The sequence below is a fragment of the Papaver somniferum genome, chromosome 7 (genome assembly GCF_003573695.1).
Source record: "Papaver somniferum cultivar HN1 chromosome 7, ASM357369v1, whole genome shotgun sequence".
NCBI classification, from domain to species: domain Eukaryota; kingdom Viridiplantae; phylum Streptophyta; class Magnoliopsida; order Ranunculales; family Papaveraceae; genus Papaver; species Papaver somniferum.
This window is the reverse complement of record NC_039364.1, coordinates 224,901,124-224,973,212: the sequence shown is the minus strand read 5'-3', so window position 1 is coordinate 224,973,212 and position 72,089 is coordinate 224,901,124. Positions and strand designations below refer to the sequence as shown.

General features: G+C 37.5%; 3 protein-coding genes and 1 long non-coding RNA gene across 5 annotated transcripts; 3 read left to right on the top strand and 1 right to left on the bottom strand.

The window, feature by feature from the left end:
* The first annotated feature begins 1,868 nt into the window (after positions 1-1,868).
* Positions 1,869-4,864, top strand: LOC113296041. Its single transcript, XM_026544381.1, has 6 exons — positions 1,869-2,073; positions 2,267-2,476; positions 2,597-2,719; positions 3,008-3,180; positions 3,297-4,206; positions 4,299-4,864. The coding sequence occupies exons 1-6, from the start codon at positions 1,869-1,871 to the stop codon at positions 4,862-4,864; spliced, it is 2,187 nt and encodes a 728-aa protein (XP_026400166.1).
* Positions 4,865-18,915: 14,051 nt separating this feature from the next.
* Positions 18,916-19,867, top strand: LOC113293425. Its single transcript, XR_003332302.1, has 2 exons — positions 18,916-19,059; positions 19,176-19,867. It is a non-coding gene; the product is annotated as an uncharacterized LOC113293425 (long non-coding RNA).
* A 19,049-nt stretch (positions 19,868-38,916) lies between these two features.
* LOC113299687 (gibberellin 3-beta-dioxygenase 1-like) lies at positions 38,917-40,983 on the top strand. Its single transcript, XM_026548761.1, has 2 exons — positions 38,917-39,960; positions 40,196-40,983. The coding sequence occupies exons 1-2, from the start codon at positions 39,470-39,472 to the stop codon at positions 40,824-40,826; spliced, it is 1,122 nt and encodes a 373-aa protein (XP_026404546.1). The 5' UTR covers positions 38,917-39,469; the 3' UTR covers positions 40,827-40,983.
* A 293-nt stretch (positions 40,984-41,276) lies between these two features.
* Positions 41,277-48,994, bottom strand: LOC113293423 (coiled-coil domain-containing protein 93-like). Of its 2 annotated transcripts, none has more exons than XM_026542065.1 (10): positions 48,805-48,994; positions 48,455-48,571; positions 48,233-48,349; positions 47,062-47,235; positions 46,815-46,894; positions 45,872-45,911; positions 45,666-45,773; positions 44,484-44,564; positions 42,516-42,638; positions 41,277-41,319 (listed from the first exon to the last, which is right to left on the bottom strand). In XM_026542065.1, the coding sequence occupies exons 1-10, from the start codon at positions 48,820-48,822 to the stop codon at positions 41,296-41,298; spliced, it is 882 nt and encodes a 293-aa protein (XP_026397850.1). In that variant the 5' UTR covers positions 48,823-48,994; the 3' UTR covers positions 41,277-41,295. The 2 variants fall into 2 exon arrangements, with proteins under 2 accessions (XP_026397850.1, XP_026397849.1); XM_026542064.1 differs by lacking the exon at positions 41,277-41,319 and adding an exon at positions 41,562-41,857.
* Positions 48,995-72,089: the final 23,095 nt, after the last annotated feature.

Here is a 72,089-nt window from a genome sequence, read left to right as displayed (position 1 = left end):
CGTTTATCATCATGAAGAAAATCCAGTATGGGTTCTCTCGGTTCTATCTACTCTTTCTGTTAACTTTATTGTTACAATCAAATATAGTATTATTGGTTTCGCCAGCAGTGTTGCAATTCATCAGTCTCCAGATGTCCACCAACAGTATGTTCCAGTATTCTAATCAAGTTAATCATGTGTATGATCGTATGTGTTTCTGTAAATTTTTTCAGATCGACTGAGTGTATCCGATTTACCAAAGTCGTAAACAATTTTTGAAATTTGAATTTTCAAGTTTACCTTCTTTCACGGAGCGGAAAAAGTTCAATCAAATTAGTTGTCTTCTAAGTTTGTCTCGGTTGACCATGTATTCTTTAATGGATAGAGACCCTGCTGCGAGTATACCGGATAATATGTTATTTTCTTCCTTTGCCATAGATCACGGCAAGATATGCAGTCAGGATATATTCTCTCCCCATTTATCTGTTTTAAAAGGAGAAAGTTCAACAACGAGAAAAACCCAGTCTCATTCCACAATACGTTTTCGTATTCACTTCATAGCAATGGCGACTACTTCCAACACTCAAGTTTCAGCCATAACTAGAAAGATGCAAAACTCAACCATTCGAGATCTCTGTGCAACACAAATGAGAAGAACCTTAGGGTCAAAACAAACTCTAATCACTGAGGCTTCAACTGAATGAAAAAAATACCTTGGTAGGTAAACTGTTCTCTGCAGATCCCATTGATACCGAGGATGTAAGGAAAGCTACAATCTCTTTATGGAGAAGATATAAAGTTAAAGAGGTACGTGGTATTGACAAGAATGTCTTTTTTTTCAAATTCCATTCAGAAGAAACAATGTGTGTTGCTCTTTAAAAAGGGCCATGGAATGTTCTCAAGTGTTTGCTTAATCTAAAGATCTATGACCCATCTATTAAAGTTCAAGACCAAAAGTTTGCACACCAGGAATTTAATGTTCAATTCCAACATCTGCTTTTAGAACATCACTCTCCGTCAGTAGTCAATGATGCAGTCAATGAGCTAGGTGAAAAAATCTCGATTATTCCAGAGAACTGTAGACCAGGAGCAGGCAATCCAATAACAGCCAGAGTGAAGATTGATTTATCAAACCTGTACATCGAGGTGGATGGTGGAATATTGCTGCAGGAGGAGTGGCATGGGTACGCTACCATTGGGAAAGACAGTCTCATAACTTATGCAAAGAATGTTTCATCTTTGATCACAATGATGAGGATTGTGCAATTGTAGCTGAAGATTTGAAAATCCGTAGATACACAAATGAGGAATACATAACACATACTCAAGATTTAGCCAAAGCTTATGGCGTTGAAGTTATTGAGGATATTGATTTAATGGTGCAACAAATCTGTGAAGCAAGCCAAGCTCAGCTAATAAAAAGCAATGCAGAGGAGATTGAAGAAGGCCGAAAACTCAAGAGATCAAGAAACACTGAGATAGACAATGATTTTGCAGAGGATGATGATCTATGTGAAATTTCACAGAACCAAGAACTTGATAAGAATGCTGGGGAAGGGACATCTAATACGGTGACTGATGAAATGGAACATGATCTAATTGAAGAATGAGTGCAAGCCGAGAAGGAGTATCTTCATGTTATTAACGAGAACCCTGCTGCTACGGTATTAATCTTTCATCCCTTTTTGGTCTTTTACTACCAGAATTACTTTTCTAGTTGTAGTTTTACTATTTTTAGTTTTCAAAATTTACTTGCAACAATGAGATTTTTATCTTGGAATGTCCAGGGGTATGGTAACAAGAAAACTAGAGCCCATCTTAAGGATTTAGTGAGAACTAATGACCCTACAATTATTTTCCTCTCTGAGATTAAGTCCCATTACAAAAAAATGGAGAAGCTAATTAAACCTCTTAATTATCCTAACCATTTTATCGTTAATACAGTTGGCATTGCAGGTGGCCTTTGCATCTTTTGGAAAGATGGTATCAATTTGAAAATTATTGGCTCTGCTTTTAATGTGGTTAACTGTGAGTTTTTTATTGATGCTAGATCTAAAATTCTAATGTCATGCATGTATGGTGCCTTGCCAAATGGTAACACGTAATCAATGGGACTTTTTAAAGTCTTTCAGTGAGAATGTATGTTTACCATGGATTCTCATTGGAGATTTAAATTTCATTATTAGTAATGATGAAAAAGAAGGAGGTACACCCCATACTCAAACTAATCTAGATATTTCTAAAAATTTTGTTGATGATCTAGGACTTCGGAGTATTAATTTCTCAGGTAATCCCTTTACTTGGTCAAACAAAAGGCGTGGTGATGAACTCATTCAGGAAAGACTATATAGAGTGCTTGGTAATGATATTTGGTTTAATCTGTATAATGACTGCCATGTTTATCATTTAGCTCCTATAGCTAGTGATCACAACCCCATTGTGTTAACTACCTCTAGAGACTCTAATCCTGTTAAGAGACCGATAAAATTCAACAGATGTTGGTTCAGAGACCCTAAGTGTAAAGATCTTATTAGTTAAAACTGGAATGTTAGTTCTAATGGTTCTGAAGCCTATAAACACAAGAACAATTTAAAACATGTTAAATTTGTTTTAAAAGATTGGAATGTTCACACTTTTGGCCATATTCAAACTAATATCAGCAGGATTTATAACCAACTAGAGTCTCTCCATTCTCAAGGGATAGTGGACACTATGGACAATAGGATCATTAGTCTTAAAGGTGAGTTTTAACATTGGCAGAACATAGAAGAGGACTATTGTAAACAAAGAGCTAAGGATGACATCATAAATCTAGATGATAGGAATACTAGGTATTTCCATAATAGATCCAATTATAGGAAGAGAAGGACACAAATTGAAGTTATACAAGACTCAACAGGCATTTGGATTACTGATAGGGAAGGAATAGCTTCAAACCTAATGCATCATTTCTCTAAAATGGCTAGAACTAGTAATCCTCCTAGAGATAGGCATTTTTTTGAGCATATTAACCCTTGTATTTCTGCAGATGATAATTTGGCTTTGCTTAAAATGCTTACTCATGAAGAAATTAAGGATGTTGTCTTTAACATGAAACCTTGGACCTTTCCTGGTCCAGATAGTTTCCCTCCTGGGTTTTATCAACAAATGTGGCATGTTATAGGAAATGACACAGTTAAAATGGTTCAGGCCTTTTTCATAGTAAGTTCATTCTTAAAGAAAACAACCATAATTTTATCTCTTTAATTCCTAAGATAGATTGTCCTAAAACTGTTGCAGATTTTAGACCTATAAGTTTATGTAACGCATCTTATAAGATCATTTTTAAACTGTTGTCTAATAGGCTAAAGCCCCTTTTGAGTAAGATTATCAATCCTTTTCAAACTGCTTTTGTGCAAAATAAGCTTATGACAGATAACATTGTAATTGCTCATGAATTAGTAGACACTTTAAATAAACATAAATCTAAGAAAGGCCTATTAGCTATTAAACTTGACATGAGCAAAGCTTTTGATAGGATAGAATGGACTTTCCTAGAAGACTGCTTGAAATGTCATGGGTTTGATGATGGTTTTTGTAAGATAATAATGCAATATGTTACTACTGTGTCCACTTCTTTCCTTCTAAATGGTACACCAGGTATCCAGTTTAAAACCACTAGAGGTTTGAGACAAAGAGACCCCTTGTCTCCTTATCTCTTCATTCTTTGTATGTATGTTTTCTCCAAAGCTTTGATGCATGCTCAAAATAATAATCTTATTAAGGGTGTTAAGATTACACCTACTATCCCTTCTGTTTCTCATATATTTTTTGCAGATGACCTGTTGATTTTCACTAATGCTAATCCTAAGGAGGTAAGAAATCTCAACACTATCATTGAGCAATTTAGTAGAATATCTGGCCAAGCTATCAATTATGATAAATCTGGACTTGCTTTTAGTCCAAAAACTTGTAACCAGGATAAAAATACTATCACTAATATTCTTAATATTAGAAGGATGGGATTACAAGAAAAATACCTAGGAGTTCTTTTATTGCTGCAAAAGAACAAGTCTGAAAGTTTCTCAGGTATGTTTGACAAATTCGGTGGTAGATTAGGAATATGGAGAGCTAAACACATAAACCAGCCTGCTAGGACTGTTTTTACACAAACTGTTTTAGGATCAATTGATACTCATCAGATGAGTGTTTTTCCTATGCCTAAGAAATTTACTGATGGGATGGATGGTATACAAAGAAGATTCTGGTGGGGTAAGAACAACAATATAGAGGGATGTTTTTTAAGAATTGGTCTACTGTTGCTAACTCTAAATGCATAGGTGGTCTCAACATCAGACAAACTGCTATTTTTAATCAAGATCTCTTAGCAAAACTAGCTTGGATGATGCTCCAAGATCCTACTGCTCTTTGGGTCCAAATTTTAATGCATAAATACTTGCCTAACTGTTTTCCTCTTTCTGATGAAGTTAGTGAAAATGGTAGCTGGATTTGGAGAGGTATCTGCAAAGGTTTGAAAATTGTTAAACAACATTATTGTTGGGAGATAGCTGATGGAAAGGATATCATAATTTGGAAGGACAAGTGGATTCATGGGTGTCAGAATCTAGTCTCTTCTACTAATTGGTCTTCTAATATGGTTCATGTTTCTCAACTTATAGATCAAGATACTAAATATTGGAATTTAAGTATGTTTAACACTCTTTTTCCAACTGAAACAGTTAATCAGATATGTAGGATTAGAATTCCTATGTTAGGGAAAGATAGAATTAGGTGGACAAAAACTAGAAATGGACAGTTCACAGTTAAATCTACTTATAACACTCTTTTGGATGAGGCCTCATCTAGTAACACTAGTAGTAACACTAGCTTTCCATGGAAAATATAATGGAGCATGAAACTGCCTCCTAAAGTTCTCCACTTACTTTGGAGGATTCTACAGGATTGTTTATCCACTAGAGATAAAATAGTCAGGCATGTTCACAATATAGATGAGATTTGTCCTCTTTGTGGTAGAGAAAAAGAAAATGTTGAGCATCTGTTTCTTCACTGCTCTATTGTCTAGAGAATTTGGTTTGCTATGGATGCTATTGTCCTTGTTAGTGTAGGCAATAAGAATTTTGTTTCTTGGCTTACTGATATGTTTGTCTCTAATAATTTTTATGCTGATTCTGTGCAGGTGAAAATTAGATTTATAAGTTGCATTCTGTGGAATGTATGGATACTCAGATGCTCCATAATCTTTGACAGCATGCAATTTAGACCTGTTGAATTCATTCATAATGTAAATTGTTTTATCTCTGACATAGAGAGAAATATTTTTCATGTACAGGAACCTAGTGCTAGTACACTTTCAAACCTGAAATGGACTGTACCTTCACATAATGATGTTAAAGTGAACTTTGATATATCTTTTGTAAGTAAGGATCTACCTATTGGAATGGGACTAATTGCTCGCAATTCTGCAGGGGCATTCCTTGGAGCAAAGGGGACTACAGATACAACAATAGATGAGTAACAAGGGGAAGCGATTGCGGCACTGGAAGCGATCAAATGGGAAGCTGGGAGGCATATTTCTGATCTGCATCTGGAAGGGGATAACAAGAATGTAGTGGATGCTATCAATGGAAGAACTGGAGGGATTAAATGGACAACAAACAGTGCTATTCTGGAATGTTTGAATTTACTTATATTTTTTAATAATTGGAAATGCTCTCATGTTAAAAGAGAAGCAAATAGTGTAGCCGATGATATTGCAAAATATGCAAGAATCAACACAAACACTGAATGTAATTTTTCTCCTCCAGATTTTATCTTAGGCAAACTGGAGATAGACAATGTAACCATCTAAATCCATAAATAAATTTTTTTCCTATCAAAAAAAAAATGGTATACTTTTGCATGCTACGACGTGCTTTCTTAACGTGTTGTGCTGGGCTGGGCCGCGTGCTTATTCGTGTCGCGTGATGTGCCGTGCTACTGTGCCAATTAGGCTAACCCAGCACAACCCACGAAACTAACGTGTTGGGCCGTGCTGGGCTAAATCACGTGCTGGGCTGGGATGGGATCAGATTTTAACATGCTTTGCTAGGCTGTGCTCGTGCTGGCACAACCTAATTTACACCTCTACATCCCAGCATGCAACCCCGGCAAGTTGTTTCGTTAAAGAAGGTCAGGATTGACAGACAATGATTTAAGAAAAGATTATCAAATTATAAGCTAGATCTTAAGAAGCAGTGTACCAGAGTGACCAGACCGCACCACGTTTTCCTCCTATTGGGTGCTTTGACCACCATAACGATGCAAGATTAAAGTTATTTTAACAAAACTAGTGACAAAACCCCTAGGTGAACAAATTAGTGATAAGAAAAAACCGGTCATATTATTTTTAACAAATAAAAACCGTTTCAAACAAAACTGGGAAAAACCCCCAATTCAAATAAAAATTTTAAAATTCAGTTTTTATTTGATTTCTAAATTCCAAAATTAACCTTCCGCATATAAAAACACTTTCAAAGGAAAGTTTGGCGGAAACAAGAAATTAAAAACGATTTTTTTCCTCTCTGAACCGAACAAATCAGATTCAGAAAAAGTGTGATTCTTCTTTCCTAGTTTTCTTCGTTCTTTTCGTTTCAATTCAAAGATTCGTCATCATCTTCTCCCAATTTCAATTCAAAAATTGAGAGAGCAATTTTAGGTTTGTTTGATTGAAGAACCGGAAGAGAAGCTACAAGTTTTGAGATCTGTTTATTCGAGATACGTAGAAGAATCCAATTCAGTTGTTCGAAGAAGAGAAGATAAACGTAGTTGTTCGAAAAAGAGAAGAATACAATTCGTTATTCGAGATCTGGTTGCAATTCAGTTTAGCTGAAATCATATTTCCGCTTTTCAAGTTGAAATTGAATCTCGAATTGAAGAATCCAGCTGAACAATCAATCAACTTCGTGTTGATCATCTTCGTCTTCATATTAATATTCGTCTTCAAGGAATCAATCAAATTTTCAGGTATTCAATTCTCTTTTTTGTGTTGATTTTTGATTTTGTTTGTGTGAATTTGCTAGTCACTCTTGTCGAATAAACTGAATTGATGTTAGCATATGATTTATTATGTTTGTATTGATGTTCTTATGAAGGATTCCATCTCTTTGGAACTGTTTTTCAAAAAAAATATATTGTTGTTGATATTCACATCTGGTGAAACTGTTTTTGGTTTCATCATTTTGTTATGTAGATTATGGATTCTGTTCTCTCACTTGTATGTCACAAAGAAGATTGTTTAACTCTTCATATTAGCCTCCAAGAGTCTTTTACTAATTTAAAGACTAGTATATGCTCAAGTTGGTGTGAATTCTCTCCTCCTTCTATGGAAATTTTTCACATGGTTGATGATCAGCAAAAGGTCATTCATTCTGATTTTGATCTTCAATGTTTGGATCTATTTAGTATGTATAATAAAGAAGGGATTATGGAGTTACTCGTAAGTCACAAAGCTGAGAGTTCTGGTTCAATAAGTTCAGGAATTATACCTTTTGATGACCAACCACAAAGTTCTGGAATTATACCTTTTGAGAAGCCACGGATTTATTATGATGTTCCAGATAAAATTAAGGAACCGTTGAAGTCTGCTCACTGGTTACATCTTTTTCAAGGAGTTGAACAGTTGTTTCCGGGAGGTGTTGAACAAGTTCGTTGTGATTTACAGAAGTATCACGCAGCAGCTGGTTATGAATACACGGTATATAGGAATGAGAAGTTAAGGATTGGTGCACGTTGTTCTAATAAGAACAAAGAGGAGAAATGTGACTGGCATTTATATGTTATGTCTGTTGATGGTGTTGTAGGAAGTCCTTTTATTATCAAGGAACTAAATAATCAGCATACTTGTGTTGGTGGATTTGTTAACATGCCACGGATATCGAAGAAACTAGTTAGTAGCTTGATTATTAATGAAATTAAACATGATCCTAATAAGAAAACTAAGCATATTACGGAATCTTTTACGAGAGACTTCGGCTTTGACATTAGTCGTTATTATGCACTGAATACTTCATGGGGAGAGAACGAGAAATCTTTTATGTTCTTGAACTGGTATAAAAACAAGTTGATTGAAACCAATCCTGGATCTCACGTTGTTTTGGAAGTTGAAGAAGGGACCCATAAATTTCAGAGGATGTTTATCTGTTTTGAAGCTTGTAGTCGTGGATTCAATTTCTGTCGTCCTGTATTATTCGTTGATGCGGCTCACTTGAAAAACAAGTACCTTGGTCATATGATGGCAGCAACAGGTCTAACCAGAAATTATGGTAAGGTTTTTATCATTTTTTTATGTTGGTTTCATCATTTTTTTATGTTGGTTTCATCATTTTTTATGTTTGGTTTTCATCGCATCTTATGCTTGTGTTATGCTTTCTGTTCATGTTACAGAATCTTCCCTCTTACTTATGGTGTGGTTTCATCGGAGAATGAAGCGAACTGGAAATGGTTTTTGGATAATTTGAAGAAAGTCCTTTCTCCTTTGCGACCAAAGCTTAATTTTTTGAGTGATCGAGGTATTGGATTGGTAACACAAATTCCTATTGTTTTTCCCGAGGCTTTTCATGGTTGGTGCTACTGGCATATGGAATGCAATATCAACACATGCTTACCAAAGAGTTTCAAAGTTTATAACAAATATGTATTGGGACTGTTTAAGAAATGTGCATATGCTTCTACTCATAAAGAATTTACAGAGAATTGGGATAAGTTGAGGAAGGTTCAAAATCAGAAGTTACAAGACTATTCTAAGTAGAGCTCCTCTTGATAAATGGGCAAGTTTTTTCTTCAAGGGTCGACGATATGGTAGGTTGTGTTCAAATATTGCTGAGAGTTTCAATGGTTCGATCGTTGAAGAGAGAGAGAAGCCTATAGCCATCATGGTTTATGAGATCAGGGTGAAGCTAATGGACCAAATGTGTAAACGTCGCGAGGACTCTGCTAACTTAATGAAATGACGTCAAACTCTATGTCCAGAATATGAAGCTCTGCTCCACGACAACAAGATGCATGGATGTAATTACCCAGTCACCAAGTCGTCGGAATATGTGTTTGAAGTTCATGCTTCATTAACACAGACTGTCGATTTGAAAAGAAGAACATGTTCTTGCAACCGTTGGCGTATTGACGGTTTCCCGTGTGCCCATGTTGTCCGTTGCATTATGGTGAATGGACAAGATCGTTACAATTATGTTGCGCACTACTTTACAGTAAAGTTCTACCGAGAATCGTATAAACATGCAATCAATCCTGTTCCAACAGTCGAAAAGCCCGTGACAGTGTCGCCGAAATCGATGGTTTTTGGTCCGAATAATGGACCACAACCAGGACGTCCATCTAAGAGAAGAAGATTCCTAATACAAGTTCAGTTGCCAATAAGAAGATGATAACATGTGGTTCCTGCAAGGTTTTGACCACCCATAATAAACGAACATGCCCTTCTCGTCAGATTTCATGAGAACTTGTAGTCATTTCGACTAGACTACAATATGTGGTTCCTGCAAGTCATCGAATTTTACTCTTAGTTTCGTTTGCTAGACTACAATATGTGTTTCATTTACTATATTAGATTTTTGTTTTAGAAGTTAATATGCTGCAGGTGTTTTCATTTTATAATTTGTCTAAGAATAATAAGTTTGATTAAGTTTAAGTTTTTCAGAATTTTTACAGGCCTTTATAGTTTGGTGTAACCGAATTAGGTTTCATCATTTTTTTGATGAAACCAGAAAGGGTTTCATCATTTTTTTGATGAAACCAGAAAGGGTTTCATCTTATTTTGGTGGAACCATTGTTTTACTATCACTTTTTCTTCTATATTATTTGACAACACAGTAGATGATGTTTTGTCTATTGTTTATTGATGCCGCAAATATATGACACATCATTTTTGGATTAGTTTTTATAAAAATGAGACATCATACTTCTGTAGACATAAGCTTTTAAGGAAATACAACTGAAATAACACGAAATCGTTTTTTATATCAACTGTAACCATTTCACAAGTACTTTAAACTTCAACTAAAACTTGAATCTGCAAGAAGAACTGTATGTCAAGGAGTATCATCATTACAATAACCATTTCAAAAGTAATTTAAACTTCAACTAAAAATGAATGTTCAATAGGACGGGCACGACATGCGAGTATTATTCTATATTGTCAAGGAGTATCTTCAACGCCAACTTTGGTCTCATATTATGCACCTTTTCTCGTATATCATCTGTAGACATGTTTCCTTTCAAGAGGCTCTTCATGTAATAGCAAACATGCAGGCCACAATCGTTCCTGAAAAACCAAAACAATGTCTCAATTGTTACAAAGTGACTAGCTGAGAATGTTCTGATATTAGTAGCTATATGTAAAGCATTCGGTTACAAGTGATGTAATGATTTCAAGCATATGCATATGTGAACTATTAACTTCCAAACATAACTTACCCTATTTGTTCACAACATGTAGGGTTGTGCAAAGAGTATGTTGTTGGCTGACTTGCCTGCTGATCACAGGGGAGCTTTGCGTCGTGCTGTGCAAATGCTGATACTATATGTTGTTTCATGCTTTCAACACTTTTTCTGCATTCCTCTCCCGTGGAAGCCAAGGAGTTGTAGTGATAAAATTCCCCGGTTTCAAAATCAAAAGAAATAAATGTCCAATTGTTTACATCTCCAAGTGATGTCAGCAACGGAACGAACAAAAAACGCACGCTATAATCCATTTTGTCGATGAAGCCTTCTATTACAGCACCACATTTCTTTCCTAATGAGTGACATGTCTGAAACAAAATACCAGATAACATCTCCTTAATTAGTTACAGACATGCAAGTTTGATGAAACCAAACTTGGTTCCATCAAAATTAACCATATAAACAACATCATTTTTTGTTTTCCACAACTATTTTTTATGCCAAAAAATTTACATTAAAGAATTTCAGAGTAAACTTACATAGGCAAATGTGCTTAGAAACACAGCTCTCTGGTACTTTGGAGAACCATCTTGTTTCAACTCATTTTTTTTATGTTGTTTTGTAGCTTCAAAATGTAGAACTCTATGATGTCTCCTGCGACGCCACCCTTTCTCATCAAATTATCCATCATCTTCCCCGATATATGTAATTGAAGATTTAAATGCTCCCACGCCGTTGACCTGTTAATTTTATTTTTTAAAAAGCTAGTAAATGATGGATAAAAAAAAGGAGAAACAATGCATAACTTGGAACAAAAAAATTGATGAAACTAGTCTTGGTTACATCAGTTATTTCCCACTTACCTTTCATTGTTCTTTCTGAAAAAAGTGGTCACGAGGGGTTTCTCATTTCTGTTGAGTACTTTCAAGATCTTCAAGTTATCAACTGGTTTCAACTTCACCCCCTGTACTTCCTGCACCTCCTTGTTCTCCTTGCACTTACGAGCTGTAACCTTTCTTCTTTTTTTTTCACACTGGTTTTGTAATCCTGCATTCTGATAGGTGGAACCAAATTCCTTATGTCTTCCCTCATTCTTGTAACCATGTTACTCATCCTTTGTGCAGCATTGAGTTCTCCCTGTGCTTTCTCTTGACTGTCACACTGCGACAGTCCTAAATCAAATCCATGTTGTTCATTTTCTAACTCAAGTAAATCCTTCGCCATCTTTACAGCTGGGTAGTAGTATACGCTTCCAACATTTGGCTTTGACGACGGACAACCTTTCTTATTGTAGTCGTATTTCATTTTCCTAATAACATCTTCATCAATTAAAAATTGAGTTTCGTTTTCTTCTTGTTCAATAATTTGCTTCGACGAAGAAGCTTTGCTCATTTCAGATTCCACCCGCTCTGCCACCTTGATATCCTCAATGGTATTTGAAGTCAACTCAGTACCCTCTCCTTCTTGTTCATCATTGGTGACTGGCATCGATGAATAAACTTTGCTCATTTCAGATTCAACCTGCTCTTCCACCTTGATGTCCTCGATAGTATTCGGATTCAACTCAGTACCATCTCCTTCTTGTTCTTCCTCGGTGACGAATGAAGTAGCTTTCTCCATTTCAGATTCAACCCGCTCGGCCACCTTGATATCCTCGATAGTGTTGGGAGTCAACTCAGTACCATCTCCTTCTTGTTCATCATCGGTGACTGTCTTCGACGAAGAAGATATGACCTGCTCTTGTTCAGATTCTTGTTGATTTATCATGTTAACATCCCTTGTTATCACCTGCAATATTAAGATATCTAAGTTATTTTATTTTTCATCTTCCTGTGTCAAAACCCAATGCTGTAAAAATCAAAAATTTCTGAAAGAATAAAAAGAACTGGCCAATTCATCAAACAAACATTAACTTGAAATGATGAAACCAAGTCTGGTTCCATCAAAAGAATGATGGAACCAAATCTGGTTTTATCAAAAAATGATGAAATGTATAAGAAAATTGTAATATATGCGAGTAATTCAATTGTTACTAAGAAAAATCAAATCTATCTTTGTACCAGTTGTTATTCCCTGTCCTCGGCATCATATTTTGCCAGCATTGATTCTTCTTATTTAGAAAGAACATATGTAGTATTGGTCCTAAGCTTTTCAATCAATGCTCGCGCAAATTGGTATTTGGCTTTGAAGGAGTTAGCTTCACTGCTAGTACCAACATTTTCTTCATCTTGCACTTTAACCGGCACTTCATTTTCTTCATCTGGCACAACAATTTCCACTTCATCTACGGGATCATCCAAGCGCATTTTTGATTCGTCATACTGAAGCAAGAATGATCCCTTTCGGTGACCAATATTCTCCTGCAGTACACAAGAAAAATTGGTTTCACTTAAAAATTTGATGAATCCAAAACTGGTTTCATCAAAAAAGTAAATCTGAACAAGAAAATATTTACCGAAATTCGTTTAAAATAAAACAGACGACATACCAAGCAAAGCATTTTTAATGGTAACAAGTAATAGTCACAACTCATAGCAATAATATAATAAAACCCTCGAAGATTTCGAATATTGTCTAATAAAAATATCAAATAAAACCCTCGAAGTTATCTAAGAAACAAAAATTCAGCTAGAATTTTTGATGAAATCAAAATTGGTTCCATCAGAAAAGTAAATCTTCTAAGTAAATATTTACCTTATACCAAAGTTCTGTTTTTTCTTCAAGATTCTCGAAGTTAGACAATACTTGTTGACATATGTTGCTATGGTTCCATCTAGCAAACCTCGGATACTTGTCTAGCCCATGCTTTCTTTGTGCGATCTTTGTCATCTCTGGCAACCAATACTGCAAAACAAAACAACAACCAATATTCAAATTAATCATCAAAAACAAGTCGCTTATTAATCAACAACCAATATTGCAAAAAAATACTTAACTTATGAAAAAAAAGAACAAATCTTAACTTATCAGAGGGTATATTACACCACCAACAACATTTTCTACGTCTGTTCTGTTTGTCATTATCGAATCAAGTACATAGTCATGGAAGACTTCCGGCCAGCACACCTTGTTCATATCAAACACCATATACAAGTACTTTGTTGCGAGCGTCTGCCCACATTTGTTAGGGACAAATACTGAAACCAACAGAAACATTACGAAAAACTTGACAAAGTCATCCGCTCTGGTTTCATCATTTGCGGCTTCCATCATACGCTTTTCAATATCGATTTTTTTCGTCTTTTTATTTCCAGCAAAATAATTAGCCACAAAGACGTTAACCTTTTTAACCAGATCTTCATCAATGTCGTCTGCTTCTACATAATTCACCATTTGGAAACCAAAAGTCACAGCAAAATGTTCGGGAATTGTCCGCAAAGTCATTTTCCTTGATCTTGCTAATTTGAAACAATACGGGAGATTACCATCAAGTTTGTTTTCAATTGTACTTAAAAACATTATTGCTGCTTTTGTCTTTTTGATGAGATCATCTTTGTTCATTACACCATCATAGAACGGCTCAAATAAACGCCAGAAAGGACATGATTTAAGAGCTTTCAAATGCAGTTGCTTGTTTTTTTTATCAACGCCTTAATTTTCACTGCTAGCTCGCACAAATGATGCAATGAGCACCTGTATGGTTCCTTATCTCTTTTTTTACCTATTGTGAAACCAAAATTAAACCATAAGAGAATAATAAATAATAATGATGAAACCATAAGACATACACTTGTAATGATGAAACCATAAGCACGAACAAAGTGATGAAACCATAAGCATAATTGAAACTTGTATGAAACCATAGAATTATGTAACATAGCGCCAATCTCCACAGTTTGAATTCAAATCAACAGCCAATAACAACTCTAGAAGTAAACCAATAACTAAAACTGATGAAACCAATTTTGGGTTTCATCAAGAAACAGAAAATGAAATCTGGTTTCATCGCAAATCTGTTACATCATTCTTGCAAACCTAAACCTAACAAATGAAAAGTGAAGAAACCAAAAATGGTTTCATCAAAAAGACCATATTATTATGATGTAACAGGTTAACAATTGGTGGAACCAATTTACCAATTGGTTGTAAAATGATGAAACCCAGAATGGTTTCATAAAAAAGCAGATTATACTTTGGTTTCATCAAATAAAAAACAAATGAAATATGGTTTCATCAAATAGAAAAAAAGTATCTGGTTGCATCAAATATACAAACAATTGAAATCTGTTTTCATTTGGTTACATCAAACAAACTGAAACCTAAACCTAAACCAAAGAAACGATGTAACCAAATGAAAATAGAACCTAACCTAAGAAATGAAACCTAAAAGCAAACATAAAACCAACCCAGAAATCAAATGAAACCTAATAATCTTTTGAATTCAAACTCGAAATCAACTTGAAAGCAAATTCGATTTCTTACCTTTAGGAGATGGTTTCGCTATTTTCTTTAGCTTTTCATCTTTATTTTTCGCATGTTGATTTTGTTTCTTCGCCATTTGGGGTTAAAAAACTATGTCAGATTTTGTAGCAGTGGTTGAAGTACGCAACCATAGAATAAGAGAAGAAGGTAAAATCGAGAAGGTGATGACGAATACAGATTGATTTTGAACGATTTTGGCTTAGGGATGAGCAGATCTGAGATTTCTGGGTTGGTTTTTGAAGGAGTTACAGAGGAGCGGAGGTTTTAAGAAATTTTGTCCGTTACGCAGGTTGTAAAGTAATAGATTAGTGGGTCGTTTTCTTTCTCAGTTTCTTTTGGGTTGAATTAGGGGAGGGTAGTTTAGACAGTTTATGATATTTGAGGTTTTTGTATCACTTTTGTTTGGATGGGTTTTTTGTAGATGGGTTATAACCCTTTTGAGGTTATAATCCGCGGACCGTATTTTTAATATAGTGGTTCCATATGAACCGCTGAAAAAAACTACTTAAACCACGCATTTCGGGGTTTAGTAGGGTGATGGTACACCCACCGATTTTCAATCCCGAACTGTATTCCGACAGACACAGTCCCCAAGACTCACGGGAGACAATAGGGGGTGGGTTTGGGCCCACCAAGAATTCTATCTCAGTCCGGATTTGGCGTCGGTAGCTTTACAATTTCCGGGTTTAGTGGATCACTTTTGGACTCCACTGAGTGAGAAAATGTGAGAGCATAGTTTTTAGATAGTTTTTTTCTAGCGGTTCGTTAAGAGTTTCAGTTTTTAATATATTGACCATTAGGGGTCCACAACGATTCCTTCATCCTGTGTTAACCTTTTGGGTTTATGTTTCAGGAATAAAATGAATAACCAGACTGCAGAGGCAAAAGAAGCTGGAAAACAAAATGATCACAAGTAACGATGACTAGCCATTCCTAATTACCTGTTCTCTGTACTTTTTATACATCTTCGATCGGTCCTATTTTACTTGTCAAAATAGAGTTTTTTTGGCAGAAGTGTACCAAAATATTTCTATATTTCCACTAAATTTTTAATTATCAAAAAAGAAATAAAAACTAGGATATGAAAACTAGTATATTAAACAAGTAATTTAGAAGATTGATGGTGTATGTGGAAGTAATTTGAATTTCTTTCACATTTTTGTAAAACCCTATTTTGGCAAGTAAACTAGGACAGAGGGAGTAGATATGATACATTTTTCTTCTAATGTTTTTCAATCTTTTGGGGTACCAATATTTCAACTCTTTCGATTGAAATAAGAGCAACCAACAGAACTGATAACCTCTTGTAACTTGTTTTTCTTGTTAAAGGAACTCTAAATTTCAGGGGGTGGAAAAATTGCACACACAGGAAGCGCCTAAAGCCGAGTTAACCATATAAACTATCCTCAAATGTTAGATTTTTTGTAATGACCCGTCCCGGATTTTCAACTAGCATCGCTGTGGTAATCCAACAACAACTTCCCGGGAGGTAACCCATCCCAGGATTGCTCTTACCCGAGAACGCTTAACTGCAGAGTTTTCTGCCAACTCTGGAGCCAATTATGCAGAAAAGGCCTCGGTATAATGTAGACGTTCCTTGCCTCATGTGAGACCAGTATTTAGCTCAACGGCCTAGCATACTCTCCCGTCCGAGAACAAGTGATTCGTCCCTAGTTGCATCCCAACTAACACCGATATTGTTCCCACTTACCCACTGCGATTATCCAGCAGTGTGGGATTTTAAACGGCACTATTGCGGTCATCCAGCAGCAGCTTCCCGAGAGGTCACCCATCCTGTGACTACTCCCCGGCCGAGAACGTTTAACTGAGAATTTTTTTCCCACAACTCAGTCAAGTGAACTCATCATACCTCGATGTTAGGGAAGGACAAATCATTACTTATATTCCATTCGGCCAACCACTGGCGAATATCGAGGTATTACATTTTTCATATGCCATAAGTTATAACTAGTCACGGGTTAACGGTTGTTTTTTCTTTTCTTTTTTCATTCATCCTAATCTAACTCAAAAACTTTTAAATTATCTTTTTGAACACAATCATATATGTAGCCAACCAGTATGTATGAGCTCAATTAGACCTTGAATTAGACAAAAATAAAAATAATAAAGAAAAAGATTGGATATCGGACTCGAGCCGATTCAGACCCAACTCAAATTTTGGTAATCGAGGTGTACGTGCCACTCATACCCCTTTTGAGAGTTGGTTCGGTGTTTAGACTCAATATAAATGAGTCACATTTTAAGCTCAATGAAAGGAGTACCTTCAAATAGCGTCCAGTATGATTATATTTGAACCGCTACAAACGCCAGGAACAAAGGGAGAGGGAGTATGTGGGTCCAATTGGCCACACAAGATTTTGAATTTCAGTTTGGTATATTAGAGCATCTCCAATGAGACGTCCTTAATTTCCTATTAATTAGGCCACATAAGATCTATCTGGTTTTTAACAAAAATCCTTCTCTAACATGAATGTAAGAATTAAATGTAAAGATGATGTTTAAAGTAGTTACACACACATCCTCAAAATCATCCTCTAGTGTTAAGGGTTCTTATAGAGGATGTAAACATCCTAATCACTGATATCTATGATTATTACTAAAGAAAAACACATAAATTGGTCATTTGTCCAGGAACCTTTAACTTCTGGTTGAAACAGACAAGTAAGTTTTTTTCTGGCTTAATTGGACGAAAAATAAACAAATATGAAACTGACCATTGTACCCTGGTCTGATTACTCTTTATATCGCCCACAAAGAAACCATCGACAATAATATTCTCCTTTCTCCTCCATATCCAAAACCGACACCACCAGTACCATCTCAACATCTTTGTTTTCCGCCATCTCGATCTTCAATTCCTCCACATCCATAACCACCATCACCACCAGCATCAACCATAACCGCAAAAACCATCATCAACTGTAACTACAACCACCACCACCACCACCACCGACAGTAAATAAAAATCATAGTTGAAATTGGTTTCTCCATCGACTTCAAACACCATGAACAATAACATCATAGTTGAAATTGGTTTATCTATCGACTGCAAACACCAACACCACCATGAAAGATTTCTAGCCTAATTAGGGTTTGAATCAATCAATTCAACAAAATGTCTCCTTGGATTTATAAGTTTCAAAACGCTAACTTTGTTTTGATTTTATTTTACTTTCGGAACTGCCTGATTAACTTCTTGAATTGGTTGATTGTATTTTCATTTAACTGGATGCAATTGGATTTTATATGTATTGGATGAAACTGGTTTTGGCAAAAGCTAATTCTCCATTATCGAAGTCATGCTCAGCATGTGTTTGTAAGAAATGCAGAAATAAAGTAGAAGATAAAACTGGTTTCATCCAATCCAAAATTATTTCCGTTAGAGTGTGTGCAGGTTGGATATGTTTTTTTGTCATAATATGCAGAATGAAACCAGTTTCACCCTGGCCAAAAATCTGTTGTTTTTTTCTCTTCAGAATATGAAGAATGAAAACCCTGGCCAAAAATCTATTGTTTTTTTTTTCCTTCAGAATATGAAGAATGAAACCAGTTTCACCCTGGCAAAAAATCTTAATTTCTTTCAGAATATGAAGGATGAAACCAGTTTCACCCTGACAAAAAAATCCATTAATGGTAAAACTTGTTTGTAGCGTGGTTGGAAATTATTTTCACGCTTTTCCCTACTCTCACTGTAAGTAAACTAATTATTGATCTGGGTATGTTGTTTATGATTGTCATAATCTGTTTTGAAATTAATGGTATAATCTGTTTTGAAATTATTTTAGAATGCAGTAATGGTATAATCTGTTTTGGAATTATTTTAGTTTCATCCACGCTTATACTTGGATGAAACTGGTATCATCCTGTTTTGGACCGAGCTAAAATTGTTTCATCTAAATTTAAACAAGGATGAAACTGGTATCATCCTGTTTTGGATTGAGTTAAAATTGTTTCATCTAAATTCAAACAAGGATGAAACGGAATTCATCTTGCGTTTCTATCGGATACAACTGATTATATCTTGTATTATTAATGGATGAAATTGATTTCATCCGTAAATTTAAAATCTTTGCTATATGGTTTTTGTATAAATTTAAAATCTCTGATTTCCTTAACTCTTCTGTCGTTGGTCACATGGTAAATTGAATACATGAACTATAGCAGAACATCAGTTGGATCAAAGCAGATATGGGTGTTTAAGGCAAGGTAATCATAAACTTTAATATATTATATCTCCCCATCTTTGGAGTATGTTTCCAGATAAGAAATCTTCTCTTTTGTAATTTCAATTAAGATTGTGTTCCTTTAATTGTTGGTTGCAGCTATGAAGAATAACAGAAAATAAAAAACAGAAAGCAAAAGAAGGTCCAACGGAATTAACTTGGAGAACAAAGTGAAAAGATGAAAGGCAGAGATCATGTGTTGATGGTCAGGCAATAGCTCTCCAGATCCCAGTCAAGGAAGGTACACACATCAGTACTATTATCATCAGGTTTCTGTTTAGGCATTAAACTCAAGCCACCAAGGAATGGGGCCATTAAACCTCCTGATGTAATAGCCGGTGTTGACATGGCGGAGCTTAAGAATGTTATTGTTGTTGGAAGTGTTGCAGTGTTTGTAGGACTGATTCTCCTTTGGGTTTGACAGCCATGTAAGGGACTTATCTGTTGTTCCCACCGGAAGGTTCGCCAGCACTTGCTATGCAAATACTAGATATGGAAAAGCCAATTCTAGTGGTAGCTAGCACCACCTCATACCTCGTCTCAAGTCCGAAACTTAATCTTCATCATACTAGAAGAATTTGACAAATTCCAGTTTCTCTCATACATATCATCCATATCATCAGATACATCATTCATGAAAACGATATTTAATTTTGAAATTTAGTGATTAAGATCAGTGTAAATTATATCAAATTATATCATTTTAAGGGTATTCGAGGCCAAAATATTTATTTTATTTACATTTTTCTGGCAGATTGCCTAGAATGGTTGAATGAAAGGTATATTTTCAATTCTCGTCCATTTGAACAATATTAAATTTTGTATGTCTTTTTCACACAGGAATTGTGGTTTTTAGTCTAATTGACCAATTTTGTGTCTTTATTATAGTTCCCTAATTTAAGAATGCGAAATTGGGCGATAAAAAAAGTAATTGGGGGATATTGATTACTTCCCCCAACCCATGGTCTGTGCTAAGGGGTGATTTTTGGGTATGAAAATACTAAAATACCCTTTGATTAATTAAAAAACATTATAAAAGACCATTATACCCTTTCTCCTAAAACATAAAAATCAAATAACCAAAACATATCCCCCATTTTCTCAATTCACTACCGGCACTCTTAGGGTTAGGTTTTGAATTTTTTCATCGTTCTTCATCGATTCTTCGTCGATTCAAAAATTTCTTCGTCGATTAACCTACCCGAATCATAAACAATGCCTCCACGAAAGAAAACAAATGCCCAATCGAACTCAAAATCGATTGTTCAACAAAAATAGAAACAAAGAATTGCTAAGATTGCTCAAGAGCAAGAAGAAGAAGATTCGGAGAATCAACCTCTTGCAACCATGACTTCTGTGAGTAGGTAAGTGATTTTAAACTATTTTATGAGTGTTTAAATCGATTTATAGCAATGGGTTTAGGTTAGAATCGCGAACCCTAACTGAAACAGTTGAGTTTCAGTGAGTACCGACACTGAAATATGTATGAATACAGTGCCGGTTTTGTGTTCCGGCATTTAATCTTGGATGAATGCAATGTCGTTTCCAACCCCAGATTCACCTGAAACTGAATTTTTCCTACCGGCGTAGAATTTGGGTCAAAGTCTATGCCGGTTTTTAGTACCGATAGTCTTTAATAATAATTCGTGTATGACGGTAGTGGACTTAAAACATACAGGAGAGTTTATGAATTTGTCACCAGTACCGGCATAGATTTTGAGTTGCATTATATGTCGGTTTTGGGTACCGGCATTCTTTTGTAATAATTCGAGCATGCCGGTAGTGGACTTAAAACATATACAGGAAAACTTAAGAATTTGTCACCTATACCGTCACAGATTTTAGGTTGATTTGTTTGCCGGTACAAAGTTACGACATGGAATTGATTTATTTCGAGAGTGTCGGTAGTAGTCTTTTGATATCCAGGAGAATTACATATGACTACCGGCATTCTCGATAGTCAATGTTCACTGCCGGAACATTTAACCGGCGTGGTTAGTTTAAGTAAGTCAATGTCGGTACAAAACTAGTTGTCTCACATTCATTTCGTGTGCTTATGATATAGGTCAAAAGCCAAGGAAGCTATCAAAAGAAAAACTAAAGATGCGGTCACTAAGAGAAGAAGGAAGGACGGTCTTGATACTCCCCAATCTCTCCCTCCTCGAGGGAAAGATGAAGGTCGCAAAAAGCGTTTGGGGGCTGAGACAATATGGATAATTTGGGAGAGTGGTGGTGACCGTAGTCGAGTTGTAATCCATGAGCATGATGATCAAGATGAGCAAGATGAAAAGGAAAGTGAGGATGAAGATAATGTGGTTCCTCCAAGTCAATTAGCAAGCCAAAGCGAAGTTGGTAGGCCAAGTCAACAACCAACAAGGAAATGGCAAAAAGGGCAAAGGCAAAGTGAAAGTTAAAGGTTTCCACCTTCCTCATATTAATGACATGATACCTGACCTTGAACGTGGTAGAATTTGGGGTGAAGCTCCGGAACCGAAAACACTATTTGGATACAAGCACTCGTGGGCTCGTACTATCTATCAAACCTATGTAAGCATTTTTTATCTTGTGCATATGTATTATTGTGTATTTATGTAAAATATCTTAATTGTATTGTCTCCTAATTGTATTGTCTCCTAATTGTAGGATCATAAGAAGGCTGTGCGTGTTTGCCGAAACCAAGCCGCGGATTGTTGGAAATTGTCCGAGGAATGTGAAGAGGTCCAACAAATAGTAATGGATTCTGGTCTATATGCTTTGGTTGAAAATTATGTGAAGCTTGATTCCGTGACTGTCAATTGCTTCATCGAAAGGTATCATGGTGAAACCGATACCATGCACTTCCCTTTTGGGGAGATGACCTTCATCCCTGAAGATGCTCAGAACATTTTAGGCTTGAGTGTTATCGGAAAATCAATTCCAAAAGGAGTTGAGTCCCTGGACCTGGAATGGTCGAAGTTGCACGCTCTGACTAACAAGCTGTTTGGTTGGGACTACAAAACTTCTGTGGAGAGCTTTTATGAATCCACGTCTGGTAAGACAAAGCCAATCAAGTTGACGTTTCTTAAGAAGAAGTTTGAAAACACAAAGCAAAGAAGTTTGGAGGATGGATAGGACCCTAAACAAATTCGTTATACTGCCGCTGTATACCTGTTATACATCTTGGGAACTAGGGTGTTGCCTGACACTAATGGCAACAGGGTTAGTGCGAACTACCTTCAATACTTGGATCCGTTGGAAGATGTCTATGGGTATTCTTGGGGCACCGCGGCAATGGCACATTTGATGACGGAGATGAGAAGGGCCTCTAAGGCTAAAACCAACCAATTTGTCGGGAATTTCACTCTACTGCAGGTAATTTTGTTTTTAAACTTATGTTAATATGTATATTGTTCATATGTACCCTTATCATGAACTTAGAAACAAAACTTATTGATTCACCTTGGAATAGGTGTGGTCTTATGAACACTTCCCAACTTTGTTCAAGGATTGGACCTCCTTGAAGATCAAAGACCTTACCGAACCCGATACGCCTATAGCTAAGAGATACGAGTTCAACAATACTCCGAAGCCCGGTAACATGGGTCGACTGATCGATATGATATTATCTTTGGACGCGATGAGTACCAAAGATGTAGTGTTCGACCCTTACAAGGAGGTTAGAGGAAACTACCAAGTTTTGAGGTTTGGTAACGTTGTATTCTACCATGGGCCGTTGTTCCACCCAAAAGGATACGTTATGGCCAATCCTACACGTGTGATGCGCCAACTTGGATATAAGCAATTATCAAATTTCGAGACGGACTCTTTTCAATGTTTTGTTCTTGACCTTTCTCGGTGCTTTTCAACTCCTAATCGGTTGCATGTAGAGTATGATCCAAACCGGATCCAACAGATTGGAGGGATAGGGAACCACGTCGTTTGGTAGATATTAATCAGTGGGATAAGTGGGAGCTTGCAGAAAACGGTGATGAGGTTGATGCCGACTACATGGAAGATTACCTGCAATGGTCACATCCTTTTGTCATCCGCTCGGATGACGTCCAAGTTCCACCCCGGAAACACCCTCCCGTTCCAACTCCTGCACAGGCACCACCTACGATCGCCCAACTTAATAAGACCGTTGGATTACTAGTAAGTATTATAATTACTTAGTCGTTTAATGTACACATAATCTTATATTAGCATATATATATACTAATTATGTGTTGTATGTATGAAACTAGAGGCGTCGGCTTGGCAAGTTGAGGAAGCAGTTATGTTGCAATTATGATGAAGGAGATGGGCTATCCAATGAAGAAGTGAAGGAAGTCATGGAGAATCTTGATAAAATTGAAGAAATCGACCCTAGTGCAAGAGATTTGTTCGGGGAAATTAAGAAGAAACCGGCACAAAAGAAGCAAAAGACCAAGTGATTAACTATTTAGTTGTGTTTCTTTTTCTGGATGGTGGTTGTTACGTCTTGAACAATTCCGAACTTGTTTTCGTTTGTACCTCATGGTGAACTCTTTAGTTGTTTGGCTTGCTTTTAGTTTATGTTACCTGGATTAATAACATTTAAGCAGAATCCAGTTGTTTGGTTTATGTTGAACATGTTTAGATTTCTAGTGATTGCTTTATGTTGAACATGTTTAGATTTCTAGTGAAATGTTATTTTTGTAAGATTTATTTACGACTGCTACCATCATGGAAAAGATTAGGTTGAACAACACTGGTTCTCGTTCCGGCATGCACGGAAATTACAGTTCATTGTCGGTTCCTCGTACCGGCAATGAAATGTTTTATAAAACCATACCGGAACTAGAAGATTAAAAAATTCATGTTCCTGTATAGAAATTGGAAGGTACCGGCATAGTCGTTTTTCTAACATCTATGCCGGTTTTATGATTTTTTCCAAATTTCATAGTTGGCAGAAAACCGGCACTGTAAGCTTGGTTTCTTCTATGTCGACACTCTGCTAGGTTTGAGGATAAATTCATTTCAAACACTCTTTTATTTCATTCCTAATTAGTCTATTACATTGGATTTGAAACTTTAAATTAAAACATGCTAAAAAACATAGAATGGATTACATTTGGTTAAAGATTATCTATTTCCATCCCTTTTCAACAATTGCGGAACCTTTGAGCGTTTCCTGAATCTGTTCGAAGACATCTTCCGGGATGGGGGTGTCAAGGATCATCTTCATTGGTTCTTCTTCTCTTTCAACATATTCCTTTCCCTTCATATAACACCCATGACACCCATCGATAGGCTTGCATTGTCCCTTGTGGTTTTCTATTGACTCTGCTAGTTCAACAGCTTTGTCAAACCATTGAAACTCATAGCACTTTGGGTGATTCAAACACCTTAGAAACATTCTTCCATTTTCAGCATCATCAGTTTTTGCAATCCAAAACCGGCGTGTCCCATCACAGCTTCTACACTTTGAATAAATAAAAGGACAGTCCATGGCTAGATGATAAGGTGACTTGCAAATTTGACACTTGGAATGATGACTCTGTAAGAGAAGATTATATTAGTTATGCGTCATAGTATTATATTGTTAGTAATGTTTAATCTACTTACTTTGCAAATAGAGGTAGATGATGAATCTCCCATCCCTTGTGAAGCTTTAACCGTGCTTGCTTTCTTGAGAGGATTTTTTTTACTTGGTGGGTGGTTTGTGTAGACTTTTCCGAAGGAATGGGGAGTATTATATAGAAATGAATCACCAACGGTCTTATTTTTCAAAAAACTAGCCTTTTTTTTTTGAGTCTCACAAACGACGGCGTAGTCGCTATTATAGATCCAATGCTGGTTCTGTGTAACGACATTGATTATTGTTGTAAAACCATGCCGGTAATGGTTGCATATTTGGCCCAATCTCTGTAAAGAAATTCCATTGTACCGGCATGATTAGCTTATGGCAACACTGTACCGGTACTTGGTGCCGGCATCTTATGTCACAATTATTACAATGCCGGTTTTGGTGATTTAAAAAAAAATAGTCGTTGAGGTTTTTCTCTATATAAAATAAGCTAATACTTGGACCCAAAAGTCCTAAACTGGCGTGTTCTTATATATCTCCTTGAGCCTCTTAACTTAGAAATCCTAAGCCCTAGAATAATTATCTATAAATATCTTAGCATAGTACCTAATCCCATATACAACAAATAGCATCGTTCTACTCGGAGGAAGATTTAGCAATCACCCAAGCATGGTACGCAGAAACTCGTCCTTCAACTATAGATAACAGCACGCGAGATTCCATGTGGTTGAAGATTTTTAACAAATTTATTCACGATTACGGTAACCCGAAAGGAAGAACTGCCAAACAAATCGAGGAACGACACGACATCATCCTAATGAGGTGGTTGAGTATCTAAAAATGAAACACCGGATCAATCATGCTACCCGCAATACATTGTCCCCTCAACAACTCGTAAGTATCTTTATGATTAATTCGACATAATCTACTCGTTCGCAAATTTTATGTAACAAACAAAGTTTGTGTGTTGTTTTTGTAGAACGAAGCCGTGAAAACGCGTTACTTACAAGAAAATGGGGAAGCATTCATGTTTGAAGCCAACTTCAACCATATTGTAACCAAAGTCACGGAGTACCACCAGCTGGGTGAATCGGAGACAGATTCTTCTTAAGAAGATTGATAGTTTAGTGGTGTTTGCTTAGGTTTTTAGGGCATTTGGTTAGGTATTTCGTAAGGTTTTGTTGGTAGATATCTATGTAAACCCTCACGAGACTATAACTCGTCCACTAGGGTTGCCTAGGGGTTTAAAGGCTTTATGCACGTGCTAAGTACATTCGTTGTTCCGTCGATAAGGATTACATTTGAAATAAATTAAATTTCCGGCATACTATGTTTACATAATTCCATGTCTGTATCATGTACCGGCGTAGATCTTATATATTTATTACATGTCGGTGTATAGTGTCAAAAATTATATGGTTTCTGTGTATAATAAACCATGTACCGGCATCGACGTTATAGATGACACAGTGCCGGCTCCATTTTCCGGCGGTTCGTTTATCCTTACTACTATGCCGGTAAAATCAAAATTCAAATTTTTGCAAGTACAATTTCATTGATTGAGTACAATAACGGTCATATTTGGTAACCATCCTATAAATACACTTGCTCTCCCTACAAAACAACACACACCTGGTTCCATATACTCTCCAAAGCTGATATCATTATATAATATTTCTAACTCTCCCAATACCTCAACATACAAAGCAATGGCATCCTTTGATTCAAATGAAGATTTGGCGATCACCAAAGCTTGGTACGCGAAAACTCGAGCTAGGAGGCATTCCTCCGTAAGGGTGGATTCCGTAACCTTTTGGGATAAGGTATACAACAAATATATGCAAGAGTTTGGGAATCCGAATAGAAGAAATGTTCAACAGATTCATGATAGGCATCAAGTCATTGAAAGTGCGATACTTGCTTATTTTTCAACGATCCCCACTTTAACTTGTCCATTGACCAATTTGTAAGTATTGTTTTGGTTTATTTTACGTGATCCATGTTGTTTGATCTTCCTACTAAACACCACTAACCAAGTAAGTTTGTGTTATGTTTTTGTAGCATGAAGTCGTCAAAGCGCGCTACTTGGAGGAAAAAAAGGGAAGCATTAGCATTCTATGCAAGCTACCAATTCATGGAATACAAAATCCCGGAGCATGCCCCTGAGATGATGGAGAGTGTCTCATCCTCGGACGAAGATCGATGGCTTTAGAAATTTTAGTGTAGGTTTTGTGGGTAGATCTTTATGTAAACCCTCACGAGACTATAAATCGACCACTAGGGTCGCCTAGGGGTTCAAAGGCTTGATGCACATGCTAAGTGCATTCGTTTTTCCGTCGACAAGGATTACATTTGAAATAAATTACATTTCCGGCATTCTATGTTTACATAATTCCATGCCGATATCTGGTACCGGCGTAGATCTTATATATACTCTATATTATTGTATGCCAGAATTAAGTGTCAAAATTTTGAGTGCAATAAACAATGTTCCGTCTTTTTAGTTATATACATTAGTGTGCCAGCAATTGGTTCCAGCATTGCCGAAAATCTATCGTACACTGCCGGAATAGAGCATTCAATGCATAACGACTATTTTTTTTGAACCATAAACCAGTAAAGACCATTTCCGGCGTGGGATCTAAGATACTGACAATGGCGGAATGATAAAGTGGAAAAGAGTCGTTGTGTCCTCATCTATTTAAAGGAATGGATACACCTATTGCAGTTGATACCTTAAAAAAATAGGTGAGCTCCAAAACATTTCTCTCATGGCAAAGAAATCACGAACTACCGATTTCAGAGAATTTTTATATGAAAAAAAAATCCACTCCGATAGGGAATCAATCGTCATCCACCACCAACTCAATTCCCATGATACTAGAAAAACTTAAAAGGAAGGAGCAAATCACCAAGTCACTTGCCGCAATGGAAGAAGAGATACTTAGAAGAAAAATAGTAGAAGAAGAGGAAGCAATACAAGAAAAATATCGCAAAGAAACTAAAGAGATAATCGAACGTGTAAAACAAGCGAACATAGAAGCGGATGTTGAGGAAGAAATCGAATGGATTAAGAATTACTTCATAGTTTCGGATTTGCCGGAAGACCACCGCCCTTCAAACCTTTTTTGGGGTCTTGTTGCGGATGGTCCTTATATGTCGAGGTTATATGACGGTAAGTTCAAGAAACGCAAAATGGATTATGGGGATGAGTTTGTAGCGAATCGGACAATTGCCCTCATAAAATTGTGTCACTAATACAACGAGTTTCTCGCAACATACCGAGATACCAATATCAGGCCGCATATACCAAATATAGAAAAGAGCCTTTTTAGGAATTTCGAAGCTGCGTTGTTTGTTGAATCTCGTACCAAGAAATGATGTTAGTTGCATTTAGCTTGACATCTTTCATTTTATGTGTTTAATGTTTATGTATAACGTTGTTTATGTTTTTAATGTTTTTTAGTTTATTTCCTTAGTATTAATATGAAGCTCAATTTGGGCCAGTTTTCTTGCTTAAACCTTTTGGAGAAGCGTTAATAATGAATCAAGAATCACTACCGGCGTTGAACTTTGATCAGCTTACTATGTCGGTTTTATGGTTACAATTGAAACTTATTGTCAGAATGCCGGCATTCAATTGTGCCATCTTTCCATGCCGGTATCATGACTGTTACAAACACAAGTTATGTGGCAGTTACAAACTCCTTCATTCCACTAATTTGACGGTTACAAACTATTTTATCCCACTTATTTGACGGTTATAAAATCCTTAATAACAGTTTATGCGTCGGTTACAAACTCCTTCATTCTATTTAAGTGACAGTTATAGAAAGGAAATTATTCAATCTCCTTTTGTATTCACTCTACCTTTTTGTTTCATCTTCTATACCAAAGACAATGGGTCGTTGCAAACCTCGTGAAAAACCCATAACCAATCCTGAAGAATCTGCTGATGATGGTGGTAAATCGAAATCAAAAGCGCAAGAAATGCCTGAGCCTGAAGAGTCTATTGGTGAGGCAAGAATAACACAATTGCTCCGGTAAGTGATGTATATGTTGAATAGAAGTATTTTTAGGGTTTATCCAAAGTGAAACTTTGTTGTTTAGTCTTTCTACTACACTAGAAGTAAATTTTGAAATCGAAATTTGAAGTTCATTTACATTTTTGATTCGCGGTAGAATTCAATTTGAAAATCATGCCAGATTATGTGTCTTGAATCCCTATTTTATTGCATGAGCCTGCCTGCATGAATATTTAATTGAATACCATGCCGGTTGTAGTTTCCGGCGTTGTATATTTGATCAATACTATGTCGTTTTCGTTAGCCTCTTTTGTTAAAAACTCTATACTAAAATTACATAGTTCCGGTATACACATTATCCATCTTACAGTGCCGGCAGGTATTCCGACAGTGTCTATATGTGAACTTACTATGCCGGTTTTCTTTACCAAAAATTGTTAATTTTGTGTCTAAAATTCAAGACAACCAGCATGGATTTTTAATTATTTACAATACCGGCTCAGTTCCCGGCTTTGATGTTATGTCCAATATATATGCCGACTGTGATTATTTAACTCAGTTTACATATTGGAACATAGATATACAACAGAACAAAAAAACAAAGGAAAAGGAAAAGCTGTTGTAGAAGCAAAACGTAAGTCTTCTCGACGTAGCCGTCCTGATCCGGCTACTGCTAAGGTCACAATTCGCGATCAACCTATAAGAGACTCAACCAGCAGTGATGATGATGATGAGTGGGAACAATTACCTGTACCGGAACGAGAAGGTGGCTCATCTTCACAAGTAGGTGGCTTAAGACAAACTGGTGTCGGAGTTGAAGCCCCTAAGGATAATGAAAAGGCACCCCCAGTCCACCTTCCTGATAAATATGACATGATTCCAGACCGCGATGATGGCAAATATTGGGGTGAACCGATACACCCGCAACTCTTATTTTCTTACAAACACTCTTGGGCTCGTTGGAGCTATCAAACTTATGTAAGACGTTTGCATCTTCTTATTATATTCTTTATCTGTGATCGAGTGAATTTAATTAAGTTTGGTGTGTTTTTATAGGACCACAAGAAAGCCTTCCGTGTTAGCCGCCATCAGCAATCGTATGTATGGCCTTTGAAGCTTGAGTGTGACGTTGTTAAAGCAGTAGTCAAAGCATGTGGGTTGTATCCCGCGATAAAAAATTATGTGGGCACTGATACCGTCACGACGAACTATTTTTTGGAGAGGTTTTTTGGTGAAACTGATACCATGCATTTTCATTTTGGTGAGATGACCATTATCCCTGAAGATGTCCAAAGGATAATAGGTTTTGAGGTTCTTGGGAAAGCCGTTAAGGTAGGAGATGAGTTTAAGGACCTCGGATGGGACAAGATCTATGAGCTTCCTAAAGAGTTGTTTGGATGGGACAAGGAAACCACTTTGGCAAATATGTACAAGACAAATCGTTCCCAGACAAAGACTATCACATTCGTCAAACTCATTGAATTGTTCGGGAATACGAAGAACAAGGAACTGAATCCCGAAAAAGTTCAGCAAACTGCCGTTGCTTATATGTTGTTCATCTTGGGAACCGCTATATTCCCTGACGCTAATGGTAACATGGTGCATATGAACAACCTACAATACTTGGATCTGTTGGAAAAGGTTTATGAGTATTCATGGGGCACTGCTTTCTTGGCACATTTTTTGGCAGAAATGCGTCGAGCTTCTAAGGCGAACGCCAGTCAATTTAATGGGAATTTCACTGTAATTCAGGTATACTAAACTACTTATTTGGTGATCGTTTTCATTAATTTTGTTAGTTTCCAATTATTTATTTTCTTATACATTTCATTGGCATAGGTGTGGGATTATGAACATTTCCCAAAATTGTTCATACGGTATAAAGGATTGAGTGCTTTCACTGAATATCAACAGAATAGGCCTCTAGGTCAGAAATACTTCTTCAACAATACCCCGAGGCCCAATAACAAGAAACGGTTATGTGTAATGAGATTGGCTTAGGACTCGGTGGCTGTCCAAGATGTTGTGTTTGACCCATATAGGAATGCCAGAGGAGTTTACTTGCAAAGGCGTGACAATGTTTCATTTTACAATGGACCGTTATTTCATCCAAAAGGATTTGTTATGCACAACCCTCGCTGTGTAATGCGCCAACTTGGGTACAAGCAGAAAGATCTCACGGATACATCTTATCAGAAATTCTCTCATGACTTTCCTCAATGCCAATCAAATGAGAACCATACTCTCATAGTTTACGACCCTAAACCTATTCTTGCACATTGAAGTGAAAGGGAAGAACAAGGACTTGTGTTGGATATGGCTGATTGGGAATTGGCTGAGAACGGTTATGAGAGTGAACCAAACTTCTTAAGAGGCCATCGGAAGTTCTCGCATCCTTATGTTGTACGCCCGGATATCGTAGATGTTCCTCCACCACCAGCACGTCCCTCCACAACTCCAGAAACTGTACCCGCACTTCTACAGCTCGTTACATTGTTGGTACGTACGTCTTGTTCATTATTATTCTTTTAATCTATATCTATGAACTTATATAATTGTACATACTAAGTACATGTTTAAAATTTCCTTAACAGCGTCAGCGGATTGGAAAATTGTCAAAGTTCTTTAAGAAAAAGAACAAGAAAGGAGAGGTGCTGACCCAGAAAGAAATGGAGAACATCGAGCAAAAGATAGACAAAATTGAAGATCCGGAGGCAAAAGACTTGTGGGGCGAAATAAAGAAGAGGGTACACAAGAAGCCAAGAACCGAGTTATCGTGTGTTTCTTCTATAGTATTAGTTTGGTTTGAACAGTTTAGTGTTGGTTTATGTTTGTTTGTGAGTCTTGAACAATGTGTTTGTTTGTGTGTTTTGCTAAACTCTTTGCTTGACTTGGTTTATGTTTGATTTGTTTTCGGTTTGGAACCACATAACTTTGGAGATTGTTCTTGTATACAATCTAGTATTGTTATTATATTTATTATGTTGATAAACTTGTGTCAAATTACCTCTTTTACAGAGTTTGAATGTGGCAAGATCACATAAATTTCTAAGTTTTCTCCAGTACTGGCATGCTCGTAAAGAGTAAAATCAATGCCGATTTCTTAAATGAAAGAGTTCCGGCATTCAAATGTGTTTGGATACTATGCCGGTGGTCTACAATCTCCTTGGTAAATATGTTTTTCACAGAAAACCGACACTGTTATTATGTTAACTTCTATGCCGGCGAATTTACTGATTTCTCTGGATGTTTTTTCTGTATTTCCGGCATGATTTCAAAACAATAATCTACGGCGGCACCATGGTTCCGACGTCATAATTATAAAACACAACTATGCCAATATTTACAATTCAAACTTCCAAAAAAAACAAAAGGTTACTCATGTCGCCTCCACACGTATTAACTTGAATCTCCTCCTCTTGAAGAGGTTTCTTTGATAAGGCCAACGCATCCCAAAATTGGTGATTCTCCTCATACAATGCCATCCATCCCTTCCAGATATTGGGATCTAGATCCTTGTTTTTTACCATCCCACAAACAGGTGGAAATGGACAATTGTCCTTGAGTTTTGGAATAACGAAATGATTATTGTTCACGAACGCCAAAACAACTCTTCTCTTCTTAAGGGATCCTTCGCATTTTTGCCACTTTAGGGTTAATGTTACTTCTACGGTGGGGGTAAAATAATGAACAACACATCTAAATGTATCCGCCACTGGATGCCCACAAAGCGGCATTCTCATCCAATATTGAGAAGGAAGAAAGTTCATCTCTTGTTCGGGCCCTAATACTTGGGCATGCATATCATCAAACCCCTCGCCTACACCGAGCAATTGCTCATAAAAGCTCCTCTTGTTCACAAGTTTTTCGGCCATCCTCGTTTTAGCATATCGGCATGGTGTCATACCTCTACTAATCGCCATGTCAAAGATTCCTAATTGTTCTGTCACAACATGATAGCCACAATTTCCATCTCCATCGAAATCATCTGTATATATAATATACTCGCGAATAACCTCAGGAAGTTGGTCTATGTAAGACTGTATCTTGGTATGATAACTTCTAATTGTCCTACCTGTTTTGGGATACTTATACATTTTCATATTACCCTTTTCTAACTTAATTATATCCAAACCATCCTCTGCAATCTCTACACTTGCACTGTCTTCGATATGTGATGGTAGTACGTACTTCCTAGGCCTACCCCTTCGCCTTGGAACTAAAACTACATCAACTTTGTTATCACTTGGGTTTGCCACCACCTTTGCCTCGTCACCTTGTTGTTCTATGTCACTTGATGTTGATACTTTTGGAGGCCTACCCCTTTTCCTTGGAACCTCCGCTAGATCGATTATGGGTATGGCTTCGGAATGCTCACCTTGTTGTTCTATGTCACTTGATGTTGATACCTTTGGAGGCCTACCCCTTTTCCTTGGAACCTCTGCTAGATCGACTATGGGTATGGCTTCAGAATGCTCACTTTGTTGTTCTATGTCACTTGATGTTGATACCTTTGGAGGCCTACCCCTTTTCCTTGGAACCTCCGCTACATCGACTATGCGTATGGCTTCGGAACGCTCACCTTGTTGTTCTTTGTAACTTGATGTTGATACCTTTGGCTGCCTACCCCTCTTCATTGGAACCTCCGTTGAGTTGGATTTTGGCGTGGATACGGAATCATTCGTTTATTGTTGATTTGATAGCGGTTCCTTCCTCGACCTACCTCTTTTGTTTGGAACCTGCGCTTCCACGAACCTTTGTTCCGAAATCTCACATGCGGTTAGATCTCGTTTCTTAGTTGCCGCGCGTTCTTCTTCACGTTGAGTCATTTCTTTCAATTCTACCCTTTGTTTTCTCCTTGACGTTTTAGTTTGTGGTCTACCTATTGGATCTCCCTTTCTTGGCTCTTCTGTTTGTGCGATCCATGGACGAGTAATTAGCCTTAGTTGGCTCAACAAGACTTGCCGTCTTACCGATGTGCCACGTGAGTAAGCTTCGAAGAATTCCTTTGCTTCGTTCGTACCCCATGGAGATTGCCCGGGATCTCCCAAAGGGGAAGGGTCGAAAGATAGTTTCTTCCAAAACGGATCAATAACCTCAATAAGTATCACTTCCTCATACTTCACAAGCATATGACGACACGGAATCCCCAATGAAGACATGTCGGGACAAATACACACATCACCCGATTTTCCGTAATTTTTCTCATATTTCATTTGTCTCATCATATGTTTTATTGCCCAATGAGAGACGTTGAATTATATTCCTTGGAGCAACTTACCATAACGAAGAAATTGAGTCATCCTTTCCATTGAGCTGTTCTCAAAAGCCTCCTTGATCCTATTGATATCAGCCTTAAAGTATTGCTCCATTGCCTCGGTGACCGTAACCATATTGCCTTGACCAGATTGGATGAGATCTTTAAATCTCCTATGAGCGGACTCCGCTGCACTAGTTGCTTCATTCTTGAAGTGTCTATACCGGTTTTTCCATGCACGCACAAATTTTTCCTTGAACTTATCCAACCATTGAGTCCGATAATACCAGACGACGGTCGGATAAACATCATTCCAACCAGCCATAAACTTCTCCAATCTCTTTTCGTACATAACCTGGGTAAGAGACCAATAAACTTTGTCCCAATCTCTTAAAAATTCCAACCACTTTTTATGATTTTCCGAATATTTTTTGTCCACTCGCTCCTTTATCTTGCCTCTCTCATCTTCTTCTTCTTCGGGGGATAGTTTGTTCTTTCGAACATCATCCTCTAGTTGAACAATCATTCTCTTCTTAATATCCGCCTTAGTGGGTTTAAACAAGGCATGACAAGTTTTTATGATATTTTGACGTATATGATATGTACATAGGAAATTTTGTGCGTCCGAGAAGACGTCGGATATTGCTTTCATTAATGCGTCATCTTGATCAGTTACGATGACCCTCGGAAGTTGATTTTCCCGGAAGAATAATTTCAATTGTCGTAATGCCGAATGATAATTATAGTCCCTCTCATTTTCCATCAAACACCAAGCCAATGTGAATGCTACCTTGTCTGAGGTTTTCCCCACGATGTTGAACAACGGCATATTGTACTTGTTTGTCTTGTACTTACAATCCATCAAAAGAACACCACAACATGTATTTGCCAATTGTGAAAGCAAAGGATGTGAAATGAATATTTGAAGGGGCTTCTCGTCCGTCCCTCTTTTAATGATACGCGTGTAGTTGTAATCCCAAGCTATCTTCTCAAATTATTGCATAACGGACCTCCCCTCCCATTCCACCCTTCTAATAGTTGCTTGTGCGCTATGAATTGTACGTAGAGAAGACAGGTTAGACGCATCCTTTTTCTTGAAGCCTCTGAGAATTTGTCTCGGTTTGATAAGTGCTTTGGTCAATCTCTTTACATCCTCGAACTCATGAGGTTTTAGCTTCTCAACTAGGGAGTGACCAAAAAAATCTTTCGGATCCCGGTGGTTATGACATCCACACAAAACCTCACAATACCAATTGTTCATGTCATTTAAACGGAATACAAGCTTAAACGGGCAATTATTCTTCCTCGTACTAGTCTTGTATACCCTATTAGTCTTCTTTGGATATACATAATCCTTTCTCTTGTGGCTATTCTTCTCCTTGTATTTCCCACTTCTCTCGCAAGCCATCTCAAAACGCCTCTTTGAACCTTCGGTATTCCTCACCAACACACACATGTTCTTAAGAGCCGTCTCTTTAGCCCAAGCGATTGCTTCATTTCGATATATTATTCCCTACATAAGATCAATTTCACGTTCATTAGAAGGTTCATTACTACCAATCCATTAGTGAAACTCAAGATACTAGGTGAAAAGTATTCTTTGGTCACATACCAGAGGTATTTTATAGTATTCCGACGTATCCCGATGAAGCGGATTTGCATTTGTTGGATCAATATATGTCACCACCTAAAAATCGAATGAAAATTAGTTCCAAACGAAATTAAAACACTATGTTGGAAACCCGTACCGGCATGCTCGACCAATGTTCCGGCATTGTCGAACTTAACCAAAATTGAAGACCAAATTTGAAACATATTCCAGCATAAAAGATTCATTAGACAGCAACGCCGGAAGCCAAGGTGCCGACATTCTCGTAATTTATTGTCCCAAGCCGGTACACGCTTCCAGCATTAAAAATAATTGATATGTAATGTCGGTATTTAGCTTTGGAAAATATTTATTCATGTATGTTTTTTGGTAGGTACCGGCATTGTAAAAGTGAAACTTAACAACGCCGGTTGCGCTGCCGGCATTCTCGATATTGATGATACCACGCCGGTACGGGGTTCCGGCGTTGATGTTTATTAATTTCCCATGCTGATGTTTGGTTTTAGATGGAAATGTTTCATGTATGTTTTTCATGCAGTTCCGTCATAAAAACCTATCAATGAAACCATGCCGGTTGAATATTCAGTAGTATATTCCTTGGTAGGTAAAAAAGTTAACTGCGCACCGGCATAGTTTTTTGGTAGAATACTATGCCGGATCAATATTCAAAATGGGGATATCGCTACCGGCATGGTCGTAGTATGAATACCATGCCGGTATTGAGTATGTCGGCATGGTATTCATACCATTTCTATGCCGGCACCTAGGTTTTACAGTTGAAAAAATGGCAGGTTTAAAGAAAAAAATCGATTTTTCAACCTCCTAGCAGCTTTACATGTGTATTGGGGATGCTTGCATGTTGTGCAAGTTTACTTTCTTGTGTAGCTTCTTCAAATAACTCTCCATACTCGTCAAAATCATCATTCAAGGGTGTTGGCTCAACAAAGAGTTGCAATTGAGAGTTGTTGTCGTTAGCTCCTTGTTGTAGTTGAGCTAAAGATTCAGCAGCTGAATTCTCTCCTCAAAATCATCTTCCATTTTCACAAAAAAAATTTCCACTCAAAAATATATTTTTCCCTCCTTCTACTCTCACCTCACTCACCCAAATTCAAATAAAACACACACTAATCATTTATCAAAAATCTTATGATTTTACTAATTATTATTAATCACTAATCCTGATTAGTGAGGGGTAGATTAGGTAATACGTAAAATACTTAGATAAGGAGTGACCCCGAATTGATATCTGGATCCAATTTTTGTCCTTTTCTTATATCCCCAATTATTTTTTTTATCCCCCAATTTCGCATTCTAATTTAAGGGAATTTTTTGATCTCACCCGTAGAAAAAGTGCCACATATAAGATACACACCACTTCACCATTGGAAATGCTTGCAGTAATTTTGAAGTCAAGCGGATGTAAATTTTGGGTGACTAAATTAAAAATTTATTTGATAATGAGTGTAAACTTCGTATGGAAAAACAAAAGGAACATTATTTAAATACTTCTCAAAATTCGTATCTTAAAATATATCCTTATTCAATTTTTGAAAATACCCCTATCTTTTGAAAAGTGGAAGCAACTAGCACAAGTTGTTTTCAGAAATGGATACAACTAGTATAAATTAACTCCAAAAAAAATATTTTTTACCTCTCAAGAGTATTTGTGCAACGTCATTAAAAACGGAAAGTATTTATAACAGTCTCACAAAAAAATTAATTTGTTTGACCCATTATTGGCTAAATCTTAACATTTGAGAATTGCTTTCGACATACCATCATTGTGGATGGTCTAAGGCTGCACCCTTAACAGGTGCAGATTGCTTTGATCTTGCTCCACACATTTTTCTCTGAAAACGTTAAAGTAATTAAAATTTTTGGACTCTATTGGCACTGTGCCTGACTGAAGTCAGCAAAGTGATCATTTTACTCCGTCCAAGAGATTGGATAACCAAATTGATTGGAGGCTTTGCAATTTGGCACCCCAACCTAGAATTTTTGTGACCCTATATTATATATGTTTTAGAAAAAAGAAGAAAAAAAGAAGAAAAAAACAGGAGCCATTTTGAAGAAAAAAGAAAGACCCCTTAAGGTAGAGTTTGGGACAGCAGCACAAGTCAATCACCACAAACCAACAAAACAAACTTTCTACTTTCCATGGAAACAACCAAAAATACAAGCAAAAGCACAAAAAAAAACACTCATCTCCCTTTGATTTCTTCACGAAATGTCCAAATTACCCTAACAGTGCTTGCCAATTCAGAAGAATCTGGACCCATTCAAAATCCTTTTCTTCTCCTTTTGATTTAGTAATCAAGTTGCCTTCCATAAGAAAACTATAATTAAACAACAAAAATTCCTCTAATATCAAAAAGGTTTTGTCTGTGAAGCTTGTACTGTAGCTGGCATGATTGGAATTGGATCTGGTTCCAGATAAGTATTCACCAATTCCCATAGGGTGAAGAAGGAAAAGTCGAGGGCAAAATGGTCGGTTTAGTATGTTACTTTGAATGGAAGTCTTGGTCTCTCCTACATGTGCATCAGTACAAGTAGTCACCAATTTCAATAGGGAGGAGAGGAAGAAAAGAGATGGTACAGCAAGCTCAAAGGGAAAACAGTCATTTTTAGAGGTCATGGTCTTTGCCTAGATTCACAAGTAAGAATGTTAGAGAAGATATATTCATACGCATAAATAAAACCAAAAGTACATTTTCTACATTGATATGGATTGTTTTTCACTAGCACAAAAAACATGACAACATGGAGATATCAGTATCCTTGTTAAGATAATGAACCCTGAACCCATTATTTCAAGTATTGGTATGAACACAAAATGAGGATGACAAATCACACTAAGAAAACGCGGTTAGGTACTAAGGTTGCAACAAGAAGCCAATTTGACAGCCACTAAGGTTGTGTTTGGTAACCTGGATATTCCAACCTAGGTTGGGTTATCCAGTGAAAAACTGTTAAATTGTGTTTGTCTCACTCCAAATCCAATCTTGGATAAGGATTATTAAACCTTCCTTGATTTTAGGAAGCTAAAAAAGTGAGGTTATGCTATTCTTCCAAATGCCTGGGATACATGTATCCTCACCTGGGTTAGACAGTTATTTTCCTTTTAAAGTAAGTAATTGCCTTAAAATAAGTATTTATATTAGCCTATTTCTGAAGTCAAACAAACACAGATCAACCTAGCCTAAAATATGATAGAATTTTAGACAAACAACATTAAAATTAACCAGTAACAAGGTTATCATAAATTAAATTAAGATACACTATTAAAAAATATGTCATCCCGTTTCCAGGCTCCCAAACAGACCCTAAGTGGACAGACATAATGCAGATGAAATTTAGAATGCGTGTTTAGCTTAACTCACCAGAAATACATTTATAGGAATTATCCTGGTGGACAGCTTATTACCTGGAATCAAGTATCTATCTAATTGAACAGAAAAAACAAACACCAAACCTGAATTGAGGCAAATAAATGATAACAACTTGACAAAATGAGAAAATGAAGAAAGGAGTAAGAACAGTGATTTTATTTTTCTCTAGACTTTTCTACTACTACTAGGAGAACCCTGGTTTGATCATACAGGACAAGTTGGTCCTTTACTTGTTTTTGGTTCCTACTCTTTCTTGTCCAATACAAACCGATAAATTTCATTTCTTGTCTTTGTGTTTCTAACACTCTCCCCAACACCACTCCATCACAACATGCATACTCTCCCTCTTACCCTACCATTACCTCCAGTCTCTTCACAGTATCTCCCTCTATCCACCCCTATATAAACCCATCATCATCTCACTACAATCATCATTCAGCATTTTCTCTTCTTCTTGCTTTAACTCTCAACACAGATATCTTCTTCTTAAGAATACTGTTCATTTCCAAATTCAACTTAGCTTTTCAATTTTGTTTCAGTTACAGTACTTCGTTTTAGTTTGATCAACAAACTACTAGTAGTAAAAATGCCTGCAAGACTTTCAGAGGCCTTCATAAACCATCCAGTTCATCTTAATCAAAACCACATCGATTTCAATTCAGCAAAAGAAGTACCAGACTCTTATACCTGGCCACCTATCCATGATGATTCATCGCCTGCAGATTATGGCTATGACGTTGAATCCTCGGTTCCAGTTATCGATCTTTCAGACCCAATCAGCTCGGTGAAAGGGCAGATTAGCCATGCATGTGAATCATGGGGGGTGTTTCAAATTACTAATCATGGAGTTCCAATGGACCTGTTAGAAAAGGTTCAAACTGAAGGGAAAAGGCTGTTCTCTCTTCCTCTTCAACAAAAACTCAAAGCTGCTCGTTCCCCTGATGGTATTTCAGGCTATGGTGTTGCTAGAATATCATCTTTCTTCCCCAAGCTTATGTGGTCTGAAGGGTTCACCATTGCTGGCTCTGCGGTTGACCATGCTCGTAAACTTTGGCCTCAAGATTATATCAACTTCTGGTACTTGATCCATCCTTTTGCTCTTCCTTAATCATATTGTACATACATGCGTGCCATGCACGCACAAGAAACTGCAATTTTTCATGCATGATCGCTCTATTTATTCAAGGGTTAAAGTTTACAATAGTTACACCACCATACTGGTGGGCCTGCATAAAAATGATTCACATGATGCTTTTCTGTGAAGTGATTACGTCTTTCTGAAACTAATAATAAACTTGATCTCTATGTGCAGTGAAGTAATGGAAGAATATGAGAAAGGGATGAAATTGCTTGCTGGGAGACTCATGTGGTTAATGCTTGGCTCATTAGGCATAAACAAGGAGGATCTGCAATGGGCAGGGCCAGAAGGCAAATTCAAAGACTCATGTGGTGCCTTACAGTTGAACTCCTACCCAGCCTGCCCCGACCCTGACAGAGCCATGGGATTAGCAGCTCACACTGACTCGACCCTTCTTACTGTTCTCTACCAAAATAGTACGAGTGGTCTACAAGTTACAAGAGATGGTGGAAAATGGATTACTGTACCTCCAATCAGCGGTGCATTAGTTGTTAATATTGGAGATCTCATTCACATTCTTTCAAACGGCCGATACCCAAGTGTTCTTCATCGTGCTGTTGTTAACCGTAAATGCCATCGCCTGTCCGTTGCTTACCTTTATGGCCCACCCATGCATGTTCAAATTTCACCTCTTTCCAAACTAGTAAACCTTAATAACCCACCTCTATACCGTTCAGTTACTTGGAGCGAGTACCTTGGCACAAAGGCAAAGCATTTCAACAAAGCTCTCTCTTCTGTTCGTCTCTGTGCGCCTCTGAATGGAATCATCGATGCAAAGGATCACAATAGGGTGAAAGTCGGCTAGTGGACAACGTTTTTACCGCTTCTCATTTTTCTGATTGGTTGATCATGTCAGCTTGGATGCTTGTAGGGCATTAGTTCCTACAAGAAAGGCCAAAGCAGATAAAAGTTAGATAAAATCATGTAAAAACAGATGCAAAGAAATGAGTCTCTATTGTTACCTTGTCCTTGTGTATAACAAAATGACAAAGAAGATATCAAATTGAAACTTCAAGTAGCAGACACATAAACCGACATCTTATTGCCCCGGATATGAAGGAAGATTCCCCTCCAATGAATAAGACAATCTTGCAATAAACGGATTTTAACTCACTGGATCAATCCTGTTAACAAAAACAGAAGAAACCCAATAATTACAATTAAAGAATGACAAGTTAATCAATAATTCGACAGAAACCTGTTATCACTACTCTTGAATTCAAAGCTATTTTGGGACTAACCTGTGAAGACAGAACTGGCGATCTTTTCGATGTTCAGCAAACCCCAGTAAGCTGAATCTGACCCCACATGGTCATCAATAATATAGCATGAGAACCATGCCTTCGCGAAGGGAAGAACCAGTTTTACTGTTTCCAGTTTGTTTGTTTTTATTTATCTTCTTTGTGATATGTACAAACTAACCGTAAACGAAAAAGAAGACATGTGAAAGCATCCAAGACAAATAACATGCCCGACCATAAAAATAGAAGATTCAAAACAAGAATGGCCCATGCTATCCATAACAATTTTGCAATTCAAATAACATAGAAGAATGTTCTATATGCTTTTCAGGGTTTGAGTTTACATTTACAGCTGAAGTTTTCAAGAAATCTACAAAGTAGTGGAGCAAGGACAGTAAAGAAATAACCTTAACCAAGGGAAAGCATTACATTTTTGAGCTAATAAAATTTCAAAAACCAAACTATTTATTGTAAATTCAGTCAGCTAAGTCAACTTAAGTCAACTATTAGAAGCTTGAAAAAGCTTGCACACGAGTGTTTGGTTACTCTATGCAGAAGTTTGCCTCCGAAGTTTCTCGTTCTTTGTGCATTCCCCCTGATAATTGTGACCGTTTTTAGAAACTCTACAGAGAACCCGAAAAGAAAAGCAACTAAAACAATAAAATATGATACCAAAATAAAAAAAACTTGCCCTGGCAATGGCATGGAGCCATGGACAAATATAATAGTTGGTAAGTTTTCTAAGTGAGAACCACCTCCTGTCCCTTGAGGAGGCAAAGAGACCTGGCAATGGCTGAAATTATTTTCTTGTATCCTATCGTTTTAGCAGAAAGTACTTCTAAACTTTTGAGTTTGTATAATCATAATCAGTCTGTCCTATTGAAGACAATGCCAAGACCATAAACATATAATATTTCTGTCCATTTTCCGCACATCAATCACTTCGGAAATAAAGACCTAAATATAGTGGAGAGACACTTTAAGCAGTTAAAATTCTTCTTCCATTATTCCTCATTTAAGTAGATATATAACAAAGAATGGTCTTTTTAGTTTTCTAATTTACTTTAAGTTACCAAATTCCCCAAGTCCTTTGTAATAACATTTACTAGGAATTTCGTCATTTACTTGTCATACTCTCAGTACTATCCAAAGTTACCAATAGCAATATTCCCTGAGCTTTTATTATATATATATATAAATTGCCAAAAATATCTATAACAGTAATTAGGTTTGGGAAATGTATTGAAGCTCACCTGGAAAGCCTTCAAAATGGAAGAACATCGCCTTTGCTCCACTACTGATGCAGCATTCTCCTCCTTGAAGACATCACATTTTCTCTGTTCTTCTTGCAGACCAAGCTGCACCTTTCCTAGCTTCTGCAAGAAAACGAATTTCCAGCATCATGAGAGACATGAAGGAAAATTCTGAGGAAAACTCACAAATCTCTATAATGACCAATGCATTACAAGTTATAACAGTTTATAGCTTTAGACAAAAATCTAAATTATGTAATCACGGGAACAAAAACACGAACTGCGATATCCATCTCAGCCAAGACATGACTAGATGTGTGATCCATCTAGGAACATGATTTAAGTACTAAAACCCTGGTTGTGGTAAATGTCATTTAACGCACATGAAAAAAGACTACTTGTCCAAGGTTAGTTGAAGAAAGAATCAGAAGAGAGGGTGCATGGGGTAAGTGGGGTGGGGAAGATTCAGTGTACTGTAATTTGAACTGCAGTATGTTGAGATGGATGATTTTTTTTTCAAAATAGATCTCAATCGAGTTTGTTTACTAGGACATTAAACACATTTTTTAACATTTAAGAGACTGAAGTGTTGCTTCATCAAATTGGTGTACAAACTGAATCAGTTTACTGAGGGATAGCCCGAAAACTTAAGAGGCAGTTGATCCCAGAGGGAGCCATGTGGATAAACCCAGCCAAGCACACTGTCTCATTTTTCTTTTACTGCACCAATTATAACGTTGCATTCACTTATATGTGGCTGAATGTCACCAAAATGTGATGATATTCGTGCTACAATCTGAAAATCCCCAATCACCAAGAGACATGGAGAGAAACAGATACATTTTTCTCCCAACTGCACCAATTATAATGTTGCATTCACTTATAGGTGACTGAACGTCACTAAGTGATGATACTCGTGCCACAATTTGAAAACCCCCAATCACCAAGAGACGCGAGGAGAAACAGATATATTTTTTTTGGTAGCGTAAGACTGATATTTCATGTGGTGATACCAACTACCTTAGTCGAAAAGACAAAAAAAAACTGTTGGATATAAAGATGCTTTACCCTGAGAAGGAGACACCTCACTAGTGGTGGATCCATGCACTATTTACCCCATTTTTCACAGACAAACTTACATGTTTGTGTACTTAAATACTTTTAGCACAGGACAGGTAAAAGCAATAAACAAAAACCCATGTGACTATCTGATGGCAGTCCTATGTGTCTGCTGGTTAACTTGATCATCAGGTAGTACGTTCATTCCAGACATCATGTATTCATATACACCAACTGGTTGAGGTTCAAACACTGATATTAATCATCTTTAAACATCCAGTTTCATATTGCCATCAGACTTAACAAGCTATTGATACTGCTTCATCACATGATCTGTGATAGTCACTGGGGTTTTTGGACCACCCATTCCAAACAGTTCTCGGTGCATATCAAATCTTCACTATGCTCATTAAGGTTCTGTCAGCGACTCCCACATGCAACAGATACAGTGGTGGGTTCACCTATGACTAACTTAAGTTTGGAAGCAAGTACAACTTCCAGTGAAGTTAAACGGTTAAAACTGCTGCTGTTGCCTATTGCTAAAGCAGTTTCTGATCATGTCAGTTCCTTTTATATATTGATTGTCCACATAATCAAAGTCTAGCCCAAATTAATGACACAAGAACTGCTTAATTTTCAAACTGGAAGGAGTACTGTCAAAAAGAATCTATAGATGACTACGAGAAAGAAAACTTTAATGGGCTTTTTCAGGTTCCCATGCTAATCTGACTGCATCAGACAAATGGAAAAAGAGGGAAGCATGGTCCTTTAACTACCAGTTAAAAAAATATCTTTCTTTGCTACAAAGATTTAAGCTTTTCATGGATAAATGGGCTGAATAGTTCTCTTTCTTTTCCCAGAAAAGCGAACTTTAGCAATTAACTAACATGTGATAGGAGGCATATTTACCTGTTGGGTTCCCTTTAACACTGCCTCCATGGAGCCAATAAGTTTTGCACGACCTGCTGTACTGGTCATCGCATCTTGAAACTAGAGACAAACATAAGTAAAAAGTCATGATTGAGTCAAAGGAAAATAATATTTTTGTGCACAAGAAATAGCTCTAATCACAAACCTTGAAATGAAGTACCCACATTAAGATAGGATGTATGAAACTCATAAGAAAAGTGCGTAGTTTGTAGTTTAGACATCAATTTGAGACTTGTAGCAAATTGATATCATAAAATCAAACAAAGTTTTAGTGTCTACTACAGAACAAGGAGAGATGCTTACAGAGACTGCTAATAATTTACCAACCAAATGATATGAAAATGTTTATCAGGTAGATATCTTCTGCACCACTGAAATGTAACACACTAGACTTTTAAAACATGTACTTGAAATAATATGGGGTTAGATCATTGACAACAATTTATAAATAAATTTTCAATATTCCTAGTGTTTCTGTGAAATAGTTATCTTTCCAGCACTTCATGTGTTATCAAAAAAAATTTTGGGTAATACAGCACTTCACTTCACATGTTATGAAATAAATATAAATTCTGTTTCCCTCATGTATCAATACATTTGCATAGGTCTCCCATCTGAACAGAAGCAACCAGTTCACATATACATACAGCTCTGTTCGCAATACCAAATTACGTCGACTGGGAAAGTTATCTGGGCTGCTGGCCGTCTGGACTGGTGACAGTTGCTTCAAAACAGATGGAAGCATGCTGCAGTGTCATAGTCTTTTAGATCCTAAGATTGTGTCTGGGTTGGTAATTTATGTTACTCAACATCGGGGTTAAAGGATATACATATGAGATTATAACTACGGACGCCCAAAGCAAAATAGGACAGAGTTGTAAGATAACAATCCAGGCATATCACTAAGTTTAAATATGTAACTTTAGGCACACTTTCAATGGTATTGCATGTGCAAGGTGCAAGCAGAGACAACCATCAAAAGAATAGACTGCACTGAATGTGAAACTTCGGCTTTTAATGACTAAACTCAAAGATCAAGATGCATACGGGAAGCATTATAAGTATGTCACTTGCATGACAAAGTTCAAACCAGACAAAGGTACATATATTAGATGCTCTCCTGCACCAAGGTTTAGCATAACAGAAATATTGCAAGCGAACCTGTGAACTTATGGAGTTTAATAAGGATGTTTCCTTCTGTACTAATTCCTTTATCTCCAAAAGAGCGTTATAAGTAGCATAATATTGACGAGTTTGTTGATGCTTTTCCTGTAGATGAGCAAAAACAAACACTTATAAATTCAAAATGATTCTGACTAGGTACCGCAGTCGGTAGTACTCAAAGAGACTGAAATGCATTTCCATACCTGTATTTGAACATACAATTCCGAAAACCTCCGTTCATACCTGAATATACAAATTTTTTAGGAGAATATACATTTAGCTGAAATGGATCTCTTATCTTACATTATCTTTTTCCAGAACTGATGATTATTATTATCACACCTCTAAATGAAAACTACACATTTAAAAGTGCAATGCGTGAAGTGTGGTTATTTGCTTATACCTTGTGATATTATGTGGTTATGTAGGAATTGACAAAACCAATGATTTCTTTTTTTTTTGATATCCTATGTGGTCAACATCACAAAAAGGATTAAAACAGTTTGTTGTCACATAGCAAAAACCCGCAATGACACATGCCAGGAGTTGCGAATATTTTCATGCAAGTTCCACAGACAAAAACCAAATTGCTAGAATCAGAATGGAGACTGGCAGAAATATGTCTCAATAGCAGATACGGTTCTAGACACTGTTGAGTGGAAAGACAATAGATGCTGCCATGTTGGTGAGTCATATACATGTAGGTTCGACCCGATATTTGGTCTTTAAAATAGCTAAAGGAACCTCTGTGGCTTATTGGGCAGGGAAGACCCTGCCGCACAAATAATATCTGGACATCGTAAGATACGCAATGCTCATTTAAGCACAGGTTTATCTGCTTGAACATCTAAGTGATATCTTCAAATTGCTCTTCTAGAAATATGTATGGATTTCGCAAAATCAGACCACTCATCTTCCTAGAAGTACATACAAATTGCAATTGAATTATCAAGTATACTCATTCCACCCCCTCCAAATTCCACTTCTACACTATGCCATGCAAAAACATTTACTGAAACTTGGTTAACAAGGAATCAACCACACAAGTTCTTGTAACCGAAAGGAAAAAAAGAAAAAGAAAAAAAGAGAGAGAGAGAGAGAGAAATAATATGATCTGCAAATTCTAAAAAGGAAGGATCAACGTACTGAATTAGTTCTGACGGGGATGGCTGATCATCAAGGCGTCGCTTCAATGATAGTACAGCCCTTAGTTTAGCAGCCAATTCCTAGGCAGCCAAAATTGTAACCATTTTTATTCAGTGAGAAAATTACTAAACATCAACATAACCTGGAAGATACAACTATACAAATGAACATATCATATATAAGGGCATGGCTAATGGCTACGACTTTTATTTACAACATAGCAACAGGAATAGACATATTTACATACAGTCTTTGCAGATTGCCAGTTTTCTCCTAGACCACGGAAGGATTGGAGATCACCAGAGTGGCTATTGATTTCCTCACTGTTGGATATCCTTTCCAGTTCATTGACCTCGGCTTGCAAATTGGAACGCTTTTGTTCGCAAGAAGTCCTGAGTTCGCCTTCTTGCTTTTCAAGAGCCTGTAAAACATTTTCACTCTTTGAATTCCTTACAGAAAATGAATAGCATGTCTTGCCTACCTCACATGATACCCAAAACGTTATACGAACATAATGATTCTTTGTAATCTTCATATGAAAAAGCAAGAAGTAAAAAAATGATCCATATAAAGTGAACACCACAAAATACAATCACGTAGCTTAAACGAAAACAAGCAGCCATCAACTTAAAGCACATATACAAAGACAAGCAGCCATCATCTCCAAAGACAAAAACAATGGAAATGAACCATCAAACATTATCATGAAGCTCACATGGAAACAATAGCTAGTTAGCTACCACTTGTTGTTGTAAACAAATGCTGATGTGAACATACAATCACTCCTCTAAGCTCATTAAGCACAAAGATAGAAGATTATCTGTCAAAATTATCTTACACTCCATGCAGAATCTTTAAAGCATTTACTTGCATACAAATTTCACCATAAGTGCCTTGAAATACACTGCGAAAATCATATAGAAGACACCCTCATTTTTACATTCAACAACTTAGATATCAGTTATACACTGACTCCTGGTGAGACTTTTCCCACATGGGAAATCACAGCCTAGCTAATCCATTCTATACACTGATCAAGTCCACTCGCACCCAAATAGTGATTCAGACGCCCACATACTTAACACTATCTGTAGACATAGGTAGGTAACATGCATAAGGCCATGGGCTATTGTTCCTAGGTGAATATCCACAACTTATTATATGTACGCATAGTTCAAGGGGATGTTCTGAAAGTAATACGTTCTTTTTCTGATGTTGGCTATACTTCCTCCGTTTTTTGGAAAAGAGATATTATCACTTTTTCAATTTGGCCTATTTTTAGGCTAAAATGAAAAAGTGATAGTATCTCTTTTCCAGCATCAGAGGGAATATTTGATATTAAATTGGCAGTCATGAAAGCAATTAAGTCAAAACATATTGACAAAGGATTCCATGTAAACGTAGAATAGAGAATGCACCTCCACAGATTCCAGTAGCACTTTCACCCTCTGCACGACATCAATATTACCATTTTCTTCATTGATATTTTCCCGCAGACGTTGCATCCCATTCTCAATAGTAGCCTTCTTTTGAATCTGCAACATGAAATAGGCCCATAAAGAACTAAACAAAGAATTAATGCACAATGTTGAGTCTAAATTGGCCAACCAGAAACTTTTCTCCAACTATAAACTACTAACCTGTTCATTCAAACTCGCACGCAACATCTCCGTTGATTTTTGGACATTATTTAACTCCTCCTCCAGCTGCTGGACCCTTTGCTCCTCCTCTTCAATCTCATTTAAAACAGACTTAACCTATGTTTTTACAGCATCAACAAGCAAATGCCAATTCAGACAAATTACTCAATTTACTAATTTATCAGTATAAGAATCCTAGTTTGAATGCAAACTACTCTACCAGATCACTTCTGCCACAAAATCAGTTAAAGAAAATGCCCATATTGATATTTTTCAGTTGCTGCAAATTTCTTGCCTGTAATCATTTTCAGGAAGGCTGAAACCCTAACTACAACGAGAGAAAGAAGTACCTGTGTTTGTATGACCATACTCGAGTGCGTCTTGATTAAGAAAATCAAAGGTTAGTTGCTGCAATTAGAATCAAAGGACCGGTGATTACGATGTGAACTTTGAACCGGGAAGAACCTAATTGAATTTGAATAACGCTGTAACTGTATAGTGCTTGAGAAAGAACAAAACACACACGAAACGGGTCCTGGGTTGGAGGGTCGTTAAGTTGTCCACTAAGAGCATCTCCAATGCTAGGGGTGAAGGTAATCTTAGGTGGAGGTCCTATTAATACCTTTTTATTGTGGGTCATTTCTATGGGGCTAAAGAAAAAATGAAAATTATATTTTGTACCTAAAACTTCATTTCCAATACCAAGATATTACTACTCTAAAACTTAGAGACAAATTAATTTCGGAATAAAGAATTGATTATGTGTCAAAAGACCTTGGGTCATGGAGAAGGTAAAGATATGACTTTCTCTTTTACCCTTTCTTATGAGATGGCATCCATGTCTAGGGGTGCACATACCCTACCCATATCCGCCAATCCTACCCTATCCGCCAGTGTTTTAACCGTATCGTATCCTACCCACTATTTGGCGGGTAGGGTAACGGATAAAGATTTTCTTAACCGCCGTTAGATGGGTAGGGTGACGGGTAAAGCTCGAAATTATCCTACCCTACCCGCCTACCCGCCTATTTATCTAACAATCGTTAGTAGCCGTTGATCTTTCTATTATTGATCATCTTTGTCGTTGGTTTTTTATTAATCAACTCAACCTAAAAACTAAATTCATTTTCGTTTCATCTCTTCATACTTCTCCTCTCTACACAGAAACTCCCAGAACCCTAAATTGAAAATCCAGTTTGTTTCTCAATAACTAGAAATCAAAGTTAGAAATCGAAGAGGAACCTCACTCTCATATCGAAGATCGAAACTCACTGTCACAATTCATTCATCGTCCTAACCGAAATCAAAACGTATGTATCAGTAAAAATCTAAAGTAACCATTTCCATCTAGTATATTTTTTACCTCCAAACACAAGAGTTTCAGGCTTACAGCTAAACTTTATCTTTGGGGTTTGTCAATTTTGGGTGCGAGATACCCTTAGTGGTTTTGTTTTTACAAATTTCTTCTGCCCTTAATTCAATTGGTTAGTTATTTGATCAAGGTGTTGTAGATTGATTTCATTTTTTCAATTTATAACTTGGATAGGTCGTAATGACCATGATTGCATGTTTTCTTAATTTGTTTTAGGGAAATTAAATTAGGGTTCCTTATTTTTACATGAATTATGGGTTTCTTTGTTTTCTTGAAATGACCTAGTGTTGCCTCCGTTGTTCTTCTAGTACTGTTTCACGAGGCTCGTCCAGGATGAAACTAGGAATTGGGATGACCCTGAACTTCTCACTTCCAACATCGAATGCAATTATGACGTCGGGATCAGTAGGAACATAATCCCTAAAAATATCCTCGCAGCTCATCAGCTTGTTTGTCCAATAGATGGTACCATTTGCATGCACTCCAGAACTACTTGGAGGCACCACCTCATTAATTTTTATCAAGTTGTTCTTGTTTGGAGCCACATTGATCCTTCGCCATTTAGTGTCACGACCCACTGTCAGTGCCTCCCAACTTGCACAGCTACTAGCAGAGTCACTATAAAACCCACGAAAATGCTCGGGTATAGAAGAGATGTCAACGAGACCTCATATTCCCTCTCAAGATGCATCTCAATTTGTGCAACGAAGGGCCAGTACTGTTGCACCTCCGCCACCTCCACCTCCACCTCCACCATCTTCTCAACTTGAGGTCAGAGAAAGTAAGAAGCGGAAGAGGATATCTTGGGTATGGGGGCATTTTACGACGAGTTTTGATGAAGATGGTATTAAATGGGAGAAGTGTAACCATTGTGAAGGCATGATGCTTTTGTTTGTTCATTTTTCCCTAGTTAGATTGGCAGTACCATTGGGTACATATTTAGATAGGATGGCTTTTATTTGCTGTGTTGTTGCAAGATTTCATTTTTATTTTTTGGGAAGCATTTTTTGTATACACAGTCAAGGTAGTAACTAGTAACCAGAAAATCCAGAATATAGAAAATTAAAAAAGAAAGAAAAAAAAAACGGTTATACCCGCCACCCTATCCTACCCGACCCGCCAATTAATGGGTCGGGTAGGACCTTATCCGTTTAGTGGCGGGTAGGGTGGCGGGTAAAAAATTTCTTACCCGCCAGTCAGCGGGTAGGGTGGCGAAATAGGCCATATCCTATCCACCCTACCCGTTGTGCAGCCCTATCCATGTCATGTTTTTACCTTGACCTTGGCTAGAAAATTGCTAAATCCTATGTGTCATGTCTTTTTAAGACCTTCACCCCTAGCATTGGAGATGCTCTAAAGAGCAAATCCAGTGGAAGTGGGAAAAATTATCAATTTATGGGTCCAGACCTCCAGGTGGATAGACCCAGCTTCTTACATGGAAAAACACGTGATCCTTCTGTTTTAAAAAGACCGTCCTCTATTCCATTTCCGTCTGTTTCAAAATTGTGTCCAACTTCTGTTCATAGGCGTATTTTTTCAATGAACTCTCTATTATAGCCTTTAATTTTTTATATTCATAAATGCATATTAATAGGACCTAATCTAAAATATTAAATAAATTTGTACAACTAAAGAAACAAATATATCCTTCATTCCTTTTAAAAAGACAATATATTTGGCTCCAAGATTTAAATCCCTAAAAAGTTTATACTCCATAAATTCGATATCTTTTAATTTTCTTTTTTTATTTCCTATTTACAATCATCTTAACAATTTTAGGAAGTTTTTAATACTTGCATTTTGATTAACATAAAATAGGTAAAAAATTAAGGGTAGTCAGGTAAAGTATTACGGTCTCCTTAATATTTTGACAAAGTCAAAAGGGACTGTCTTTTTGAAACAGAGTGCCTCAGTCATTATTGTTGAGTTGATCGTCCTCAACAGAACCACTTGTCTCATTTGGAGTCGAGGCTTGTCCCAGTGGGGGTAGTGTATATTTTAACTGTTAAATCCAACGGCTTCTTATTATACCTATAATCATCTTCCATGCACTAATAAACTCATAGTTTCTATCTATCGGATTTCTTCAATCAAACTTCTTCCATTAATCTATTTCTTGTTTTAAGTTGTTTCAATCAAATTTATTCCTTTTTATGGATCATAATTCCGAAAATCGGGAAGGAAGTAACATTGTGATATCTCCAATAACAACAACAAAAGTGGATGCTTCAAGTGATCAGATGGATGAAGATTCAGACGATGAGGCAAATTTGACGAACACCATGATATAATTATACACTGGGCAGGTACCGCGAGCAGTATTGACAAGAAGATATAAGTGAAGATTTCAATAGGAAGGACATCAACAGATGGTGCGTGATTATTCAACATGTGTGTTTACTCTAATGAAATTTTCAACGGCGCTTTCGTAGGCTACAATACTTGGTTACTAGGCTTATCGGAAAGCTTTGTCGGGTAATCCTAAATGCAATTATCAATTTGATGCATGAAATTTATGGGGACATAATATTGAACAAAAGTTCATAGGAGCTCTAAGAATTCTAGGTTATGGTCTACCAGCTAATTCTTGTGATGAGTACATTTGCAATGCGAAAAAAACAACATACGAAAATTTCGGTATTGTTAGAGCATTGCTCGGTTGAACCCATAAGTTTTGCTATCTCAAGCTTGTTTTCAATGTTAATTAGGTGATCAAAACTATATCTTGATTTATAGTTTACTAAGTCAAGTGAGTTGTAGTTGAGTATCAGAGATCACCCTTGATGACTGAAGATCGACGAAGACATTTTGGAGAACTTTTGTATCAGGGATATATGTGAAGACTGGACCATACTATTTTATTCACTATACCATCATTCTATCTATTAAGACTATGTCGTATGACTTATAATAGATTAAAAAAGAAGATGCTTCGAGTCAAGCTTGAGTTGTGAAAAATCTCGAAATATGATTTAGCGATTGGATGTTCAAACTAAGGATATCAAATGTTATGAATAACGCTTTTCAAGCTAAGTTAATGTGAATTGTGGATACGGTGAGAGGTTGGTATATATTGGTGTTTTACACCATGTTTGTTTTGATAGGTTATGGTTCAAAAGTTGAACCAAATCGTTTGAAAGAAAGTGGTGTTGAGATATACTCACATCACCGGGACTTTCGGTATTGGTACGATCTTAAAGTTTACTTTAAGTAGAACAATCTTGTTAAAGATGTTCATACTTCCGAAATGAGAAAGAATTCTAGTTTACGCCTATCTTGTTATTAACAAGATTGAGATTACAAATTTGTTGAATTTGATCATTGTACTACTACAAATGATAGGTTATGGATAAAATATTTGAATATAATATTACAATTTTATCGTTACATGAATTGAATTTTGAATATTTGAAATATGTGTTTTTGCCATGCTTTTAAGAAATAAATGAGTTAGTGATGAATATGAGCATGTTATATTTTCTTATAAACTTGGTGAACTTTTTGAGTAACATGTATGTAATCTTACCTAACTCATAAAAGCATGTACATTTTCAAATCTTACACAACTTGCAATGATATTGGATGAGATAAAGTATTTAAGAATTTTATAAAGATGCTTCGAGTAACTTGTCATGATATCAAATATGATTTTTGAGTAGTGAATTAGGCAATGTTGCTTTCAAGAAAATTGTTTGAATTTTTTCTCTATATTTTGCAAAACGTTTTGGGTTTAGATCATTGGTTTATTAGTTTTTCACAATTTTTGGGATCTTTGGATATTGTTTTAAAATTCTTGTTTGAGTCAAAAAAAATAGTGGGGGTTCCATACCATATATTTTAACATCTTTGATTTAATATAGAGGAACTAGAAAAATGAAGATGAATGATCCTAGAAAAGCATATTTATAGTGAGACTAAAATGTAATCATGGATATTTTGTTGCTTATAATTTGGAAGATAACATCTCATAAAATGTAACTTTGTTCATTCAAAAATTTAATCTTTTGAAAAATAAATTTGTGAACCTATTATCTTTAGACAAGCAAACAGAAAATTGTTGACACTTGCATTCATATAGCTAAATTAACTTAAATGCTTGTTTTGTTGACGTTGTTTCTACGATATTTGACTTGGTATATTCATAAGTAGAAATATATACTTTTGTGTAAGTTAAAGATGAGAATCTATGTAAACCAAGCATGGAAAACTGTGTAGTTTCTACAATAAAAAAAATAAATAAAAGTTAGATAAGTTATCATTTATATTCTGAAACCAACTTTAAAATAATTTATGATTTATTCGAATGATTTCAGAATTGATGAAAGTGAAATGCACAATACACTTTGTTTTGTTAAAACACATAAGACATTTCCAGAAGTGCTTTCCGCATGTGTCTTCTTATGTAGAAGTGTGGATGTGCATATAACCTTGGCAAACTGGGTTTGAGCATCCAATAGTTCTCTGCAGACAATTTTTTTTTCTTTCGGTGATCTTCTTATTTACAGTGGTAGCATTGTCACTTCTTTAATTTGGATTTCAGTTTCAAGTGTTTTCACGTCTGCCTTTTTCATGTTATTTAACCTTCATAACATTATCTAGCATTCAAGGTTCTTTAAGGCAGTTAGGATATTGACATTGGAAATACCTAATCCTTGTTTATTGTAATTCAATGACAATTATGATGCCTGAAATAACCTCCTTGTGAACACTTAGAATACATCCAAGGCACTATATCAAACTGTGGTTATCCATGAAACATAATGGACAAACCTCTATTGCTTTCGTACATAATGTATATGTTAATCCATAAAGCCTAATCATATGGACTCATGATTTTTTAGAAGATATAAGTAGTTATACAAAATGAGATAGCTTGGATTGTCATAGGGATTTTAACCAAATCTTGGATCAATCTGACAAACAAGGGGAGGGGGATGCCCTTCAATAGTCTTCAAGGTGAACCTAATAAAAGTCTATTAGAAAGGTTATCTTTCTTTAATCAAGGTTTTAATGGTGACAGTTATACGTGAAATAACAAAAGACAAGGTAACAAAAACATAATGTAAAGATTAAATAAAACTTATATTCATGCATGTAGGAAAATACAACATCTAGAGACAAACCTCACACATCGAACTCATATTGGTTCTAACCATAGTCTTCTTCGGCTGGAACTAGGTTCTAACTCTGTTCTGAGCATAATTACACTTTCAGATTTTGGAATACATAGATTAAAGAGAAGTCATGCATATATATATATACTTCCTCCGTCCCTAATTATATGACCTAGTTGTAGTTTGCACAATTTTTAAGACAAGGATGTTAGTAAAATTTAGAAATGATTTATCTCTTAAATTATATCACGGTTTTTCGTAAAATTTATACCGTTGAAAAGCATTTTAAAACACTTACGTAATGAATATAAACATAACTATCAAATTATAAATATTTCTTATAGTAACAAAAATAGGTCATCTATTTATGGGACAAAACTTAAAACCAAGTAGGTCATCTAATTAGGGACGGAGAGAGTAATACATAGTACATGGGGTACATCTCTGCTAAATGCTAATGAGGTAATCATTTCAAACCTTCATTGCCTAGAGGGAAAATCTTTCTTTTTGGAAAAATGTTTTTGGAGCCTCTGACAAGAAAATCTCAAAAGCTTTAAAACATTTGAAGAGTCTAAATGGTACTAAACATTATGAAAATAGACGTCATCATATTAACAATAAAATGTTGAAATTAGAACTATTTTGTGATACTCGGAAGACAATAGCAAAACAATTATCACTAAGAGCAACACATGTCTTCTAAGCAAAAATTATCTTTTAAAAATTTTGTCCTAGATTTAAGAGATACGAGTATATAATTAAGGCCCTACAGTTATGAAGGAGTGGGAATAGAACTCATGTCATGTTCTCAACCATGCATCTCCAAAGTAGGGGAGGATTCAAATGAGCTCACATTAAAAAATCTTGAGATGTTATTTAAGCCGATATGAAAAGAATTTTAAAGTCGTATGTTCTTGGCATTTAAGGTCAACAAGGCATACATACATATGGATAAATCAGAACATCGGTAAAAAAATTTGTTTTGTTTTGTTTTGTTTTGCCGAAGTATCCAACATGTTTTCAGTATATTGCTTTTAAAAGGTGTTTGAGTTTTTTAAGCAATAATATTAAGGTGTTAGTAAAAAGAATGTGATATTGTTAATGAAGGTAGATTATAAAGGAAAAAGCATCGTGCGTGCACCTTTTCTAGTTATACACAAAGAAAGGTGGTTTAGAACATAAATACTTTCTAGAAACCCTAACCACGGGGAGAGATTGATGTGACTGTGTATATATCTATGACCATCATCTCTAAGTGCCTCCTGATTAAAGAATACTAAATATAATTGCAGTAGTTGTAGTTATAAGACCATAGACCGTAAACTTGGCAATGAAGGAAAGGTTTGAGCATTGGACAACTAACCGATAAGAGTGCCTATGTTTAGTGTGTATTAGGACTAATGCATGTAAACACAACCTTTACAACATCAAGAAAAACAAGTTTCAAAATGACACCATTGTGTGCAAAAGGATTGGATATCAAAATAAATGCCAAATAAATATAAGCAAACATTAAAAATAATATATGAGAAAACTGATCCGTTTGTTATAACAGGTGACGGCCTATAGTACATCCAAACAGTGTACTTATCTTCACAGTTCACACCATATCTACACGCTTTATATATAAAATTTAGCAGTTGATTTTCTTTCACATGGAAAGACTAAAGACTTTCAAGCCAACATGTACATACACAAGATTGACCTATACAAATATCATGCCTTGAAAAACTTGCTAATTACAACTTATAGTTTAACCACATTAATATAAGACTTTCAACCACATTATCTTTGATTATATATATAAGTAGCAAGTAGCTATTTAAAACTCTTTATTCGTCTCTATATATGCATGGTTAATTGTGTGCATATATATACAAAGAAATAACATTCGAAGTAAAGAGAAAGGTTATACATTTAACAAAAATAAACACCTGTAGATATGAGTTTTGAGATTCAAATGCCATGCATTGATTTCACTAAACACCCCAAAGATTTAGTTGAGGGAAGTGAAGGTTGGATTATGTAAACTAGTTAGAGAAGCTGGTGAAGTTTATGGTGGTTTTCAAGTGATTTATGATAAGATTCCCGTGGAATTACACGAAAAAATGTTCCAAGGATCGAAGAGTTTGTTTGATCTACCGCTGGAGACAAACAAAAGATATCCGACGACTCAAAATCTCACAATGGATATACTGGGAAGTTCAAATTCGCTCCTTTGTATGAAAGTTTAACCCTACCCAATCAGTGATGGAGCCATGATTTTTGGGTAGGTGGTGCTTTGTGGAAAAATATTTATACCTTCACAAAGTGGAAAAGATATTTATACCTTCACAAATATTGGTCTTATTATATACAATTGTAGATGGTGGATTTTCGACAAAGGCTAAAATCGTAAAACCATAATTGTACATGCTCCTGATCTAACAATCAGAGGAGTATTGAGGCTCATGTATCTAATTGAAGCATGAAAGCTCATGCCACAAGAATCTTTGACTGAGTATATTGTATCTCAGAGCATGCGTGAATATGCAGTCTCTCAACTGAGGCAACGACATATCTCATGAATACTGAGCAATTTCAGTAATTACTTTTATATAGAATCGAACGATTGGACGACTCCTAGACAGCTTGCCTGCTAGTATAGAGAAATAACGTCTTCAGGATGTAACAATGTTTTTCCTGACTATATAAAAGATATGTGTATAGAATCATTATGATTGGACGACTCCTAGACAACTTTCCTGCTAGTATAGAGCAATAACGTCTTCAGGATGCAACAATGTGTTTTCCCTGACTATACTATACATAATAAATATGACGCTTCAACTAGCTCATATCACCCAATCCTTTAATAATTAATGCTCCTAGACGACATGCCTGCTAGGATAGAGCCATCAATTAATTATTAATCATTAGATTCATTAACTGAATCCTTAGAAAATATTCTACGTTCTTCATAATATTTCATTACTTCAATTCATGGTTCTTCCCAGCAGAACTCCATGGGTTAGTGATAAATATTCAACGTACGGGCATCTGAGCCACCATCGAGTAAGCCCCAAGGAAATGGTGCAAGTGTATTTAGCAATAAATCCACGAGCACCTGAATGCACGAACGAACATTCGATAACACGAAGGAACGATCAAACCGTGGAGAAATTATAATAATAAAACATCTAAAGAAGGCGTTAAGGGGACCAAGTCCACCGGCCGGCCGATCATGCCGCCGTGGTCGGTCCCACGCTTCTCCCTTTATTTTATCATGTTTTATTATTTTCTTTGATCCCATGAAAATCCCTTCAATTGATGAAATTCCTTCATTTCATGATATTTCCTTCACATTAAGGAAATTGTACAAAAATTACATAAAATTAGAAAAGGTGTCACGGGACCGTGGTCATTAGCCAGCCGACCATGCCCTAGCCGTGAACGCCTTGTAATTCCTTATTTTATTAATTATTTTCATCATCTCATGGAAATTCCTTAATCCTATGAAACTCCTTCGTTTCTTGGTATTTCCTTCACATTAAGGAAATTATACAAAAATTACATAAAATTAGGAAAGGTGTTACGGGACCGTGGTCATTAGCTGGCCAACCATGCCCTAGCCGTGAACGGTCCCACACCTTGTAATTCCTTATTTTATTAATTATATTTCCATCATCTCATGGAAATTCCTTAATCCTATGAAACTCCTTCGTTTCATGGTATTTCCTTCACATTAAGAAAATTATACAAAAATTACATAAAATTAGGAAAGGTGTCACGAGACCGTGGTCATTAGGCTGCCGGCCATGCTCTAGCCGTGACCGGTCCCACACCTTGTAATTCCTTATTTTATTAATTATTTCCATCATCTCATGGAAATTCCTTAATCCTATGAAACTCCTTTATTTCATGGTATTTCCTTCACATTAAGGGAATTATACAAAAATTATATAAAATTAGGAAAGGTGTCACAGGACCGTGGTCACTAGCCGGCCAGCCGTGCCCTAGCCGTGACCGGTCCCACACCTTGTAATTCCTTATTTTATTAATTATTTCCATCATCCCGTGATCAACATTTTAGTTAAATATACTCGGTTAAGTTACCAATATTTTGAATTGATATTTTATTTGGTCCTGTTACCAATAATTCATCGAACGAGCAATACTTGCTCAGACTAAGGAATATTGGTTCAACTATCAATATTCAACAATTCATCAAGTGAACAATATTTTTTCACCTTAACTATCAACATTTATTCGACAATTGTACTTCTGTCTCAACAGACACGTTTAATTCATGAGTCCCAGAACATTTGTTCGACTCAGCAATGCAAGGACTCATTGTCCTATGAAGTCAGCAACTGACTAACTAAATACACGTCTGCCTGCCTTGCAGACTCCACAATCACGAGACATCAATCGTGTCACATGGGGGATATTAACTAGGGTTTTGGTCTGGTGTCCTACGGCACGTGTGTTCACCCACGATGAGAATGTGACTAAGTCGTGCAAGCAGTTGAAGGATGGACAACCAACCAAACCTCCGCACTATGAGAAACTGGTTTTACATGATTTCCCACGTTACCACTCTTCGACTTCAGTCACTGTCACACTTATTGGGATCAAGGTGTCTACTGCTCTTGCAATATAAATAGTTCTCTGAACCCATGATTAAAACAACAAACAATTCTCGATAGACAGTTTTCGTTTAAACGAACTCATCGTCTTAGCAATTACTCTCAACTGAGTGAACTCAATAATTTAGAAACTATTTTCACGCAAAATACACAACACACCAACAATCTTTGATCACCATTGATCTCACACATTTCTCAGCTTCCTTCCTACAGATCGATCCATTCTCTCTTGTGACCGAATTGACTCTGGAACGACCATTGTCTTGGTTTAGGCCGGAGTCCTACAGATTGATCTCTCGAACTTAAAGCACTCCCTTCTTTCAGTGCATCTGTGTGAGGTTAAACATTTCGCTCGGTTCAAGGAGTCTCCTCCGCGCGGTCGTCTCCTCAATTCCGTAAAAACCAGCAAATCGTTTTTCCCCATCTACAGATTAGCGACCACAATGGGAGATCATTCTCTGTTACAAATCACAATTTCATCAAATATGGTCGATTATAGGGAGGTCTCAGAAACATCCAATCTCAATCTATTATCTCCCAGTACTGGCGAATTTCTTCCAATTACTACTAAACTCGGTTGGCCTGCTCAAGCTCCCACAGAGGCTATGAACACTCAAAGCTCAACCACCATTGATGATCTGATGAAAATACTAAATGATGTTGTAACAAATCAAGTGGAAATTGTCAAGATACATACGAGGTGTTCTCCCTTGAAAGTTCTTACAGATCAGTTATCAGGGGAACCAACATACGGTCGCTCTAAAAAGAATGCTGCTGGTAATCCTTCCTATGTTACTACTGGTGTTAATTTTGTTTCTAAGATCCATACCTCCACCATCAACGATGAATACAAAGTCCACGCCCATGCTAAGCGCAAAAGGCTCTACCAGTCTAGCTTGGACATTCACGAAAGCTCGGAATAATTCTCAAGAATTCATAAAGAAGACCCGTCCGTTTTGGCATGCTTCAATAAAGAATATTACATTGAAGGGATAATGCCATTTTATAAATCCTTTTTATAGGATTTACATTCTCGGATCATAGCCAAAGCAACTGACCGGTCGACTGCTGCTTTACTCAGCCAATCCGAGCCATTCCAGAATAAAGAAGTTTGCAAGGGTATAAGGATAAATGGGTATTCTTCCAATCCAAAACTCAACCTCCATCTTTCCATGAATGTTGTTGCTGAAGGAAGTAAAATAAAAACCGAGGCACAACAACACAAGCATGCTTCTCCAGTTCTCCAGGCTCCTCCACAAAGAAAGGATAATCAAACCCGAAATGCACAAATGTGGACTCTCAGTGTCAACAAAATGACCAGACAGACCCGGCCTTCCGTCTTTCCATTAAAAAAGTGATTGAGTTGCTAGAAGTCTGGATCTAAGATGGTGCAATCAAATTTCCATACGTCAAGAAAAAGCCGACTGAAGAAGAAATGGAGAATCCTCGTTATTGTCGCTTTCATAGGTTCGTCAATCATCCAACAAGTGACTGCAAGGTTTTGAAGCGCATCTTCAAGGAAAAGATCGAATCAGGAGAACTTAACCTGGGAACTGAAGGGGTGTACAAGGATCCTCTCTCAGTCAGGACAATATCTCTCTGAACAACCTGTCAAAGAAGTGGTTCATGGTCGAACATATGTGTGAAATGTTTTATCCGTCGAAGGCACAAAGGAAAAACATGTTCACAATACTGAATCACATCGTATCAGGGAGACGACTGTTCATTTTCGGAAATACTTCATGGGGCTTCAGCCACAGACAAGGAGATGCACGACCGTGGACTGCTTACCATAGCCGATCTCAAAGGAAAAAAATTTGGAAGAACGTTGATCCGCCATCAACATAATTCCACTGAAGACTCTTAGAGCCGCATGCATCACTCGAAAAGAAGCTACTCATGTTCCCATCTCAATCAAGAATCATGAAGGAACGGTCAGAGATGCTTATGGCTACATTACTCTCAAGATAAAAATAGATAGAAGCCAAGTTTCTTATAGTCAAGGAAGATTCAGGATATGACATGATCCTCGGACGAACATGGATCCATGGATGCTGACAAAACGCCTTTGGTTTCACATATCTCCAACGAAGAAGGTTCGATCCAAGGGATTTGGTGAGCGCTCTGTCGTCATGACACTAGGAGGAATTTCTGATGAGGTTGAAACAAGAACCCGAAGAAGGTGCATTGACATTTCTCAAAATATTCTGCACTCAGGAAAGTCTCATTCCTCCTATGTCCATATCATATATTCTTCTACATGCTCTCCTAGCATGGGGACTCAATTCTGCTACCAACTCAGCCATTGCAAGACGTCATGAATGGATATCTTCACCACAACAATATTTTATCAAGTGGTCGCACCTATTCGAATCGAGCATCTCACTGGAATGTTCATTTTAGAGACGATATGCAATCATGACAAAGAATGTCTTGGATGTACTCCTGTTCCGCATTCAGAAATGTCCACCGCCGAATTATGGAAAAGTGTTGACGCCTGTACGAGCATGAAATCTCACACGTTGGAGGACTAATGAAGGAAAAGCCGAACAGAAGATATAACAGGGACAACATGATCATGCGTAAGACGTTCTCTTAAGGGATCTGATGCATTGACCCTCGAGCATCTTAAGTTTGAAGAAGGATTTTCTTAATTTATCCGTGTTGATCAATCCCTCCAAAACATATGCAATACTTGCATTCAGTAATTGAATCTCTTTTAGCAATCAACATCAGTTTATTTAAATGAAAATCTTTATCAAACCAAAAGAAAATCCCTACAACAGTCAATCGCCTACTTTTCCAAGACCAACTGAAAATCAAAAAATGCTCATCTCTCGGTGCCTTATTCTAAGAAGCCTTCAAATTGTACTCCCAATCAAAGTGTACACCTTCTATACTGGCGCCTCTAGCTTCAGCACAAATATCTCAACGATGACACACTTATTTAACACCAGCACGATCAAAGTGTAACTGAATTTATCCCATGATAAGACTTCTGAAGCAGATGCAACATCATTCATCCATGGATGGCACAAACTTCTTCAACATACACCGGGGACTTGATCTTATTGGAGAAATCAATTTTATTTCAATAAATGTTATCCACATAACAAGTTATTGCAACCTGATGTGATTCCATGAAACTTCATCAACGGGTCTCTCTACATCACAAGCCCCTGTACGATTGAGGAACTTCCTCTCTTCACCGATCACATCCAGAATGGAAACTGCCGCTGCTATCTACCGCAAAAACATCGATTCCCTGACAAGGCACTTCACAATAAAGGTTCGGGAGAATTTGGGTTAAACCCTACACCCTCATCTTAGGGACGCTCAACTCATCAATTAGTTCGTGAATGTAAAGGCTCACTGGATAAAGGAGTAAAGACAATGTCGATAATCATGGATCTAGCCTTTTCGGTCTCTGGAGAAACTCCGACCATAGTATCGGCATCAACAAGTATTTCTGGAGAAAATTCTATCGTGATCCAACATCAACGACGGTCTCAGGGGCAAGATCCTCATGACCAGCTTCATCAACTATCCGTTCTCTGAAGTGTTACTCAATGATTCATATCAAGGTGTGTAGACATGAAATATGTTCACATGAAATTCTCTTCGAAGCTTGCACAACAGGCGGGCACAATCCCAAGTCTTCCAGAAGATGTTCTCATCACCTCTACAAATGAGATACAACATACTTCAGCCCATGGGTTTACAAAAACGTACTAATGAGTGATCAATGGGACAATACTTCCTTAACGAAAGATGTTCCTCTATGTCTCTTCTACAACATACCAAAAGGGCGTATCAATCAGACATACGAGCTGAAAGATATGGCCTCTACACTCAAGTTCATGGAATCTGAAAACTTGCACGGGATTACAAGTTACAAATGTGCACGCTTTGTTGGCTGACCTAGACAACTCCAAATTCGGTGATTCTTTTCTCATATGATAACTCGGTCTCTTAGCTTCAAAAGTTGGGTGCAAGCACCGAATTCCGACGATGTATGAGGTTCCTACAACCTCCAGAGCATGCAACATGCAAGCAGAAATTCGTGGACGGGATTGATAACCTCTACAGTCGATCGATGTCCACCAGGTCTTTTCACTAAGTCCTTCATCAAGGTACCTCCTACTTCGACCATCTAGGAGTTTACATAAAGTTTTTTGTACCTGGGTCCTCTATCTAGGTCTTTCCAGAAGAAGGGAAAAAGAAAGGGAGAGATTTAACAAAATACTGGGGACTGACGGTCCACTGATCATGACGATCAGTTCACAGTCCAAGACTCATGACTGGCACCAAGTTCACCTATGCTAACCATTCGTCATAAAACGAATGCTACAACCAATACATACAACCATGGTCATTACATCATCCCCTTTTGAGAGCAACCTCAGTTAAGGTCCCGTGACCAAGATTTCAGAAGTGATGTTTCTACGACTGACAGAAACAAGATGGCACTGAAAACACATGCTCATGTATCAATCATGGGTCCTGATCTCGAATGTGTCAATGTCATTAAAATCCTTCACCAACCGTTCAAGACATAAGTGAATGGTCTAAAGACACAACAGATGTTTTTTACAACAAGCTCGTCTGAGATGATTTTACACTGTCCCGCACAAAGAAGAAATATGGGAGAAACTGGTGAATAATTTAGGAATGAATCATATACCATTCTCTTCGTATGGATGTCTTCTACAACATATCCAAAATTTACAACAATTGGATAAACGAGCAAAGATATGTGGCTGAAACATTGGATTACATGCCAGCTGAAAATTTTCTGAAAGTTTCCTGGAAGTTTACTATTTCGTCGATTTCGGCCCTTAAACGTGCTCAAAAGCCGAAACGCTTCTTTGTTAAAGCTTGGAAATTTTCTGGGGATGAAGAAACATGGGTAGATCACAAAAATCCGACATCGGACAAAGATTCTACAACAATTTCAATGAAGACCTAACTTCTGAATTTTCTGATAAATTATGACGAAATTCTTCATTCATCCACATTGGATCAGGATCTACACAATCAACGCAAAGCCGAAATTCATCTTCAGTCGATAGTCTCACTTGCTGAAGTCGGCGGTGCTTCTGCCGATGAGGGGCGACTCCTAGATGATCGAGAGGCATACAATGTGTCAACTTTCCAGCGTCTCTGAAAGGTTGATTTACCTCGGTATGAACATACGCAGAAGTCTTCATCTTTGAATTGATTTTTTTGGAACGTACCCCAGAAGAGCCACTATCTGAGGCGAAAGACATGGAGTCATGGATATACCAATAACAAACACGCAACAAAAACGGTAACAATCCAACTCTTACCTATTTACGATTTCACTAGTTGTAATGATTATAACGTCAGAATTTCGAAAAATTGCTCATTCCTTAAAACCTGCAAAGACGAGCAAAACTCATTATTCAAAATCATGACTTGATGTTCATAAAACCGTAAACTACTCACGTGAACTTTAACATCCACTTTTTTTTTCAAAAATTGGACAGACGTCCATTCTACAATTGTGAAAACTTACATACAAACATTATTTCACCATGTATAATCGTCTACTTTCAACAGTTGTTCAAAATCAAAACATTGGTTTACAAAAATATATATATTTAACGTGAAACTCACGTAAGTTTGAAAAGAATAATATATATTTGCTCCCTCGCGCGAGCATCTGTCTTTGAAGCGAGAGTATATTTTCAAAGATTTCTGAAAGTTCGAAGATAAAAAATTTCATGAAAGTTCCTAAACAAAATTTTATTGCTAACAGACGCACGTCTGTTCAAAAAAAATAATCTCTCGTACGAGCATCCACCTTTGAAACGAGAGTTTATTCCACTTTGTGAAATCTCACATATTTAAAAATAAATTTTGTTTTTCGTGAATGCTCATAGACAAAAATTTTATCATTAGACTCAGGTCTATTTTGTTTGTTTCTTAAACTAACGAACGAACGAACGTCCGCGTTAAAACGGATTTCCTTTCTTGGGCCCGGACTCGTGAATCCTAAATCAACCAAGGTTTCATCACCAAATCAGCAGTGCTACACCAATTTACGCTCGTTAGACGATGCTCTATCATACCACTGGGATCTTCGTTCAAGCCATGGTTCGCTCACGCAATCAAAAATCCGGTAACATCCTATCTTACGACTAAGTTCAATTACTTATTTCATCTGTAACTAAAAAAAAATCACCATGCAGTGCTGACTGAGGAACATGACAGTCCCTCACTAAGCAGGGGACTTAATGTAGATGGTGGATTTTAGACAAAGGCTAAAATTGTAAAACCATAATTGTACATGCTCCTGATCCAGCAATCAGATGAGTATTGAGGTTCATGTCTCTCATTGAAGCATGAAAGCTCATGCCACAAGAATCTCTGACTGAGTATATTGTCTCTCAGAGCATGCGTGAATATGCAGTCTCTCAACTGAGGCAACAACATATCTCATGAATACTGAGCAATTTCAGTAATTACTTTTATATAGAATCGAACGATTGGATGGATCCTAGAAAGCTTGCCTGCTAGTATAGAGCAATAACGTCTTCAGGATGTAACAATGTTTTCGCTGACTATATAAAAGATATGTGTATAGAATCATTATGATTGGACGACTCCTAGACAGCTTGCCTGCTAGTATAGAGCAATAACGTCTTCAGGATGCAACAACGTGTTTTCCCTGACTATACTATACATAGTAAATATGACGCTTCAACTTGCTCATATCACCCAATCTTCTAATAATTAATGCTCCTAGACGGCATGCTTGCTAGGATAGAGCCATCAATTAATTATTTCTAAATCATTAGATTCATTAACTGAATCCTTAGAAAATATTCTACGTTCTTCATAATATTTCATTACTTCAATTCATGGTTCTTCCCGGCAGAATTCCATGGGTTAGTGATAAATATTCAACGTACTGGCATCTGAGCCACCATCGAGTAAGCCCCAAGGAAATGGTGCAAGTGTATTCAGCAATAAATGCACGAGCACCTGAATGCACGAACGAACCTTCGATAACACGAAGGAACGAGCAAACCATGGAGAAAATAATAATAATAATAAAATATATAAATGAAGGCGTTAAGGGGACCAAGTCCACCGGCTGGCCGGTCATGCCGCCGTGGTCGGTCCCACGCTTCTCCCTTTATTTTATCATGTTTTATTATTTTTCTTGATCCCATGAAAATCCCTTCAATTGATGAAATTCCTTCGTTTCATGATACTTCCTTCACATTAAGGAAATCATACAAAAATTACATAAAATTACGAAAGGTGTCACGGGAACATGGTAATTAGCCGGCCGGCCATGCCCTAGCCGTGACCGGTCCCACAACTTGTAATTCCTTATTTTATTAATTATTTCCACCATCTCATGGAAATTCCTTAATCCTATGAAACTCCTTCGTTTCATGGTATTTCCTTCACATTAAGGAAATTATACAAAAATTGTAAAAGCCAAAACTATGCCCTAACATCCTGCAAAGGATAAAGCCACTGATAAAGTGGAGAATACTTCTTCACTATAAAACTTATAGCATTACTAATTAATGCATGACCAGCCTTGTATTTCCTGTACTACTCCATTCTCATTATTGGTGCAGCATGACGACTAAGTGATCGCTCTCAGCAGAGCAACACGAATCTCCAAGCATTAAATAAGGAGGCATGTACGAAATACCCGTACAGGCTACAACTCTCGGAGTGTTATACTAGCCCGATCGATCATCTGGACTGTCCGTATCAGTCTCAGAAACGATCACGACCATCCAACTTCACCAGCACGATTTGATGGCTTAGATCGGGTCCATAACCCCCAGGAAGGTATTGTAGTATTCACCACCGACCCAATGCGGGCCCCACATGGTCGGCCTCCACAAAATGGTAGCATGGCTTGACAAATCGTCCAGCCAAAGCAGCGCGGACGTGAAACCCTAATTTAAGGTCTGCGGTACATTACATGTGTCGCAAAGCAGTCTCAACCATCCATCTTCGCAGGCATAGATGGAGGGTGTAGATGTAGATTCAAAGGTCCCAGAGCATGTCAACGCAATCACCGTGGACCCGCCTACACAAATGACCAATCGGTCAGGACCAACTATAGTTGATCGTTCCAGTTCGTGCGCCCAAACAAGGCATGACGCACAGACGGTGAAACCCTAATTAAGGTTTGAACATCAAGAGCGTCAATTTTCTCCTACACGAACGAAGGGTCCAGGAATAGACTTGGAAGGTCTGGTGCACATCAACATGATCACAGTGGGCCCATTTATCTACACTCCCGATCGGCCAAGGCATATCATGCCTGGTTTCCTCGATTCGCACGCCCAAACTAAGCGTGGTCACACCTCCCAATTGTAAACTAATCTCGACCACTCAACTTTGCCGGAAAAATTGCTCGCTTAGATCACGTTTCTACGGGACAATAAAATACAGGCGTGTACACCAGCCCGTCGTCTGCACACCAGACTAATCGGCCAAGACCGACCAATCTTGGTCGCCTCGAAACGCGCGCCCAAAGTTGGCATGACGCACGGCCTTTGCGGCATAAAATCTCTGTCACAAATCAATCCTAGCCGCTCCTCATTGCCGGACAAATTGAGCGATCTAGATTACACTTTCACGAGACAATGAGGTATGGACATGTACACCGGCATGTCGACTACATGCATGCCCAATCGGCCTTGCCAAAATCGTGTCCCAAGCTAGGATTCGACCAAGCTGAGGAGTGATGCTTGCGCACTTCTTCATAAACCCTAATTCCACTAACGGTCGCAGATGAGTGTCTCAAAGATCACGTCGTTCGTTCAACTTCACCTGCTTGGTTATACAACCCTAGTCAGGAGTTAACTGGTCAATGAGGTGTCGTGGTGATTACCATCCATCACTCTACCATACCAAGTGATCAGCCAAGTCAGGACTTACCTGTACAGCCCCAAACGATCACTTGAAGATGGCTAGACATGCATCTATTTTAAGACGCTTAATCGTGACTTACTCCATTAAGCCTTAAAACATCGATGTTTCACTCATGCTAAATGCATTCGATGCATTACATGCATAGGATTCACACGATATTTCATAAATATCGACTTCCTAAATAACTTAGTTATTGAATCTAGCATTACATGCTACTTTCTGTGGGTCCCACGATCCACGTACTCGAGACATCAATCATGTCACAAACTGGGGGATACATACTGGGGTATTGGTCTGGCGGTTTACAGCGTGCAGCGCACAACGCGCCATCACAAGAACATGTCAGGAAGTCATGGACGGTTAGTGATGATGGGAGAAGTGGGCAACTGATCGTGTAACACTAACACACTCAACTCCACTACTTCATGACTCCACCTTCCCCACTTCCCATGAGAGACGTGGGTTAGGCTCAATGACTTGTATAAAATGGTATCTCCTCCCTATTTTTCTGAAAAGACAAGACAACAGAAGCAAGTGTTGATACAACCGTATTCAAACACCGGAACTGATAGCTTACATTCTGCAAGCCAGTTCACCTTTATGATACAAGTCATCATAGCCAACACCTTCACATTCTCAACACCTTCTTCGCTTCCCTCCCTAAGATCAACCCCATCTCCTTCATTTTGTGACCGAAGCAAGTCTGGAACGACCATTTCTTGCTTTAGGCCAGAATTGTACTGATTGATTTCTCGAATCACAAAGCACTCCCGTGCAGTGCATTTTTTTAGGGTTTAGATTTATTCCTCATCCACACACCCCAAATTACCAAATTCGACAGGAATAGTTTTCACCCATAAACAATTGGCGACCACAGTGGGAGGTTAATCTCTCGGTTATAAAGTCAATTTCTTCAAAATTTGATTCAATTTCATCAATTTCGAAAGGGTAGATCTTAAATTCAATCCAATCATCAATCTGTTTCAAAGATGGTGGAACTTAGGTCAGGATCAACAATCAATTCTTATGGAACTAGTGTAGATAACGCTCTCGGTATTGATGTACCTGTCAGTGGAGCTACTGTGGTCAATATATCTCGTGGAACCGTCTCTTCTACCACCAACACCAGTGGAGCATGAGATGTTCTAGTAAGTGTAACGCCTCCTATCACCAGAGCCAGAGCAGCCGCGAACCCTGGCATCTCTTCAAGTGTAACACCTCCGGAGATCACCAGAACAACAACTTCCATTCTTTCATCAGGACGGGGAGCCGAAGGAGCAAGATAAGTACCATATCCAATTACCATCGCAGACTTGATAGGGAGACAGGAAGCTCTTTCTAAGACTCAAACGGATATGGCTGCAACTCAGAAAGAGGTACTCACTTTCCTCAAAACCTTAACTGAACGATCTCCCCAAGACTCACGGCAACCCCTGGAGCCAACAAGGGATGCCTCCAATATGCCCAGGACAGGCGTTTCCACTCAGACCCACATGAATGAAGAAGCTCGTGTTGTTCCTGAACGCCCAAGGGAGATGGACCAGTCATCCAACTTCATCACACGTGAAGACCTTGAACGACTTCTCCAAAACCAAGGCAAAGGAAGCATAATGGAGGTGCACCAACATCAGCCGCCGTACCCTCAATATGTACAACGAATTCCTCTCCCAAGAGGATACACCTCTCCTCAGTTCTCTCTCTATGATGGTACTGGTAACGCTCATGAACAAATCTCTCTATTTTTGGAATCATTAGTATAACATGAATACAATTGTGTTCTCCGCCTGAAAGAATTCTCGAAGTCACTTATGGGAAAGGCGTACACCTGGTAAAACAACATCGCGCCTAACAGCATATCCAATTGGGACGGGATGGTCAGTGCTTTCTATAAAAAGTACTTCTTCGTGTCTGAGAAGATCACCTTTTCAGACCTGGGGAGAATCTCTCAGAGGAACAACGAACATACGAACGATTTCGTTAAAAGGTTCAGAACTCAAGCACTAGATTGTCATGATCCGAACATCACTGAACGACAGTTGGTGGAGCTGTGCATCAACGAGATTATATTATATACCGCTCCCTAATGGAGAATCTGAGCTTTCAGACGTTCTCCGAACTCCATGAAGCTGCCAAGCGTTCAGCCACAACTGCCCCAGCATTACTAGAGAGAACCAGGGTTGTTCGAAAAGAAGACCTACGTGAGAGTCGACGAAGCAGGCGCCTCACCAACAAACAATGCAACACTGGTCCTTTTGTGAGCATGGTAGGCGAAGGAGGAAAAAGGAAATCTTCAGCAACGGAACGACAACCCAAGCGTGCGGCTCCGGCACAGTCGACCTCGTCTCAAAAGGGAGTAGGAAAGACTCTGTACAAGACACCGAAGATGCAGGCTTCCCATTCCCCATGAGTAAAGTGATAGAACTCTTGGAGGCATGGATTCAAGACGACGCTATCAAGCTGCCTCCTATCAGACGCCCGCCAACCGAGAAAGATATGGAGGATCCCAAGTACTGCCGCTACCATAGGTTTGTCCATCATCCGACTAAAGACTGCAACAGACTAAAGCAAATCTTCAAAGAAAAGATAGAGGTAGGAGAACTCCAGCTTGGAAACGAAGGTGTTCATAGAGATCCTCTCCCTGTCAGGAACTGCATGATTTCCCGGGATTCTGTTCGCAAGACTGTACAATATATGATGGAACATTTGTGCGAGATCTTATACTTCTCCAAAGAACAACGTCAGGACATATTTGCATCCCTCAACCGCGTTGTCTCAGGCAGGCGCTTGTATCTAGAAAAGGAAGCGGTCCCGAAACCTCAGTCCTTATTGGAAGATGTAAGCAATGGAAACTGGGGACTCTTAACCGTTGCCTGTTTGAGGGATGTCGAGTTCGATAGCACATTGATCGATACGGCCTCTGAATTCAACATCATCACTCTCCAGACCTTGAAAGCAGCAAAGATTTCAAAGCAGGAGGCTACTTGCAACCCAACTGTGATTAAGACTCCAGAAGGAGAACTTGGAGACGTATATGGATACATCGATCTTGAAGTTAAATTAAGTGACGCCCTAACGCAAGCAAAGTTCTACATAGTCATGGAACATCCTAATTACGACATGATCCTAGGACGCTCTTGGATACACGACAACAAGGCAACACTGGAAGTTTGTCCTCTACCGGCTTCGGTACCCGAAAGGATATCCAACAAGCCATATGGACCTGGGGACTGTCTGTTTCCGCACCACCTACAGCTTGCCAACGTGATACAACTTCCTGGAGAGAGCCCGTCGGCGTATATTAAAAGGTTCTGAGCCCAAAGATGTGAATGGGAGGCCGGACCCTTCAAACGTTTTATCAAAAGATTAGAGGCTGTCTCGGTCAAAGATGATAAAGCCAAGATCCAGGCATCTGCACTCCCAAAACCATTTGGAATTGGAGATCTGGTGACAAAGATGACTACATTCAAGGTTGGGAGCATGACGGTGAAAGTAACAAATCCACCTGACTCACCCACTGAAAGAGAAAACGAACCACACCTGGTAGCAGACGTTATCCTAGGAGGCTACTGCAAGCTCATCAACGC

Coding starts and splice junctions, on each gene's coding strand:
- LOC113296041 (XM_026544381.1), top strand. CDS start 1,869: ATGGAGAAGCTAATTAAACCTCTTAATTATCCTAACCATTTTATCGTT. Junction 2,074..2,266: donor GTATGGTGCCTTGCCAAATG/GTAACACGTAAT, acceptor TTAATTTCTCAG/GTAATCCCTTTACTTGGTCA. Junction 3,181..3,296: donor TGGTTCAGGCCTTTTTCATA/GTAAGTTCATTC, acceptor GCATCTTATAAG/ATCATTTTTAAACTGTTGTC.
- LOC113299687 (XM_026548761.1), top strand. CDS start 39,470: ATGCCTGCAAGACTTTCAGAGGCCTTCATAAACCATCCAGTTCATCTT. Junction 39,961..40,195: donor CAAGATTATATCAACTTCTG/GTACTTGATCCA, acceptor CTCTATGTGCAG/TGAAGTAATGGAAGAATATG.
- LOC113293423 (XM_026542064.1), bottom strand. Junction 45,912..46,814: donor TCCCCGTCAGAACTAATTCA/GTACGTTGATCC, acceptor TTGTATATTCAG/GTATGAACGGAGGTTTTCGG. Junction 41,858..42,515: donor CCATTTTGAAGGCTTTCCAG/GTGAGCTTCAAT, acceptor CACAATTATCAG/GGGGAATGCACAAAGAACGA.